This window comes from Oryx dammah, unplaced genomic scaffold, assembly GCF_014754425.2.
Source record: "Oryx dammah isolate SB20612 unplaced genomic scaffold, SCBI_Odam_1.1 HiC_scaffold_2, whole genome shotgun sequence".
NCBI lineage: Eukaryota > Metazoa > Chordata > Mammalia > Artiodactyla > Bovidae > Oryx > Oryx dammah.
In genome coordinates, this window is record NW_024070186.1 from 50,942,805 (window position 1) to 51,014,893 (window position 72,089).

The 72,089-nt window shown below is 37.5% G+C and overlaps 1 protein-coding gene across 1 annotated transcript; it reads left to right on the forward strand.

Moving 5' to 3' along the window:
- The first annotated feature begins 15,430 nt into the window (after window positions 1-15,430).
- On the forward strand, window positions 15,431-49,900 carry NMD3 (NMD3 ribosome export adaptor). The gene is made up of 16 exons (XM_040248060.1): window positions 15,431-15,597; window positions 16,159-16,214; window positions 17,296-17,430; window positions 19,402-19,498; window positions 24,880-24,960; window positions 25,677-25,805; window positions 26,226-26,316; window positions 34,191-34,269; window positions 34,941-35,037; window positions 37,427-37,544; window positions 38,436-38,581; window positions 44,286-44,398; window positions 45,175-45,247; window positions 46,601-46,707; window positions 47,984-48,054; window positions 48,490-49,900. Exons 2-16 carry the CDS (start codon window positions 16,171-16,173, stop codon window positions 48,618-48,620), a joined length of 1,512 nt encoding a protein of 503 aa, XP_040103994.1. The 5' UTR covers window positions 15,431-15,597; window positions 16,159-16,170; the 3' UTR covers window positions 48,621-49,900.
- The last annotated feature ends 22,189 nt before the right edge of the window (window positions 49,901-72,089 follow it).

The following is a 72,089-nucleotide window of genomic DNA, read 5'->3' on the forward strand; positions in this document are numbered from 1 at the left end:
ATAGGACCCATGCCAGATTTGCAGGAGTATATCGTACTCACATTGTTTGTTTAGTCACTAAGTCATGTCTGACTCCTTTGTGACCCCATGGACTGTAGCCTACCAAGCTCCTCTGTCCGTGGGATTTCCCAGGCAAGAGCCCTGGTGTGGGTTGCCATTTCCTTCTCCAATATAGTACTTGTACTGCTAAATAAACTCTTTGTTCATTGCTTTTAACCCCTCCAAACTATGACAGCATGGGCTGGATGTAATTCTGAACTCCATGTCATGGAACCAGAGTAATGGGTAATCTGTTACCCATATGGCTCTGGGAGTCATGCTAAATCACCCTTGGACCAGTTTTAGGATCCAATCAACAAGTCCAGAGTTATGTTGACAAGGAATCCTGAGTTAAATAAGGAAAAAAAGACTGCAAAATACATGCCATGCTAAGTCACTTCAGTCGTGTCCGACTCTGTGCAACCCTATAGATGGCAGCTTACCAGGCTCCCCCGTCCCTGGGATTCTCCAGGCAAGAACACTGGAGTGGGTTGCCATTTCCTTCTCCAATGCATGAAAGTGAAAAGTGAAAGTGAAGTTGCTCAGTCGTGTCTGACTCTTGGCGACCCCATGGACTGAAGCCCACCAGGCTCCTCCGTCCATGGGATTTTCCAGGCAAGAGTACTGGAGTGGGTGCCACTGCCTTCTCCAATACATGCCCTAGCAATAGACTATCCACTCATGTCGTCACTAAACATTACAAAACAATTTTCTACATCATTATTTTTTTAAAACTTTCTATGTTGCATTGGGGTATAGCCAATTAACAATGTTGTGATAGTTTCAGGTGAACAGTGAAGGACTCAGCCACACACACACATATATATATTCATTCTCTCTCATACTCCCCTCCTGTCTAGCCTGCCACATAACATTGGGCAGAGTTCTATATGCTATACAGTAGGTTCTTGTTGGTTATACATTTTAAATATAGCAGTGTGTACATGTACATACCAAACTGCCTAACTATTCCTTCCACCATTCCTTCCCCCAGCAACCGCAAGTTCATTCTCTAAGTCTATGAGACTGTTTCTGTTTTTTTAAGTTCATTTGTATCTTTTCTTTTTAGATTCCACATACAAGGGATGTCATATATTTGTCCTCTGTCTGACTTACTTCACTCTACATCATTATTTTATATGTGCTTTTATTTTGCTTATTTTTGTTGCCTTCTAAACCTATGCAGTGAAATGTGAGGAGGTTTCTATTTAGCCATCCTCCATCATCTGGGGACATCCTTTTACCAGGTGAAACACCCATTTGCTTTGGATAGTGTCCTTCCTTTCAACTCAGTTTTGAATAATAGGATGCCAAACTGCAGTGCCACAATGAGATCCCAGCAATTTGGGGTTATCATTGGCTTAATCCATGACTTTTTTTTTTTTTTTTTGGCTGCACTGGGTCTTTGTCATTGTGCTCAGGTTTTTCATTGCAGTGGCTTCTCTTATTGCAGAGCACAGGCTCTATGGTGCCTGGGCTGCAGTAGTTGTGGTGCACAGGCTTAGTTGCCTCATGCCATGTGGAATCTTCCCAGACCTGGGACTGTTGTCTCCTGAGTTGGCAGGCAGATTCTTCATCATTGGACCACCAGGGAAGCCCCCATGGCATTTTAATCAAAGAAGAATTGCTAGATGTTACACATCTCTGCCTAAAGCTTAATCTACCTTAACCACTCAGTCATGCTGAAACCCTTACTCACCCTGGATGGTTCCCCTGAGGCAGAGAGCTGATTTAGATCAGGAGCCAGGCTCAAACCCTGGGTTTACCAACTACTACACTTGTGATCTCCAGTAAGTCCCATGGGGCTCGAGTTTGTTTTCCTCACCAGTGAAGTGGGATCTCGGAGAAGGCGATGGCACCCCACTCCAGTACGCTCGCCTGGAAAATCCCATGGACAGAGGAGCCTGGTAGGCTTCGGTCCATGGGGTCGTGAAGAATTGGACACGACTGAGCGACTTCCCTTTCACTTTTCACTTTCATGCATTGGAGAAGGAAATGGCAACCCACTAGAGTGTTCTTGCCTGGAGAATCCCAGGGACGGGGGAGCCTGGTGGGCTGCCGTCTATGGGGTCACACAGAGTCGGACACGACTGAAGTGACTTAGCAGCAGCAAAGTGGGATCTAATCTATTACCCTTATGAGTTTGCAGCAGCAGTGTAGAGAATGCTTGTAACTTTGCCTTAAACAGTGCTTGACACACAGTCTGTGGTCGATAAACATAAATTGAGTCTAAATCTGACAGTTTAGTCTCTTGAAATATCGCATGTGCAAAAAATTGTTTATTGTCTATAGATTTTACTGATGTGGATGGGTTTTACTGAAAAGTCTCTAAACTTCAGCAATAAATTCATCGCTAGGATTTTAGAGGATAAGTTTGTTGTGTTGTGAACAGATGTAAAAGTGCCTGCAGCTTTAAAAGCATTTCCTTGTACATGAAATTAAGACTTGCAGCTACATGCCAAGCAACTCATGAATCAATATCATATTCTCGGCCACCACTTACCCTCTTAGAAGCTTTTTGAAAAGATTAGTAAGTGTAACCAAGAAATTGTTGAACTCAAGTAAATTTTCACTGAGCTGTTTGATTGCTCAGTCTGTTAGATGGATTAAAGGTTATTAGAGAGGGACTGTCATTGACAGTGCTGCTGATGGATCAGCAAGCAGCAAGACTGTGCAGTAATGAAGAGAAAGAAAATCATTCCATACAGGGATTAAGATTTTAATTGGTTTCTGAAGACACTTACAGACTCTATTCAAGAGCTAGTTCTGAAGTTTAAAAGAATATTGGAAGACTGCAGTCATGACCACTTAGGGCTTTCTGTTTTACATTCACAAATATTAATTGAATACATCACTACTGTCTAAAAATAGCCCAATAAACATTTACCAAGAACATCTGGCTATTAGACTTCTTAACTGAATGCACCCAACTGTGTTAATTTTGGCAATGAATGTGCAAATTGCTAAGCTGGTATAGGGATTCTAAACTTGGAAAGGGCAAAAGTAGGAGAGTAGGAGGTAGTTCTTGGAAAATTAGCATGAATAGGACTGGACTACAGGGGTCAGTGGCTCAAACTCTCTGTGCATCTTTAGTTACTGCCCAGTCTCAATCTGCTTACATGATATAGGCTCTGCTGATTACAGGTGCCAGCCCTTAACTTCTGAGTTAATGATGCAAAGAATCAAGGACGGCAGGAAGCCTCATAATGGCCACACAGAGTTCTAGGGAAGCAGGGACTGAGGTTCTAGCAGCAATAGCTGTGTCTGCAGGCAGGCTGGCGTGTATATACTGCGATAGTGATATCTGTGCGGTTTTGACTGAATATGTTAGCTCTGCTGTGTGATTTCGGGTGGTGTTCCTGGCTGCATAGCCCTCAGTCTTGTCTTTCACCTTCCTTTGGATTCTGGGGCCTACCAAGAGTATGTCACAAATTCCTTTTGCTAACTAAGCCAGAGTCAGTTTCTCATGCTTATAATTAAGAACATAGTATTTCATTTGAAAAGACCCTGATGTTGAGAAAGATTGAAGGCAGGAGGAGAAGGGGACAACAGAGGATGAGATGGTTAGATGGCATCACCAACTCAGTAAACAAGAGTTTGGATAAACTCTGGGAGTTGGTGATGGACAGGGAGGCCTGTTGTGCTGCGGTTCATGGGATTGCAAAGAGTCAGACATGACTGAGTGACTGAACTGAACTGCGCTATTCATTCAATTTTTTAAAAGCCAATGTAGGATATCAAAAATCCCCATGGACTGGCTTTGTGATGGTACATCACTTCGAGTCCTCCCTTATAAATTATAAGCTCCTGGTCAGTGGTTAGGACTATCTGCTTTCACTGCTGTAGCCAGGGTTCAATCGTTGGTCACGGAACTAAGATTCCACAAGCCACATAGTATGGCTAAATACATAAATGAATAAATAGCAAACTTCTTCATAAACAAAGTGGGGGAAAAGAAATATGAACAGAATTCATACAAGCTGGGTTTCTTCATTTTCTCCCAGCATCCTATTTTTTTAAAAGAGTATTTTAACAGAGTAATAATTATTAAGTATTCTTTAACAAATTGTTATCAGATCAAAGAAAAGATGAAGTTCAGGGGTAAAATGGCTGGGTCGTAGTACACATCTGGTTTGCCTGAATTCCTGACATAACATGCTGATGGGAAAATAACATATGGACTATATTATATTCCATAATATTTAGAACAATCAGGTAGCCTGAAGAGAAAGACAAAGGAGACTTTCCCTTTTCATTCTTTTAACACTTAATTCCAATTAGTAAATGCTGTTTACTTTGGACAAAACAAGGTGTTAACAATCTGAAGAAACTCAAAGAAGTGTGGACCTGACTGGCCTTCAAAGAAACACATTTATTCATCTTTCAAATGTTTATTAGACTCTCCTGTATTAGACCTGATGGATATAAAGATCTGCAAGGTATAGTACTTGTCTGTTTAGGCTTATGCTTTATAGGAATAATCATCCACATGACTAGAAGCCTGTGTGGCCTTGTGACACACAGATACCTATTAGATATATGTATATATATATATATTTTAGCTTATTTATTTTTGGTTAATGTTTTAAGCATGCACAACCAATTACCATAACCTGTGGTATTTTTAAAAGTTTGATACTCATTGCATGTCTTGAGTTTACAGACTTAAGCAGCATATAATATAATTAGAAAGTTATAAATAAACTCATAAAGGCAAAGGTATGTTCCCCAAAGTGGCATGTACATTAATTAAATCAGGCATCTAAAACTATTTCCAAAGTCTTTTTAAAATGCAGAAATGTAAATTTATACTTTTTTTAAAAAATGAAGAGATTATCTATGCACTTTAAAAATCAAATGTGTTCTGTATCAGAGACAGAAGACAGATATAGGATTGCACTCTTCAAAGCCAATTACCTAAGATTTTTCTTGTTACCTAAACAATAGCGATGGGATTAGAGGAAAATTACACCTGCATTTTTTTTTAATTTTAAAATTCTTTATTTTTTTAAATTAAAAATTTTTTTTACTTTATTTTACTTTACAATACTGTATTGGTTTTGCCATACATTGACATGTATCTGCCACGGGTGTACATGAGTTCCCAATCCTGAAGCCTCCTCCCACCTCCCTCCCCATATCATCTCTCTGTGTCATTCCAGTGCACCAGCCCAAGCATCCTGTATCCTGTATTGAACCTAGACTAGCAATTTGTTTCTTACATGATAGTATACATGTTTCAATGCCATTCTCTCAAATCATCCCACCCTCTCCCTCTCCCACAGAGTCCAAAAGACTGTTCTTTACATCTGTGTCTCTTTTGCTGTCTCGCATACAGGGTTACATTACCATCTTTCTAAATTCCATATGTATGTGTTAGTATACTGTATTGGTGTTTTTCTTTCTGGCTTACTTCACTCTGTATAATCGGCTCCAGTTTCATCCACCTCATTAGAACTGATTCAAATGTATTCTTTTTAATGGCTGAGTAATACTCCATTGTGTATATGTACCACAGTTTTCTTATCCATTCATCTGCTGATGGACATCTAGGTTGCTTCCATGTCCTGGCTATTATAAACAGTGCTGCGATGAACATTGGGGTACACGTGTCTCTTTCAATTCTGGTTTCCTCGTACACCTGCATTTTAATTGCCAATCTAGCATTAAGGTAGTTCTGTAAAAAGGTAACGCAGTTGAGAGACTTCCAATCTCCAAATTAAAAACCTGCGAGGCCCAGATTAAAGTATGGAATATTGCAGATAAAAATAAAGATACAATTGGTTTACTGAATGGAATCAAACATTGCTGACATTTCTATGAAACTTGGAACTACTAAATTTCATTTCTCTAAATATTTCCATTATTTTTTTCTTAATGGTATGAATTATCTCAAATAGCTTACAAAGCTATTCTCTACAAAGCACTTTTGTTTGCTGCTGTTCAGATAGAACAAAAACTTTTCCACATTAACTTAACAATACATGTATTTTTGTTATAAGATTTTATCATGATGGATAGCTAACAATTTTTTCACTAAAACAAAACAGTAAAATATTTTTGTTCTATCAGCACTGCATCTTAACCATGTTTCATTAAATACAAAGAACCAATATCTTATTTGGCTATGATATACTGAGTTGGAAAAAACCTATAATTCTCCTGTGCTTCTCTTTATTCTCACACTACTGTCACATTCATAACATGCCTGACACTTCTGGTCATGAAATGTGAGGGCATTTTCCCTACACCAAGCAATTTTCCAGGAAACCAGGTGGATTTACAATTTAATTCAACTGTGGCACTGTCTACCTGGAGATAGTGTCAGATTCTACTAGTTAAGGGCTCAATCCCACAAGACTGCTCCCAACTTACTTCAGATATCAGTCCTAAGTCCCTGGGTCTCTAGGTTACCCACAACTTCTGACTTGGCTACAAACAGGAGGTTCTCACAGCTCTCTCCTTGTTGTGCTGTGCTAAGTAGCTTCAGTTGTGTCCGACTCTTTGCGACCCTATGGATTGTTACTTGCCAGGCTCCTCTGTCCATGGGATTCTCCAGGCAAGTATAGTGGAGTGGATTGCCATGCCCTTCTCCAAGCTCTCTCCTTAGGTACTATTAATTTACAAAAGTGGCTCACGGAACTCAGGGAAACACGTTTACCAGTTTATTAAAACATACAATAAAGGATACAGATGAACAGCTAGATGAAGAGATGCACAGAGTGAAACCTGGGAGGGTCCTGAGCACAGGAGCTTCTGTCCCCATCAAGTGGGGTGTGTCTACCTACCGGTGTGTGCATGTTCACCCACCTGGAAGCTCTGTGAGCCCCTAACTATTGGGATTTTATGGAGGCTTCCTTATGTAGCCAGGGTCAATTGCTAAATCCATTTCTAGTCCCATTCCTCTCTCTGGAGGATGGGCGGTAGAGATGAAAATTCAAAAATTATAATCATGGCTTGGTCTTTCTGGTGATCATCCTTCATGCAGGAGCCAGCCAGGAGCCCACCCAGAGTTTCCTTGAAAAAAGTTGCTCCCTGTACTCTTACCACTTAGGAATTTACAAAGGTTTCAGGAGTCCTGTGTCAGGGATTTGAGATAAAGACCAAATACAGATATTTCTTCTTATATGGCAAAATATCACAGGTATATTTTAAATCTCTTATTAGAGAGAAAGCCTGGGAAGAAAATGTAGAATTTCTTGAAGTTTAAAGGTTGCAGAACCCCCAAAGACAAACTGAAATTATAGCGGAGTGATCACAGTTCAGGTATACAAAAATGGAGTTGGGTGGCCATGTCCCTAAACTACTGAGACATGTCCCTTCAACTACTAAGAATTGAACATTCTTTAAACATTCTTTAAGCCAACCCCTGGAAGTGTCCCACATGCAGCTGCGTTTAAAACAAATCCTGCCAACTGCAATCTTATGTTCTCAAGGTCTCCCCTTATAGCTATGCAACTATTTCAGACCTCAACCAATCCTTACTTAGCAATCACCCTTACTTCTTGCCAGCTCCAATTATAATTCTTAGTAAGTAACTCATGTAATTAACTGTAACCTTGCAGTTTTTGCCTTTAACAGTCTCTCTCATTTTGTAGTCTGGCAGAACACAATTCAAGTGCATCCTGGATCTGTGTGTCCTAGGAGGCAGTTCTAACAAACTCCAAATGAGCATTTTTAAAAATTTCAATCAGGTCTCAGTTTCTAAAATTAGGCTAATGGCACTTTTGCTAAGTAACCCCTCTCTGAGCTTTAGCTCCTTCACCTGGCAAATGGGGATTAATGCCTATTTCATAGGACTGCTGTGAAAATTAAATTTAAACAGTGAGTGTAAAGTGTCTGACTTATAGCAGGTAACTTAACAAATATTTATTCATTTTTCTTTTCCCTTGGAGCTTAAGATCTAGTTGGGATTATCAGTGGTAAACCCACGACAAGGTAAAGAAAAATTCAAGATTTAAGCCACAATTCACATTCTCTGAGGTGGCTGGAGAGGATGATTTTTAATGTCCCTTCCAGCTCTAAACATCGATTATTCTATACAAGCTGTATGAGAAGTGTCATGGGATGCTGCATGATGAATTGGCAGTTGGGAAGTGCAGACAGTAAGAGCTATGGGGTCAAAGAAGTGAGTGACTGCCCTGGGCTGGAATGGTTTAGGAAGACCATTAAAAAATTCTGAGCTGTCTGAGCTAGAACAAAAGCCCAATCCAATTAGGAGAATGACTGGCAAGAGTCTAATTATAATACAAATTCAGGCCAAGCTGAGAAGAATAAGAAACAGAAGATATTGTAGAGAAAGGCGAAAGGAAAAGGCAGTGTCAGCAATTTGGTTTCTGAAACAGAGAATATTAAGCAGGTATCAGGGTTTTCATCAAGGTAGCTGTAGTGTATTAGTCCTGCTGAGAACCTCCTGTGAGTGAAGAATCTGTTAGAAATGTGTTTGGTGACAAATAATAGAAAATCTGGCCAATAGTGGATTAGACAAAGTGGTGCTTTTTTTTCTCCTTCAAGGGAAAGGACTCCTGGGTTGGTGCCACCATATAACACAGCCTAGACACAGGCTCTTTCTAGCTCTCTCCTGCCTCACCTTCTGCTTGTTGGCCCTTGCCCTTATTGTTCTTTGCCTATGGTTAGGAGGTGGCTGCTGTGCCTCCATACATCACATTTGCACTTCAGACAACAGGCAGACAAAAGGGCAAAGGAGCAAAGAATGAGGGCAAAATGGTATACCCACTGAGTCTGTGCCTTTTTATTAAGAAAGCTAAAGTTTTCTGGAAGATTGCCCAATCAAAGTGAGTGAGTGAAGTCGCTCAGTCGTGTCTGACTCTTTGCGACCCCATGGACTGTAGCCTACCAGGCTTCTCTGTCCATGGGATTTTCTAGGCAATAGTACTGGAGTGGATTGCCATTTCCTTCTCCAGGAGATCTTCACGACCCAGGGATTGAACCCAGGTCTCCTGCATTGGGTGGCTGCTGTGTCTCCATACATCACATTTGCACTTCAGACAACAGGCAGACAAAAGGGCAAAGGAGCAAAGAATGAGGGCAAAATAGCATATCCACTGAGTCTGTGCCTTTTTATTAAGAAAGCTAAAGTTTTCTGGAAGATTGCCCAATAGGCTTCCCCTTTGTAGCCTGCTGGCCCAAGTCATGCCTCGTGGTTGCGCCTAGTGGTAAAGAGGGAGAAGGGGAATGTGGATGGGGTTACTTAGCCGACTGCTGATGAAGAAAAGTGTGCCTTGTGAAAAAAATTACTACAAATTCAATTTCCTTAGTAGTTATCAGGTTATTTAAACTATCTACTTCATCTGGGGTGAGTTGTAGTAGTTTGTGCTTTTTAAGATATTGATCTATTATCAATAAGTTTTCAAATTTTTGTGTGGAAGTTTTTCATAGTATTCCCTTATCAATATCCAACTATTTGCCAGTTACCAAACTCTTTAAGATATTCAGAAACACTGTATATGTCATCAATTTTTAGTTTATTGTAGAAATCTTTCTCAGAGCCATCCTATTGCTCCAATCCAGAGTCAAGTCCCCTTTGTATAGCATATAACTATCACCTTGGGATTTTGCTTTCCTCCTATTTCCTGAGTCTTGTGTCTTCCTTCTGCTTGGTTTATATCTACCAGTAACTTCCTCAGACGGGTGAAACTGAGAATATCTTTATTCAACTCTCACACTTTATTGATAATTCAGTCTAGTATAGAATTCAAGGTTGGAAACAATTTTTCTTCAAAAATTTCAAAGTATGTCTTCTTGTATCTGTTGTTGCTTTTGAGAAGTCTGAAGCTATTCTGATCTTGAGCCTCTGTTGGAGACCTGTTTTTTCCTACCTGGAAACTTTTAGGACTTTTTCATCACTAATTGGGAGGCCACGGTTCAACTAACAGATAAAATATCCTAAAGTAAATCAGCTACATAACCAGAAGTTTTAGAAATTGCTTCTATCTAACATCCAAATTTGCCTACATACACTCCCTGTATACCTTTGAAATCTCCCCTGAAACTCTACTTCAGATGATATAAAATGCCCACATGGTAAAAGTAAGTTTACTTCTTAACAGTTTTGGCAGAAAAATTCTCCCCATCACCTCCAGACTGACTGGTCATTACAAGTACAGTTTTGTGTGTCCCTTCCATTCTTTCTACAGGAGTGAAATAAAAAACAGACACCAAACATCTTTGAGATCATCTGAGAGGAAGAGGTGAGGAGGCTTTTAGGATGAATGAGACACTGTCATGGTAGCAATTACTGAAAAGAAAGATGAGAGGAAAAAGTTTCATATCCCCAAATTCTTAGATCTTTGGGACCCAGTGGAGATAAAATTTATTTATTTTTATTTTTTAATTTATTGGAGTTTAGTTGATTTACAATGTTGTGTTAGTTTCAGGTGTACAGCAAAGGGAATCAGTTACATATATATATATATCCCTTTTTTGATTCTTTCCCCATATAAGTCATTACAGAGAATGGAGTAGAGTTCCCTGTGCTATACAATAGGTCCTTATTAGTTATCTATTTTGTTTTGTTGTTGAAAGTTATTTTGGTACATCTAAATTTGTTCACTTCTATTTTTTCATTGTTCATCTTCTCTTTTAGGATACCTATTTTCCCACTTTGCAAAAGTGGGGAAATTTCTAAGTATTATTATTTTGATTTTATCATTTTATCTGTTTTTTAAAACTGGGATTCTATGTACAAGTTTATTTGTATTTTTAAAACTTTTTGTTGAAGTAAAATGCACATGCAGACATTTGCACAGATGTTAGAGCTGAATGAATTTCACAAAAATGAACACTCAAATTTTATTTTGTTTATAATTTCTTTATCTTGTAAATTAATAGTGAAGCAAGATCACAAGTGTGATATCTGAAATTCTATACAATGGATATATCAAATACTAACCATTTCTTGCCATTTAACTCAATTGCTGGTAAGGAACTTTGGCTGAGAATGACATACCTCCATCCATAATAGTTTTTGCAGTTTACTAAACACTTCCTTTTGTAGCTTACAGCTTACTAATGTTTCTACGTACCTTGTCTTAATCATTTCTCATAACAACTTTATGAGGGACAAATAATTACACAGTTTTAGAAAGAAAGAACCAACAAGGACCTACTGTACAGCACAGGAAACTACTATACTCAATATACTGTAGTAACCGATAATGAAAAAGAATCTTAAAAAGAATATATGTATGTATGTATATAGGCTTCCCGGTTACTCGGTGGTAAAGAATCTGCCTGCAATGCAGGAGACGTGGGTTCAATGCCTGGGTTGGGAATATCCTTTGGAGAATGAAATGGCAATCTACTCCAGTATTCTTGCATGGGAAATCCCACGGACAGAAGAGCCTGGTGGGCTACAGTCCACAGGGTCACAAGAGTCACATTTGACTTAGCAACTAAACAACAACAATATGGATATATAACTGAATCACTTTTGCTGTACACTTGAAACTAACACAACACTCTAAATCAACTATATTTCAATAAAAATTTTTAAAAAAAGAAAGAAGGAAACTGAGGCTTAAAGAGGTGAAGCAATTCCTTGGGGGCAGAGGGTCTAAAAGCCGTGGGACATAAAGCAAGGCCCTGAGAGTCCAGCGTGGAAGGGAATTCATGCATGCTCAGTCATGTCTGACCCCATGGACCCACCAAGTTTCTCTATCCTTGGAATTTTCCAGGCAAGAATACTGGAGTGGGTTGCCGTTTCCTACTCCAGGGAAATCTTCCTGACCAAGGGATCGAACCCGCATCTTTTGCATCTCCTGCATTGCCAAGAGGACTTTTTTACCACTATGCCACCTGAGTGGTTCCTGAGAGTCCAGGTCTAGTATCAGTTCTATAGACAAACTGCTTTTGTGTAAGGCATGCTGTGAGGCGCTGACTAGATACCCTTTCAGGAATGAAGGACTTATTCCTCTGAAGTACTTATTCCTTATCCCTACTACTGGTGGAAAACTCTGAGTTTCACCACTTCTGGGACTCCCTTGGCTGAAGAGAGAAACCTCACCCAAGGTTATGCCTTCTTCAGCGGGCAGTCACATCCAATGTTGCATCAGTGAACCATGGCCCAGCACCCTGGGGAAAACTGAACTCATCTCAGTTTCAGAGCTTCTGGCATTATGGTTGGTGAGGCCTACATCAGAGTGCAGGGCACCACATCTTCTCTCCCTGCCCAACTGTGAGTTCCTCCCTCCCCTTCCACAGGTGTTGATTCTAAGCGTGCTCCATAATAAACCTCTCCTACACTAATCTCTGGATAGTGAGAGACACACGTGCTATCACATGGGGTAAGAATAGCCATACTCTGCATTTGAAGGAGAAGGCGATGGCACCCCACTCCAGTACTCTTGGCTGGAAAATCCATGGATGGAGGAGCCTGGTGGGCTGCAGTCCATGGGGTCACGAAGAGTCAGACACGACTGAGTGACTTCACTTTCACTTTTCACTTTCATGCACTGGAGAAGGAAATGGCAACCCACTCCAGTGTTCTTGCCTGGAGAATCCCAGGGACGGGGGAGCCTTATGGGCTGCCGTCTCTGGGGTCGCACAGAGTCGGACACGACTGAAGCGACTTAGCAGCAGTAGCAGCAGCAGCATTCGAAAGTTTTGTATAGAATTTCACTAACAGCTATTGAGCAGTTATTACTTGCTAGGTATAGAAGATAAACTTAAAATTAAGAAAACTCTACTTTTAAAACACTTATTCAAGTTATCTCCAAGAAAAGTGAAAGTCATTCAGTTGTGTCAGACTCTTTGTGACCCCATGGACTGTATAGTCCATGGAATTCTCCAGGCCAGAATACTGGAGCGGGTAGCCATTCCCCTCTCCAGGGGATCTTCCCAACCCAGGGATCGAAACCAGGTCTCCCACATTGCAGGTGGAGTTTTTACCCACTGAGCCACAAGGGAAGCCCAAAAATCCTGGAGTGGGTAGCCTATCCTTTCTCCAGCAGATCTTTCTGACCCAGGAATTGAACCGGGGTCTCCAAGAAAGTAATGTAAGCTAAAACAAAACTGATGAAAATATTTATATTTACCTTAATTGGTCAATAAAGATATTTTATGGATTCTGATATAAATTTTTAAAATATTTATATCAGTGACATGTTTGTGGCTTGTGGTTACATGCTCCCCCTTGTAACTTGGGAGGGAAAATTCACAATATCTGGAGCCCCTGAGAGCCTGCAAACGAAGGAGGAAAATGTCCTCAAATTCCTCACAGCAGAGCCCAGTGAGGGGGCGCCAACGTGGCTTCCCAACGGGATAGCACATCTACAAAAGGAAAAGTGATCGTGTTACCTTGTGAATCTGAAGAGAATCTGGGAGAAGCTTCTGCTGGGCAGCTCATGCCCTTGCTGACATTGAAAGCCCAGCTGATGCCAGTATCACGTGCTCCAGGAATGCTGGCCATTTGGCCAAGCTGTGCTGAAGTTTGCTTTTGCTATGGGAGCTACTTCCATTGTGGGGCGTGTCATCCACTCCTGTAATCATCACTGACCAGATGTAGGCAGCTTCTGCCCTGTCTTCTGTGCTTAGAGACCCCAGGGGTGACCACCAGTATCACAAAGGCATCTTACAGTAACCCACCTACTGTTGCTCCAGGTCACTCAGACGCTCCCCTGTGCTGTGTGGACACTGCCACCCCCACAGCAAGAGGGGAGCTCCTGGGGTCTGATGTGGCCATGCTGGCCTGGGGATTCTGTGCCTGTGAGGCTCCATCTCAGGTGTGCACCTATGTGAGGTCAGGTCCTGTCTCTGCTTCACCAGGGATCCTGAAGAGACTGAAAAGGAAGAGCAGGTGGTACTGATAAGGCTGAGACTCAGGAGGAATTTCAGGGTGAATGAATCACTCCAGGTCCCGAGTTTATTTCTACTCAACCCCAAGTTGCAGATGGGTCTGTAGGCACATGTGGCCTCGGTGCCTTCCAGCAGCTCCTCCTGGAGGACCACGGCACTCTGCCCGCCTCTGAAGGCTGGTCTACAGCTGCCGCGGCTCAGGCCACTGACCCGGGAGGAACAACCACAGTGGTCTTACATGGCTCCTTCACATACTCTTAAACAGAAAATGTAAATAAGGTTGATGGAAAATAAATAGTTTCTTGGGGGAAAAAAAAAAACTCCCATGAATAAGAATAGCTGATCTGAGCCTCAGAAGGCTGGGAGCCTAGTATAGTGGCACATGGACACAAACTTAGACAAACTGTTGTTTGGGTCCTGGTTCTGCCACTTGCTTGCTACAGAACTCTCAGCAAATTACCTAGTTGTTTGGAAATATCAGCCTCACCTGTAAAACATAAGCTTCATGAGGGCAGGAACCATGTCTGAGTTGATCTAATGCCTAGGAAACCTGGCACTATGGCACTTGATGACAAATCATACATAGTATAGAAGCACTGTATTGAGAAAGAAAAAAGGAACAGCCCCAGACATTCAGAACGAGGCTCATACTCACAGATCGGCCAGAAAAGGATTAGTTCCTGTAGGACCTGCCAGTTGGCTTGTATGGCTGTGTGCTTAGGAATGTGACAGGTTATGTCCAGGCCAGATCCTGAAGGGTCTTTTTACTATGCAGAGAAATTTGAATTTTCCATCTAGGCAATAATCCAGAGCAGAGAACTTCGAAGGATTAAAAGCAGGGGAATATAACAAGATCAAACTTATACTTTGGAAGGATGGGGTGTGGAAATAAGAAGGAATGGGGGACTACTTAAGTTCCCTACACAAGACATGGGAGGCCTTCTCTGATCACAAGGTAACCTTGCTTATTCCTTGAAATTTGGGGTGAGAAGACAGAAAACAAACAAACAAACAAACAAACATGGTTGCCCTCTTCAAATATTTGAAATTCTGTCATAAGAAAGAGTGATTATATTCTTTCTGAGCTGCTCTAGGATCAAGGTATAAAGTCATTAAGTGCACTATTGGGGAGCATTTTCTAATAATAAGTGGTTTTAAAATAACATAGACTTCACAATTACTTCTTGCATTTCTTTCTCATCTATTCAACAAATATTCATTGGAGCAGTTATGATGTGACAGGCATTAGGCATATAACGGTGAGCAAAAGAGACAAAAGGCACTGCCCTCAACGGAAGTTACTCTAATTTCTTTGAGTAATGTGGTGCCGTGAACGGATAACTTTTATATAATCATTTAACCAAGAAGCAAGTTCCCAATAGGGATATCTAAAGAGTGGCTTCGAGTGAGTTCTGGCCAAGGAAGGATGATAACCCAATAGAAGAGTTGTAAAGTCTGTTAAATCTCAGAAGCCATAGGACGAGAGAGCCCCCTATCTATCTTCTCTCTTGAATCAATCCTGCCTGTTCGGCCTCCGCTCCGCCCAACTTTCCCCAGCGCCCTCCCCTTCCTCCGCCCCCACCCGCAGCTGTGAGTCTCGTCTCGCGACTCGCGGGATTTCGAGCCCTTCTCTCGCGTGATCGGCATTGTACCGGCGTCACCTCTGGTGGCTACTCTCCGGGCTACTGAAGCTGGTTTTGCTGTAGATTTCGAGCACGCTTGGGTCAGGCCCAGTGGTGTTAAGTAAGTTCTGGTGGCCGAGTCCCGCGCTGCAGTCTCGGGGGTCTCTAACGAGACCGGGACGGACTCCCTCGTCGTGGGCCGACTTCGGGCCGCTTGGGCTCAGGGTGTGCGCCGCCGGCAGGAGCTTGCATGAGGTCTTATCCGCGGGGTGCGGGGTCAGGTCGGGGTGGGTGGCCTGCAGGCCTGGTGACACCGCCCGCGGACTTCTGCAGTGGGTTCTAGGCGCGTCCGCAGCAGGGTTTGCGGCTGGTGGTGTCCGGAACGGCCCCGGCCGTTTCTGGCCCCTTTTTGAGTTCGCCGGGGTTGGCGCCCAAGTGACACCTGAGGTCAGCGCCCAGTTTCATGGCTCCGAGGGTCTTGCATATGAGATCCTCCTCTAGTCACTTCCTTCTGTTATTAAGGGAATTACTTCTTCCAGAGATTGCAGGTGGGATGGGTTTTTCTTATTTGCTGCTGTACGAGGCTTGGCTGTCTTATACAGAAGAGGCAGAAGGATGATTTGTATAAAAGAGTGAATAGAAAAATGTCTAAATTTCACTGTTCTCTGTCCTTGAAATCAAGGTGTACAGAAAAATGGAGTATATGACGGAACCCGTCAAGCACACACCTGGACATATGTGAGTCGCGTCCCTTTTCCTCTATCCCCATTACATTTAAAAACGTTAAAATGAGTCTTTAAAATTTACTGTGGGGAAAGCTTTTCTTTTAGGGGGATTTGTCTTAAGTGGAAAAAATGAAAAGCCTTGTTTCCTGGAAAAAACGAGGTCGTTTTTCGCTAGAAAGTTTGTTGTGGTAAATACTGTTTTAAAAGTATTAAAATAGTGTCTGTACATTCTTCTAGATTGGCATCAACCTTTGGCCATATGTGGCTTTTTAAATTTCAAGTAATTAAAATGTAATAAAACTAAGTATTCAGTTCTTCTATTACCCACATTTCAAATCCTCAGTAGTCACATATGCCTGGTGGCTACCACAGTGGACATTAGTGATTATAGAACTCTTTATTTTGGATAGCTCAATGATTTTTAAATACTTTCTGTTCCCAGTACACCTAGGGTTATGACACTGCCGTCAGTTACACTGATACTCTTCCATCTTTTTTACATTTTTGCAGTCCCGGTGCTATATTGAGGCTTTAAAAAAATTTTTGCCTTTGGACTATAAAGCTGTCTAATGATTACTATTAGCGGTTATTTAGATTCTCTAGACCTTCTTTTTTAACCTTTTGTATATCAGTCATATTTTGAGGCTTTTTGGAATTGTGGCCATATTTATTTTTTTCCTCAATAATCTAAGGCTTTTAAAAATCTAGTGCATCTTTGAAGATTGCTCAAAGTCAGGTTTTTAAAAAGGGCAGAGATACTGTGGCCTAAGTTGAAGACTTTGGTTGGTTTGTTAATTTTATTACTATTTTTTATTGAAGTATAGTTGATTTTTCAATGTTGTGTTGGTTTCTGCTGTACAGCAGTGTGATTTAGTTTCATATATATAACTGTGATTCAGTTGTATATATATATTTCATATTCTTTTCCATTATGGTGTATTATAGGATATTGATTATAGTTTCCTGTGCTATACAGTGGGACCTTGTTTATTTTATATATAGTAGTTTGTATCTGCTAATCCCTGTTTGATAGTTTTTAAATTAACTAGTACATTTATGAAATGTAACTTGAAAAAATGTATGCTTTATTTAAGCTTGTGCTGCGATTGTGGTGTCCCAATTAGTCCAAATCCTGCTAACATTTGTGTGGCTTGTCTGCGGAGCAAAGTAGACATCAGCCAAGGCATTCCGAAACAAGTCTTTATATCTTTCTGCAAACAATGCCAAAGGTATAGTGTGATACTTTTTTATCCTACTTAAAGTTGAAATTCATATATAAGAGAGCTACTAGAATATAGTGAGATTAAGATACATATATTAAAGTGCATGTAACTGAGATTTAAGTTTTATTTATGGTGTCAAAGCTAGAGATTATAGAATTTGCAATTTGTAATGTAGTTTTCTAGTTTTCCCTGCTAATGTGGTGAAGTTAGTATAAAGGGATTGAATCTGTTTTTTTTCTGTTAAGGAATTAAAAGGTTTGATATGTATAATTAAAACATAAAAGTTAATGTTTTCAGGCGTGAGAGCAGATTTTAAAGACATAACTGTTGGAATTGCCATGAAGTTTTTGTTTTTCCCTTCAATCATTCAAAGCCATATATGATAAAAAGCACCTTATATTTAAAAGTAATTTGGCAATGTAGTTTAAAAATCCTATGTTAATGTTTCTGTGTAACTAAAACGACTATGGCTAATGGGGAAAAAGCTCAGTATATCATGTCTAGGATGGTCAAAAATTTGAAGGCAAACTTACGTTAATGTTTTTTATTTTCCTTAGCTGTTGCATAAATAGCTTATGTCTAGTCTGCTATTGAGTAATACAAAACTGCCCATTGAAGCTACCCATAACATTGTATGTCTGTGACTTCCCAAGTGGGTTAGGACTCTAGTGGTGAGTAACTTTTTTGGGAGGGAGGGGTTCATGAATCCCTTTAAGAATTTAAAAGCTGCATTTCCCCAGAAAAATACATAAAACGTGTACATAAATATAAAAATAGGAAACTTGTATTCTGTTTCAGGGAGATTATAGTTTGTAATCTTAATCTGTAATATTCTTTATTCTTTATAGCGATGTGGAGTGAGAAAAACACTAGATTCCTCATGAACTAGGTCTCTGAAACTTGGCCATTTAACCTCTCTAACACCTTAATTTCCTCCTCATAATGAAGGGGCTTTAATAGATGACATATGAACATTTTCTAAATCTAAAAATTTGGCTTACGACAAAGGGACCTGTGTAAGTAAGGTTTTTCAGTGAACCTTTAAAAGTGAAAATCAGAACATTTACTTAAGGAGTATGAACAAAGCATTCACATAATACATTTAGAAGTATTATGTATTTAACAAACATTTGTTGAGCATTTACTATATGCTAAGCACTGCCCTAACTCCTTGCCTGGTTGGGCTATAAGACTTCAAGTACATATATAAAAGATTTTAATTTAGTCACGTTTTATATAAGACTTTAAATTTTACAATTTACAATTTGAAAATTAAAATTAAGATTCGTGTGTTAGTCGCTCAGTCATGTCTGACTCTTTGTGAACCCATGGCCAGTAGCCCACCATGTTCCTCTGTACAAGGGATTTCCTAGGCAAGAATACTGGAGTGGGTTGCCGTTCCCTTCTCCAAGGATCTTCCCTACCCAGGGATCAGACCTGGGTCTCCTGCATTGCAGGCAGTCTCTGTAGTGTCTGAGCCATCAGGGAAGCCTGAAAAGGGATTTGAAGTACGTGAGTAGTCTTGAGCTCTTATTTATACATAGTATAAGGTACTAATTTACATTTTTTGTGCGTGTGAGAAATAAGCAGTTCTTAAGCATTTTATTTGTTCACTATAAACCATTTTAATGCTATTGTGAGATGAATTTTTATCCATGTTTCAGAACATAGCACCAGGAAATTCTTCGCATTTTTTTATCATTGTAATTCTTATTGGTGCTTGAAGTAATAAGACCTTTTAATAAGTTATTACAGATTGACTTTCTCAAATACTCATAATTTCACCTTTTTAACTAAACTACTGGTCTAATTGAAAGTTTCTGAACCTATTAAAATATATTTGGGTTAAGTGCCTCAGATCAACATTGAGTATTATTATATCTAGTTAATAATCATTGTTGTGTCTTCATATTTAAGTGATTTTTTTTTTTTTTTTGCTGAGAGATACTGAGTTTCAATATGGTACCTTTTTCCCAGGTATTTCCAGCCACCAGCAACTTGGGTACAGTGTGCATTAGAATCCAGGGATCTTCTTGCTTTGTGTTTGAAAAAAATCAAAGCCCCTCTGAGTAAGGTAGGTCAAATAGCTAAAATCAGTTTTTGTAGGTGTATGTGGGTATGGGTGTGATTTAATGTCTCATTTTCAGATAATCTTTGTATGAGTAGATTTTACAAAATAACTGTTAAATGCTGCTGTTGATAAGCACACTACTACACATGCTGTTTTCATCTTTCAGTTCAGTCGCTCAGTTGTGTCTGACTCTTTGAGACCCCATGAATCGCAGCACACCAGACCTCCCTGTCCATCACCAACTCCTGGAGTCTACCCAAACTCATGTCCATCGAGTCTGTGATACCATCCAGCCATCTCATTCTTTGTTGTCCCCTTCTCCTCCTGCCCCCAATCCCTCCCAGCATCAGGGTCTTTTCCAATGAGTCAGCTCTTCACATGAGGTGGCCAAAGTTTGAAGTTTCAGCTTTAGCATCATTCCTTCCAAAGAAATCCCAGGGCTGATCTCCTTCAGAATGGACTGGTTGAATCTCCTTGCAGTCCAAGGGACTCTCAAGAGTCTTCTCCAACACCACAGTTCAAAAGCATCAATTCTTCAGTGCTCAGCTTTCTTCAGAGTCCAACTCTCATATCCATACATGACCACTGGAAAAACCATAGCCTTGACTAGATGGACCTTTGTTGGCAAAGTAATGTCTCTGCTTTTGAATATGCTATCTAGGTTGGTCATAACTTTCCTTCCAAGGAGTAAGCGTCTTTTAATTTCATGGCTGCAGTCACCATCTGCAGTGATTTTGGAGTACAAAAAAATAAAGTCAGCTACTGTTTCCACTGTTTCCCCATCTATTTCCCATGAAGTGATGGGACCAGATGCTATGATCTTAGTTTTCTGAATGTTGAGCTTTAAGCCAACTTTTTCACTCTCCTCTTTCACTTTCATTAAGAGGCTTTTTAGTTCCTCTTCACTTTCTGCCATAAGGGTGGTGTCATCTGCATATCTGAGGTTATTGATATTTCTCCCGGCAATCTTGAGTCCAGCTTGTGCTTCTTCCAGCCCAGCGTTTCTCATGATGTACTCTGCATAGAAGTTAAATAAGCAGGGTGACAATATACAGCCTTGAGGTACTCCTTTTCCTATTTGGAACCAGTCTGTATATATTCTTTAATGGAAATGAAAGTCCTTTTGCTTTAAAAGATTTAGTATAGAATCAAACTTTTTAGTTGATTATTTGAGAACCCCTTTTGTGCAGTAATCTTTTATGAAAAAAAATATATATACGACCATCACTAAACATAATTTTGGAGACTGTAATAATATTAGGACTATGGTTGTCAGTTTTTTAAAAAATGTTCATTACTCTCTGGAAGGAAGATACCTGTACTTATTATTTAAAGTCAGTACATAAACATCTCCAAAAACCAAACAGGGTTTGTTAGTCTAGTTAGTCTCTCTACATAACACTTTCAGTTTTCTTTGTGCTTAACTTTATTAATTTTGTCCACCAGCTATATTTTTAATTGAAATGGACTCTTTTGGTTTGAAGGCTTTCAGATTCTCTTAGCCTCTGAAAAAATTTCGTGTAACAGTTCTTTGAAGTTTCTCTCTTTATTTTCCTTGTTTCTTTCTCCCTGGAATTCTCATTTGTCAAATGTTGGCCCTACTAGCTTAAAACTTTGTGAAATGCATTTTTGCCCTTGTATTGTCTTTAATCCTTTTTTTCCGTGTGTTCCTGGCAGTTTCTTTTATCTTCCAATTTTTGTATGAATTTTTTTCAGAACTAATAGTTTAAGTTTAGAATTTTTAATGTTCTTGATTCAGTCTATTGAATATTTCTGAAAGCTTAATTGTTGTTTTTATACTTTCCTTCTGTTCCCTATTTGTCTCAAGTTGTCCCCCGCCCCAGAATCAGTTTTTTGTGTAACTTGGTTTTTTGCTTTGATTCCTCAGGCTTTTATCAAATGTTTATTAATAATTCATTAGCATTTCACAGATGTTTATTGTTAACCTTGTGCCAGTCTGCTTGTGGTGTCAGAAATATGGCAGTGAATGAGAGAGGAAAAATCTCTGTCTTAGAGACCTTTTATTTTGGTTGAAGGGGAGGGTATGGAATGGGCAGTAAGCAAAATAAATAAGTATGTTAAAAGGTATAAATTCTGTGGAGGAAAAATTGAGGAACAGGATAAAAACTGCTCAGGAAGAGTTGCAATTCAAAATAGAGTGGTTAGAGGAGACCTCATCGATAAGGTGATCCTGCTGCTGCTGCTGCTGCTAAGTGGCTTCAGTCGTGTTCGACTCTGTGCAACCCCATAGACGGCAGCCCATCAGGCTCCCCCGTCCCTGGGATTCTCCAGGCAAGAACACTGGAGTGGGTTGCCATTTCCTTCTCCAGTGCGTGAAGGTGAAGTCGTTCAGTTGTGTCCGACTGCTAGTGACCCCATGGACTGCAGCCTACAAGGCTCCTCCATCCATGGGATTTTCCAGGCAAGAGTACAGGAATGGGTTTCCATTGCTTTCTCCGAAGGTGATACTAGAATAAACATTAAGGGAGGAGGCCACAGTGTAGAGAAGAGCACTATGGGTAGCAAAACAAGTGTAGAGGCCAGGGACAGGAGCAAACCTGTATGGTTAGAGTGGAACTGGGAGGACAAAGTACTTGGGGGTGAACTAGGGAAGACATGGAAAGTCTGAGTAGGTCAGGCCTTATGGGCCCTTTTGAGGACTGGTTTTTACTCTGAGTGGGGCTCCCTTGGTGGCTTAGATGGTAAAGAATCTGCCTGCAATGCAGGTGACCCGGCTTCGATCACTGGGTTGGGAAGATTCCCTGGAGAAGGGAATGTCAACCCACTTCGATATTCTTGCCTGGAGAATTCCATATGTTTAGAATAGATATGAGGCGGATGGGGCCCTTTAGGAAGTGATTGTAGTAATCATGAGAAATGATATTTGAATCAGTAGTAGCGGTAGTGAGAAGTGGATTGATTCTGGCTGTGTTGTTGAAGGTAGTCAGTAGGCTTTATTGATGAAGCTGGATGTATGCTTATGAGTTGAAAGAGTCAAGGGTGACTTCTATGGTTCTTGAGCAACCAGGAGGAAGTTGGTTATTAGTGAAGTAGGAAAGACTTCAAAAGGAGGAGGTCAGGTGGAAGAAATCAAAACTCATCTCAGGTGGTACTTAGCTGTTCCTTAGACATGGAAGCAGAACTAGTGGGGAGCTGGATGAATAAGCAAGGGCATGGTCTAGACTGGAGATAGTGAATTTGGGGATGTATATGGTATTTAAAGCTATGAAATTGGATGAGATTTCCTAGGGAGTTTAGAGAAGGAGAAATTTGAGGGCTGAATTCTGGGATCCTTTGATGATAAAAGTTTGAGAAGATGAAAAAAAAAATCAGTCATTACTTCTCATTTCAGTTCAGTCACTCAGTCATGTCTGACTCCCTGCGACCCCATGAACTGCAGCACGCCAGGCCTCCCTGTCCATCACCAACTCCTGGAGTCCACCCAAACCCATGTCCATTGAGTCGGTGATGCCATCCAGCCATCTCATCCTCTGTCGTCCCCTTCTTCTCCTGCCCCCAATCTCTCCCAGCATCAGGGTCTTTTCCAATGAGTCAGCTCTTCACATCCGGTGGCCAAAATATTGGAGTTTCAGCTTCAACATCAGTCCTTCCAATGAACATCCAGGACTGATCTCTTTTAGGATGGACTGGTTGGATCTCCTTGCAGTCTAAGGGACTCTCAAGAGTCTTCTCCAACACCACAGTTCAAAAGCATCAATTCTTCGGCACTCAGCTTTCTTTATAGTCCAACTCTCACATCCACTGGAAAAACCATAGCCGCCGCTTCTGTGCCATCGCAGCCTAATTAGCTGTAGGGAGAGAGAGTTATATATATATATAGATAATCAGGAGATCTAGAAGGTGAAGGGAATGTTTAGGAAAGAGATTCAGGATTTAGAAGGTTTTGTTGTTAGTGAATGTTGAATTCCAGAGGCCACAACAAAAAGGTTTTCAGGATTTGAGGAGGAGTATTGGATGGGACAGAAAAGGGCATATGTGTTACACATGGAGATTGGAGTGTGGGAGATGACCAGGTAGCTGAGGTAATGGTAAAGAAGGTTAAAGGGCTCAGTAAGTTGGATTAGTCCTGGTTGTCTGAGGACAGATAGTGTGGTGAGACTGAGCTGGGGAGTGGTGAAGTAGATGTGTTTTTCTCTCCACTCCTACAGATGGAGATTGGAGGCTGAGGAAAGGGCAGTGTTATACAGGCCCATGGAGCTTCCTTGGACTGCCGCAGATGGAGACTGAGGGAATAAACAGCTCTCTGTCACCCTTTGTACCTGGTGACTTGTCGACTGACTACTAGGCTTTGGTTTAGGGGAGCCAGTCATATGAGGAGGGTTTTACTCTGGACTGCTGTATCTACACTAGCTTATCTACTTCTCACCAGACAGGTCTTGATAAAATTATTATCTGCCTGCTGAAGTCTCCCAAACCTGTTATCTATAACTCAGATTTCTCCATAGAGCACCAGACCAAATGTGTATATCTCACTATCTCCTGAACAGCTTCACTTGGATATCTCAGATAAATCCTCTTGAACTTAAGTGTCTGAAACCAAATATAGCACATTCCTCTGCATTTAATCTCTTTTTTGTGTCAGAAAAATAGTGTTACCTTGGTGTCCAAGCTGGATCCTTGACTATCATTCTGAAATCTTCCCATATCTATTTGTTATTAAATGCTATAGATTTTATCTCCCAAATATCTCTTGGCTTGGATCCTTCTGCTGCTATTATTTCCAGCCCCTCAGTTCAGGTTTCCTAAACTCCTGCTCAGATTAATGAAACAACCTCTATTTTTTGTTCTCCAACCTCCTTTCTTAAAACACTCATTTTAGCCATATGAGCTGCATTGAGTTTTTCACATAGGGCAAACTGTTTTTGGCCTCTGCTGACTCTGCTGATTTAGCAGTGTGTTACCATTGTGGATTCAGTCTTCAGTGCATGAGACTCCCTCTGAAGAATGAATGTCCATATATATTTTTTAAGCCACAGATTTACTATAGAGAGAATAATGAAAGTAGAAACCTTTGTTCATGAGATTTCTAGTAGATGATGAAGTCGTCAGGTCTTTGTTTTCTCCTAAAAAGTGTACTTTGAATTAGAAAAACTACTGTTTTTAGGGGAAAGGAGTTTTTTCCTTTTTAATTTTTGCTTGAATTATACCAGTTGCTTTAATATTGTCATTAGATTTTCACTTTACTTGCTGTTTTTGTTGCCATACCTCTGATGGCTTTTTTTTTTTTTTTAATTGGTAATGTTGGGTAGATTAGTCACGGGATTGCATAAGCATCTTGAAATCTTTTTATTTTGAGTTATTCTTTCATCTTTTTTCTCTTCAGAAGGTAACTTATCTTTCTTTTTGTTTGTGTTTTATTGAAGGTACGGCTTGTAGATGCAAGCTTTGTTTGGACTGAGCCTCATTCTAAGAGACTTAAAGTTAAACTGACTATTCAGAAAGAGGTAAGCTATACATAATTTTTTCGGCATGGTTAAAGTGTAGGTAGTGAAAATATGGGGCTATTGGTAAATTATGACTTGACAGCTTAAAGAGAAACAAATAACATTCTTAATTTTAATTCTTTGTTTTCTTTTGGATCATCTGCAGAAATGATCAGGTCACTAGTAAGACCAGCCTTTGTTCATGATTAGTGGGCTAAGTTAACTTTCTCCAAGTCATTTTTATTTGAAATAAGATTGAAGTAAAAACATGAGCTAAGGCAGTGCTTCTCACTTGGCTGACGGTTATGTCTCACAGTGACTCATTCAAACTGGATTCACCTGGATATAAGACTCAGAATCTGTAAAGCTTCCCAGGTGATTTCTGATGATTGGTTAAGTTTGGGAACAATTAAGGAATGACCTCTTTGACAGTTTTGTCTCCTAAGGATGAATTTTATACACACACACATGCATATATATGTACATATAGCTATAAAAAATCTTCAGAGAATATCTTAAAACCACTTCAACTGAAAGGTAAATTTGATATGTTAATCTAATAAATCTTATGAATTAAACCTATATATGTTTCTGGAAATAGTATAACTTAACGACTTTAATTGTAATTTATTACTAATGTCCTCAAAGCATTCATAGAAAAAGATTTTAAGTTAAATATTAAAGGATCTTCTTTTGATAAAGGAAAGAATGAAGGAGTGGATTGTTTTCTTTGTCAGGTGATGAATGGTGCCATCCTTCAGCAAGTGTTTGTGGTGGATTATGTTGTTCAGCCCCAGATGTGTGGAGATTGCCACAGAGTGGAAGCTAAGGATTTCTGGAAGGCTGTGGTTCAAGTCAGGCAAAAGGTAATGAGAGAAAGATGATGTGTGAGTCCTCCATCTGTATTTTGCCTTTGTCCATTATAAATAGTGGGTAAAGCCTTCTCCTTTCCCTTCTTTCCAAGTAGTTTAGGCACCAAGGATAGTCCAGGTCTTCGGGACATTCACCTTTAGAAACAGATCACTGCCACATTTTAGATAATTTTTAGATTGTTTTTGTTTTAAAAATTATTGTGCTATCCTACATGGAAAGGAAACTGGAAAAAAAAAGGGATCATGTATGCATATAGTAGATTCACTTTGCTGTACAGTGGAAATTAACGCAACATTGTGAAGCAACTATGCTCCAATAAAAATTAAAAAAAAAATAGTGTACTATGTCTGTAAGTGCCTTTTTTTTTTTTTTTTGTATTTCATCTGTTAATCTAGTGCCTCATTTATGTTTAGACTTTGCACAAAAAAACTTTCTACTATCTGGAACAGTTGATTTTGAAGTATGGGATGCACCAGAATACACTTCGTATCAAAGAGATTCATGGTGAGTTAAAATTTAAAGCATTTGAAATGATTTCAAATTTTATTTTAACTATCTTAATAAGGAGTCTTTTATCATTATTGATAATATCTAGAATAGGACTGTCCAAAAGAACTTTCTGTTAGGAAGAATAAAAATCTTATTTTTTTTTCTGCATTATCCAACTAATATGGTAGCCACTAGCCATAAGTAGCTGTTGAATATTTGCAATGTGATTAATTTTTTAATTTAGTTTTTTAAATAAAAAATTTTAATTTTTTTCTATTTTAGTTTATATTTACACTAAATGGCTACCAAATGAGTAAACCAGTAACTGCATTAACAGAATGTAAAGTGGTAGAAATTTGTCAAAAACTTGTTTTGTGCAGAATTCAGGTTCTTATTGAAAGGAAATTATTTTTGAGATCTGTTAGTTGTAATATTTTTGTTTTTCGTATGCCTAGTGGCATTTGTGATGCATACATTGAATCAGAAGGGTAAACTCAGTAATAATAAACAGTGATATACAAATGATATAGTTAGATTTCTCAAAGATGGAATTTTAAAATATTTGCGTAGTTTCATAATGGCTCCTCAGAGTGTGTTCTTTCTTAGCACTTATTATTTATTAGTGTAGCATACTTACATATGCTAGATGATGGATGAATATTTCTTTAATAATATAAAATATAAGTATTCTTTAGCAAATACTTCAGTCTTTTGCTAAAAGTGAATGTTTTTAGTTGTAGGACATGTGCATAGTTTTCCTAGTTGTTACAGTACGGGTTTAGAGATAGCTTTTCTTGAAGGAATGACCAAATTCTTGTGCTACTTATTTTAAAAGTGTAAGTTCCTCTTTTACTTACTGATGTGTTATTCATAAGTTGAAGAAAGTACTTAGAAGTGTGGTTTGGGGTCTCTTAAATGGGGGGGCGGTGAATATCACTTTTGTCACTTGGAGAAACTCTTTTAAACTTTGTATCTGATTTGAGTGCATTACCAGTAGACATAAGGTTAATAGTCAAAATCTGTGGAATGTAGCTTACTGAATACTTATTGTAGGTAAAGTACTTTGCTACCTCTTTAACACAGTGTCTACTATTTGTGGCTAGCCATCTGGCAAAAATGCACTTTTGTTCTGAGTAACTTTGTTTTGAGTAACTTGGGAATTGGGATCCTAATATGCTCTGCTAGCAAAGGAAACAGAAAACTCTGATTATTGTTCATCACCATGGCAGAAGTATCCTCACCGAATTTTTTGTAGCAAAAGACTTGGATACATTCTGAGACATACTTTTGCAGTCACTTTCAAAACCAGAAATGCTGGAAGTGTAACAATCCTTTTTTTCATCCAGAATTAAATCTGTTTTTTTCCTACTGGTTCTTGGTTTGATGTAAATTAATGTTTTGTTAATTTGCTTGTAACTGTGTTTTAAAAATCATAACTATAAAATTTCATAAAATTTTAAATTTAAAATTCTAAAAATTACAAAAATTATAAAGAAAACAAGCTTTTATGAATAAAGGACTTCTGCCCCATTTATCCACTTGTTATTCCCAGATATAGCCCCTTAAAACAGGATATTACAGTGTTTATTCTGTGTATCAATTGTGATAACATTGGTTTCTCCTCATATTTGAGATGGTTCTGTAACATTCTGTGACTTGCCATCTTGCTGTATTTAGAAACCTTTCCACGTCATTGCATATAATCCTGTTTCATTATTTTTAACTCTGTGGTTGTGATTTGTTAATCATTGTGTTTTTAATTATTTAGTTGTTTCCTATTAATTGGCTTACAAGATGTTCCAGTTTTTTGCTACTACAGGCAGTACTGTAGCAAACATCTTTATGTTTGTGCATAGCTAGTAATTTTTCTTTGGGACTGAGTTCAGAAATTGAAATTACTGGACAAGAGTTTGCAAATGTTAAATTTTTACATGTGCAACTAGATTGTTTTCCAAAATAGTACCAGTTTATAGTCCCATCGCTTGTGAGAATTTCTGTTTTACCAAACACTTGCCAGTACTGCATAAGATTGTATTGGGCTTTCTAATTTTTGCTGTTCTAATGAAGAAAGTAATGGTATCTTGTTTTTATTTTCATTTCCTTGATTACTAATGAGGGTTAACATTTTCATATGTATTGGCTGTTTGTCTAATGTAAATTATTCTTTATATATCTAATTTTTCCTTATTTATTTCCTGTTATAGAGGATATCAATCTCATTATGTGTGTATTTATATACAGAGAGAAGCATGGAGAGCATGCCCTTGAGTGTGAGCTGAGAGAGCAGATACTTACTGTCTCATGTCTTCTCTTATCTAAGCTGTTCATATTTTAGTCATATGAAGACATGTAAAAGTCACTCAGTCATTTCTGACTCTTTTTGACCGTGACTTTACAGTCCGTGGAATTCTTTAGGCCAGAATACTGGAGTGGGTAGCCATTCCCTTCTCCGATCCCTTCAACTCAGGGATTGAACCTGGGTCTCCCTTATTGCAGGTAGATTCTTTACCAGCTGAGAGCCACAAGGGAAGCCCAAGAATACTGGAGTGGGTAGTGTATCCCTTTTCCAGTAGATCTTCCCAACCCAGGAATCCAACTGGGGTCTCCTGCATTGCAGGCGGATTCTTGCCAACTGAGTTACTATGGAAGCCCGTTTTAGTCATATAGCTACTAGGGACTCCCATTTTAGTCTTATAGCTATGGCTTATGACTTTGTATCTTACATAGGATAGAATCTTCTTTCTTTAATCTTTCTATCTTTATACTCAGATTATTTTTAAAAAGTAGATTTTTGTATTACTTTTGGATCTTTAATCTTACCTGGTATGACTTTTTCCCAAAAAGTTGACTTGCGTTGTCTCGATACTTACCTACCAAGTAGTCTCTTCTTTACTCACTGATGTAAAATACCTCCTTTCTTGTATATACTAAATTCTTCTATACACATCCCACAGTTCTAGTTTATTTTGTCTCATTGCTTTTATCACAATATGTAAATTATACTTCATAATATGTACCCTCTTGTTAATTCTTTTGTAAAACTTGGTTGATGGTAAGAGCATTAATTGTGGAACCAGATTTTGTGAATTTGAATCTCTTTCCCACCATGCTTTCGCTGTGTGACCCTAGGTGACCTGGTGCATAATCATGTTTTTTTCAGTTCTTTTCTGTATTTCTTTAACATAGTTTTCCTCATCAAAATTTTGAATGATTCTCACTTTTTTTTCCAGGATATTCTGTACTTTTAGTCATTGGGGATGGTGGGTTTTTTGGGCATGGTGGTTTTTACTACATTTTCTAAGTCATCATTGCTAATATTTTTGGGAAGCTCTTGATTTTATAGGTTGGTCTTTCTGAAATTTCTTAATATCACTAATGGTTTATATTCTTGTGTCATTTACATAATACTATTGGTTTACTAGGTAAATTATTATTTGTATACAGTGATAGTTTTATTTCTTCCCTTACGGTATTATTCCCTCTTTTTCTCCCCTTTCTTTTTCCCTCCGTATCTAGGAGTGGAGAATAGCGTTGAGTGGTAATGTAACAGGGGTTATTGTCTGTCTGTGTTTCACCCCTAAATAGAATATTTGTTGAGATTTGTATTTGGTTCATTTACATACGTAATTATATTAAAACTATTCTCTCTAATCTTGCTAGTAGTTATGTTAGTGATATAGAAACAATCAGAGTTTTTTATCTTTCTGCATGGTGTTAATCAACATCTTTAAGTTTAATAAGTACCAGCCCATTAAGCCGGAAAAGGCAATGGCACCCCACTCCAGTACTCTTGCTTGGAAAATCCCGTGGGTGGAGGAGCCTGGTAGGCTGCAGTCCATGGGGTCCGTGAAGAGTTGGACATGACTGAGCAACTTCACTTTCACTTTTCACTTAAATGCATTGGAGAAGGAAATGGCAAATCACTCGAGTGTTCTTGCCTCGAGAATCCCAGGGACGGGGGAGCCTGGTGGGCTGCAGTCCATGGGGTCGCACAGAGTCGGACACGACTGAAACGACTTAGCAGCAGCAGCAGTCCATTAAGCCATTCAGTTTGGTATGAGGAGAGGGAGGAAGGAAAACCTTTTCAAATCCTTTAGTTAGGATGTTAATTTTTTTCAGGTATTATACTGCTTCTTGAATCAATTTTAATAGCATTTTCCAAGGAAATACATGTCATTTGGCTTTTCACATACTTGGCATAGAATTCAACATGGTGTGTGTGTGTGTGTATTTGTGTAGAATTCAACATGGTGTATGTGTATGTGTGTGTGTAGAATTCAACATGGTGTGTGTGTCTGTGTGTGTATAGAATTCAACATGGTGCGTGTGTCTGTGTGTGTGTGTAGAATTCAACATGGTGTGTGTGTCTGTGTGTGTGTGTGTGTATTGTGGTCTTAAATCTCATCCATAACTCATCATTATATCTTCTTCATTTTTGCTAATGTCTGTCTTTTCTCATCTTCTTTCACTTCCTCTCTCTTCCCACTCAGATCAGATTTGCCAGAGTTTTGTCTATTATAGTAGTTTTTTCTAAAGAGTTAGCTTTAGTTTTATCAAAAATTACTTTTTTCTTAATTTTTGTTTTTATTACTAACTCCTTCTACTTAAACTTTTTTTATTGAAATAGAATTATAAAATTCACATAAAACATTATATTAATTTCAGGTGTACAAGATACTAATTGCATATTTATGTATATTGTTGAATGATCACCCTATGTCTACTTAACATGCATTACCATACATAGCTAAACAATTTTTTCCCTTCTACTTTCTTTAGTATTTTTTATTTAAATTAATTGAAAGCTTAGCTTATTTTAAGTTTCTAATATATAGATTTAAAGTTAATGAATTTTCTTAGTATCATATTGGCTCTGTAGCTGGTACTTAAAGCTATATTTTTCCATTTTTTTCTCAGCAAACATTAAGCTATTTTATTTTCTTGCATGCCTACCTAGGTATAGAATTGCTGAGTCATAGGGTAAATTTGTATTTATCTTTTTAAGAAGCTGCCATTTTCAAAGTGGCTGTACCATTTTATATTCCTGACAACAGTCTTTGAGGGTTCCAGTTTCTACATCTCGACATCACTTGCTATTGTTTCTTTGTATAAATAGCTATTCTAGGGGATGAAGTGGTATCTCATTGTGGTTTTAATTTGCTTTTCGCTAATGACTTAATTAATCTTAATTGTCTTTTCATGACCTTATTATCATTTCTGTATCTTTTTTGGTAAAACAGCAGTTTAAATTTTTGCCAGTTTTGATTGTGTTGTTTGTCTTAAGTTGTGAGATTTATTAGAATACATGGTAGATATAAGCCCCTTTTCACATAAGATTTGTTAATATTTTCTCCTGGGCTGTATTTTCATTTTCTTAATGGGTTCTTTCTTTTTTTTTTAAAAAAAATATGATAACACAACATGAAAACTACCCTCTTAAAATTTTAAGTGTGATACTGTATAATACCTTATAGTTGGGTAAGTATAGTGTTATATAGCAGATCTCTAGCTGAATCATCTTGTTTGATTGAAATTTTATGCCCATTAACTAGTCACTCCTCATTTCTCCTTTCTCTCTGGCAACCATAGTTCCACTCTTACTTTGTGCTTTTGACTATTTTAGGTACCTCATATAAATGGAATCATGCAGTATTTGTTTTTCTGTGACTGGCTTATTTCACTTAGCACAATGTTCTCAACGTTCATCCATATTGTCGCATGTTGTAGAATTTCCTTCCTTTTTAAGGCTGAATAATATTCCATTGGAGGTATATATCACAGTTTATCCATTCGTCTGTTGTAGAAACAACCTAAATGTCCATCTTCTTAGCTATAGTGAATAATACCTCAATAGACATCGGAGATCTTGATTTCACGTCTTGTGGATAAATACCTAGAAGAAGGATTACTGTATCATTTGATAGTTCTGATTTTAAGTTTATGAAGAATGTCTGCACTGTCTTCCATAGTGACTGTACTGTTTTATATTTGTCTTAGTAGTAGTGTACAAGGGTTCCAGTATCTCCATATTCTCACTAGTATGTATCTTATTTTTTCCTTGATAATAGCCATCCTGAAAGCAGTGAAATGTAAACTCATTGTGGTTTTGATTTGCATTTCCTTGATGATTAGCAACATTGAGCTTTTTACGTATATCTGTGCCATTTGTACGTCTTTTTTTGAGAAGTGTTTTATTCCTTTCCCATTTCTTATTGGCTTATCAGGTTTTTTTTTTGTTGTTGTTGTTGATGAGTCATAGGAATTCCTGATAGATTCTGGAGATTAACTGCTTTTCAGATACATGGTTTGCAAATATTTTTTCCCATTCTGTAGGCACTGGTGACCCACTTCAGTACTGTTGCCTAGAAAATCCCATGGATGGAGGAGCCTGGTAGGCTGCAGTCCATGGGGTCGCTAAGAGTCGGACACAACTGAGCAACTTCACTTTCACTTTTCACTTTCATGCATTGGAAAAGGAAATGGTAGCCCACTCCAGTGTTCTTGCCTGGAGAATCAATCCCAAGGATGGAGGATCCTGGAGGGCTGCCGTCTCTTGGGTCACACACAGTCGGACACGACTGAAGTGACTTAGCAGCAGCAGCAGGTTGCCCTTTTAATGTGGTGATTGTTTCTTTTGCTGTGTGTGAGCTTTTTTAGTGTGATGTAGCCTCAGTTTATTTTTCTTTTCGTGTCATCCATGAAATCATTTCTAAGACTGATGTCATGAAGCTTTTTCCATATTTTCTTCTAGAAGTTCTACAGTTTCAGTTCCTAGTTTGAGTCTTTTCAATATGTTTTGAGTAGATTTTTGTTAATGATATAAGATAAGAGTTCAGTTCATTCCTTTGCATGTGGATATCCAGTTTCCTCAATGCCATTTGTTGAAGGTATTATCATTTTCCCCACTGTGTATTCTTGGCACACTTGTTCATGATCAATTGACTGTGTATGTGTGGATTGATTCTGTAGACTTGCCTTTTTGTCTTTACCACACTGTTTTGATGACTGTAACTTTGTAATATGTTTTGAAGTTAGGATATGTGGTGCCTACTTATAATAATGTCTTCTGAATCATGAAAGTTTTAAAATTTAATCTTCGTATGTGAATATTTTATGAATATTCTATCAATTTTTTGAAAATAATAGGTATTCTTTCTTGGACCACGTTCTATAATCTCAGTTAAATCAACCTTGATAGTTGGTTCTTCAAGTTCTTTGTACCCTTCCTGTTTTGGGTCAGTTTGGGCTTCTGTGGTGGCTCAGATGGCAAAGATTCTGCCTGCAGTGCGGGAGACCTGAGTTTGATCTCTGGGTTGGGATGATCCTTGGAGGAGGGCATGGCAGCCCAGTATTCTTGCCTGGAGAGTCTCCATGGACAGAGGAGCCTGGTGGGCCACAGACCATGGGGTTGCAAAGAGTTGGACATGACTGAGTGATTCGGCAAGCACATTTCATTTTTTGATCGTTTTGGTTTTGTTAGTCTTATACTAGTCTCTCTCAATGATTGCATGTGTTAACATTTGTCAGTTTTTTCTTTTTAGTAGTTTATGATTTCTGTATCTCAACACTATGCTATTAGATGCATTTCTGTTGTTTTTGTGGCAGATTGTCTGTTTATTACATAAAATACCCTTTTTTGTTCTGTTTAATATTTTTCTCTTTCCTTTGACCTTGAATTTTGTCTGAAGTTTAAGTTATGAATCTTGTTTGCATTTTTCTGATTTATCTGTCCTTTTGTCAGACTAGTCTTAAGTGATATGGCATTCCTAGTGTGCTATGGCAAGAAAATTATAATTTAATTATTTAACATGAATTTAATTTGTGATATAGTCGTATTAGTAGAAGAAAATTTTGCAGTATTACTTTAATATGGCTTTTTTCTTTAAAAGATGGTCTGGATTTCTATTATTCCTCAAAACAACATGCTCAGAAGATGGTAGAATTTCTTCAGTGTACCGTCCCCACTAGGTATGTTCTGAAACCTACATGTGATTAAATCCAGGCAACAGGGAATGAACGTAGGTCACATCCATTCTTCAGGCTTAGGCAACTTACCTTAAAATATGTAAAACTAAAGTAGGGTTACTTACACAATTAGTAAGCATTTGTTGGATAAACTACTTCTAACAGAAGTGTTAGCCAAAGAGCATTAAGAATCTCTGGGGAGCTAGACTCAGTCTGTGATAGTAGTCCTGAACCATTGATTCAGTGTATTTAAATAAGAAAAAAGAACAGGGTTAAAGGACTTTGGGGAAAAACCTTATGGAGTCGGAAGGACTTAAGCTCCTAAAATGGGGAATTTTCAAAAGTATAGAGTTTGTGCTGAAGGGTGAGATTAGTGTGAACAGTGACTGGGAGTGGACATTAGTGTGGCTTTTAATGGATGATAGATATAGACTTGCTTGGTCTAAACCATGGGCATGTTTTGAAGGTTTTCAGTAGATAAACTGGAAAACAGAGTGCAGTCAGACTGGTGAAGGTTTACAAATGAAGTGGATGAACTGAGACTTCACCCTAGCAGGCATCAGGGAGCTGTTTCAGACCTTGGACAGTGATGATTTAATGAAAATTTATATTCCCAAGATTAGACAAATAAAGACCTTTGCCTTTTTGTGATGGTTAACTTTTTCTCTTAACAGATACAAAGCTTCACAGAGACTGATCTCTCAGGATATCCATAGTAATACATACAATTACAAAAGCACTTTTTCTGTGGAAATTGTTCCAATATGCAAGGTACTTTTTCTCATTTAATTAATCCATGTCCTTAATTGGTTTATATGTAATTATTAGCTCCTGATTTCCTTCTGGGATTGGTTAAACATTTAGAATAACTTCTTAATGATTTCTGACACATTTTAGGTTAAAAAGATTTAAGAGTAATCATGCTTAAAATTATAAATTTTTGGTATACTAATTAAAAGGCCTCATTGCAGTTTTTAAGGCATATATTCCTTACACTTTGCAGTCCTAGTGGACACATGATAATTCTATGAAACTTTGAATATAGGAAATTACTTATCAGTGAGCCACTTTGTGGAATGTGCGCAAACTGGATTTTGGCATGATAAAATTAAAGAATATTATGGAAGGAGAGCATTGAATTATTTTTGTGATTTTAAAAATATCTGAATAATACTTAAGATATAGATTATCATTTTTTAATGACCATTATTTTATATAGATATAAAATTAAATTAGAAAGGAAATATTTTTCTCCTCATAAGAACTTAGGATTTACTCTCTCACAACTTTCATACATAACATAAAGATGTGTTAATTATATTTATCATGTTGTACATTATATCCTTCATAGTCATTGATCTTGTAACTGGAAGTTTGTGCCTTTTGACTACAGTCATCCAATTCTTCTTTCCCCTTGCCTACACCCCCACCACTTCTGGTAGTTCCAAATCTGATCTCTTTTACTAAAGACAAAAATTGTCATTTCATTAGTTGTACTAAGGTAAAACTCTGCTTCAAAAAATATAAATGAATTAAAATTCAACAAAAAATTATTGGCATCTTTTGTATAGAAGACTGTTATTAAGGACTGTGTCCTAGATGTCTCTACTACATAGGAACTTACATGTCCATGTTTAAATCACTAATAATGATAAGTGCTATAATTTATTGTGAGCATTCTACATAAAGGTACCTTCTGAGTACTTAAGTATGTTTCACCTGTTTAGTCTCATAACAACTGGAGTGAATCATACCATCATTCTGAAGATGAGTAAACTGATGCTTGGAGAGGTTAGATGATTTGCCCAAAGTTAACAACAAAAGGAAGCCAGGATTTGTACCTAGGTCTGTGACTGTAAGGCTTTAAATCTGTAATCACTAATTATGATTTAGTACAGTACCATGAAATGATGGCTTAAACAGAGTCAGCACATTTTTTTTGTAAACAGCCAGATAGTAAATAGTTGCAGTTTTTAGGTTATATAATCTGTTTTGCAACTACTCAGCTGTGCTGTTGTTGCACAAAATTGACCATAGATAATATGTAAATGAAGGGCTGAGGCTGCTGCTACTGCTGCTAAGTCACTTCAGTCGTGCCCAACTCTGTGCGACCCCAGAGACGGCAGCCCACCAGGCTCCCCTGTCCCTGGGATTCTCCAGGCAAGAATACTGGAGTGGGTTGCCATTTCCTTCTCCAGTGTGTGAAAGTAAAAAGTGAAAGTGAAGTCGCTCAGTCATGTCTGACCCTCAGCGACCCCATGGACTGCAGCCTTCCTGGCTCCTCTGTCCATGGGATTTTCCAGGCAAGAGTACTGGAGTGGGTTGCCATTGCCTTCTCTGGGGCTGAGGCTGTGTTCCAGCAAAACTTTATTTACAAATATTTGCCTCAGGGTCTTATTTTGCAGACCCCCAGTTTAAACAGTGAATCTAGGTGAGAGGACATATTTAGGCCTTGTGTATTAAGTGCTTTCAGTGATTCATATAGGTATCTGAATGAATACAGAGTGTAAAGAAGTTTTTCCATTAATCTTTGGAGAATCTTAGTAAGTTTCAGGGAAAAAAAAGGACTGAGCTAGGTACCAGTAAGGATGTACAGAATGTCCTTTCAGTGAGGGAGCCTATGATTGTAAATAGATACAGCTTAAAATATAATCCAGATCCCTTTTATATTTTAATAACTGCTTAAAAACAGATAGCCACATTGGTGTTAGTATGTCCTGGTGCACACATAGGCATATGTGCTCTTGGGGGGACATTAGATCTTTGATTACACATTGGTACATGTAGACAAGAAGGAGGAACATACGGCTTCTCTGAAATTTTTATGGAGAGTAAATGAAGTCACACTATATTAACACAGAATAATAAGCAAGCATTCACACTTCAATAAAATTGAAATGAACTAAACAGCTTGGTGACTAGGATCTTTAAAATACTTTTTAAAGCCATTTTATTAAGACAGTTATCTCCATCTAAGAAGGTACAGCTTATTTTCTGTTTCTGCAAGGTCTGATTCTCTTAAGCCATTTGTTGATACATAGAATTAAAAATGATGTTTTGATTTGATCAAATTCACTTTGATCAGGTTTACATTGATGGTGTTTATCAAAGACTCCTACTTAAAATTTGCTTCACACTAAATGTTAGTTCTTATTCCTAGGATAATGTTGTTTGTCTGTCTCCAAAACTGGCACAAAGTCTGGGAAACATGAACCAGATTTGTGTGTGTATTCGAGTAACGAGTGTCATCCACCTCATAGATCCAAATACCCTACAAGGTAAGCTTTAGAAACTGCCTTGACACTTGTATTTAAAAAGCAGTAATAATTTGTTAATGTTAATTTTATCAAGTATTCTCAGTAATATTGTTTTAAAAAATTAGTTAAAATTAATACTGTACAGTGTTTAAAACACTGGAATTTTTGTAACCCTTTTGGTAAGTTGCCCTTGTATTTTTTTTTTTCTCTGAAGAAAAATTTCTTTGAATTTTTAAGTTTTTATTAGTCTTATCCCATTATTTTTACTGAACTGGACTTATTTACCTCTTTCATTTTTTATGACTAATTATTTAAGTTCATTATCAAATTTTAGTGTAGAGCATATGTTTTAAAGTTTGGAACATTTGACTTAAAAGAAGATCCTGTATTGATAGGTGTCTCTCAGTACTTGGTTGCATCACCTACTTGATCTTTTTCATGTGTTTACTGTAATACAAGTTTTCTTTTATAAAACATTGAATTTATTTTGATATTTTCTAGAAAGTCATTTATTATCCTTATCAATTAGAATTCTCAGTCAAAATTCTGTTTGCAGTATTGGGATGAACATCTGTCAGGTAGAAATTTATTTCCCATAATCTAAACACCTAAGATGGCTGATAATGTGTCAAATAAAATGCCAGCACTGAAACAGCTATACAACTGATTGGATCTGATCTTATTTTAAAGGTACTTGTTAGTAGCTACTTAAGATATTTTTGACACCTGGTATTTCTCTTACTCTCTGGGAAATTTGGGGTTGATTTCCCCTGCAGTGTGAGTTACCATTCTGGTTTCTGTTGACCTGATGATTCCCGTTTCAGTGTATCAACTTCTTCCTAGTTAACACATCTGATGGCTTTTGAAATACTTCAGTTCTTTCATTCTTTAATGTTCTGTGTTTCCTCTTAGTTGCAGATATCGATGGGAACACTTTCTGGAGTCACCCTTTTAATAGTTTATGCCATCCCAAACAACTGGAGGAGTTTATTGTTATGGAATGCAGCATAGTCCGAGATATAAAACGCAGTGCAGGTGCTGGAATGATATCTAAAAAGGTAAGTTCCATCCTGTTCACCTTCCCCTAATCCTAACTTACTGTTTTAGTTTCCCTCTCTCACTCTTTTTTTTTATTATTTTAATTTGTTAGTAATTCCAAAATGTGGTTCCAAATAAGCTAACACCACATACAGTTAAAACTGCGTTTTGTGTTTGTATGCTATTTGATTTTAACATGTGGCCATTGTGGTGAAAACTATCAGACTTAAACTGTCTGGTAAGTTAATTCTTTCTCTTTAATATTAAAATGTTATTATGAAAAAGTATTTCTTTTACTTTTTGTATAGAAGGAGCAAATGGTATAGAAGGAGCAAATGGTATAGAAGGAGCAAATGAGAAGCTTAACCCTCTTTCACTTTTTAAAAAATATCAAACATTTTGAATTAAATGTATATATATTATCACTAAATACTGAATGCTTCAATATGCATCTGTAAAACCTAGAAACATTTGCTACATAATAAAAGTATTATCATACATATCAAGTATATAGCTTGCCAAATTTCTTCATTTGTCCCAAAGTGTCTTTTATGGTTTGTTCAAACCAGTACCTATCTGGGGACTGACTGTACATTAAATTTGAATATTGTACCTCTTAAATATTAATAATAGTACCTGCTCTTTTTTCTAATTTATTTTTTTTATGATACCAACTTTCTAAGGCAACTAGGCCATTTATTTTGTGGATTTATATTCTCATTTTCTCATGATGTTATTTAACTTGCTTTGTAATCTCTTGTATTTCCTTTAAAAGTGGATCTGAATTCTCATTTAAATTTAGGTTAATTTTTTTTATTTTGTCACAACATTTCAGAGGTGATGATATGTACCTTTTGTGATATATCAAGAGGCAAGTAATGTTTGATTGTTTGATAGCCAGTTTTCCCTGTTGAAATTTTTTAATATTTCCCTTTGTTCCTGCCTTCTCCCTCCTCCTTCCTTCCCTCACTGCCTCCCTCCCTTCTACTCAGATTACCTCAAATGTAGCCAGTAGGAGCCTCTTCAGAATGGTTTCTGTCTTTTAAAAAAGTTTTTTTTTTTTTTTAATAACTTTTACTTTTTTGGGGGTTGGGGGGGCTTTCCAGGTACCTCAGATGATAAAGGATCCACCTGCAATGCAGGAGACCAGGGTTCAATCCCTTGGTCGAGATAGCCTGGAGAAAGATTTTTTTTACAGCAGTTTTAGGTTCATATCAAAATTAAGAGGAGATAAAAGATTTCCTGTATACCCCTTGCCTCCACACATCGGTGGCCTCCTACGTTGTCATTGCCTTTCTCCCACCAAAAGAGTGGTACATTTGTTACAATTTATGAATAGATTTATGGACATACAATTTATGTCCATGTTGACATGTTATAATCACACAAAATGATTACATATTTGACATTGCAATTCACTCTTAGTATTGTACTATGAGTTTGGACAAATGTGTATCCATCATTATAGTGTCATGCAGGATATTTTCATTCCCCTTAGAATGTGTTGTGCTCTGACTATGCATTTTCTACTCCCTCCTAACCCCTGGCAATCACTGTTTTTTTTTTTTTTTAAATACTGTCTGTATAGTTTTGCCTTTTCCAGAATGTCATATAGTCTTCTCCTATTGGACTTGTATATTCTTTTTATATTGGATTCTTTCACTTAGTAATGTGTGTTTAAGGTTCCTCCGTGTCTTGGCTTAATAGCTTTTTTTTTAAAGTGCAAAGTATTATCTTGATATCCCACAGTTTACTCATTCACCTACTGAAGGACATATTGGTTGCTTCCAAGTTTTGGCAGTTATGAGTAAGTTATTGTAAACATTCCTTTGCATGTTTTTGTGTGGACATGAGTTTTCAGCTTCTTTGGGTAAGTACCAAGGAACATATTTAATTCTGTAAGGAACCACCGAAGTGCCTTCCAGAGTGATGGTATCATTTTGCACTCCCACTAGCAGTGTATGAGAGTTCCTGTTACTCCACATCTTCACCAGCATTTGGTGGTGTCAGGATTTTGGGTTTATCTGTGTTTAGGATTTGGGCCATCCTAATAGCTATATGATAGTATCTCATTGTCAATTTATATTTCCCTGATAACGCATGACGAGGAGTATTTGCTCATGCTTATCTGCTCTCTGTATGTCTTCTTTTGTGAGTTGTCTGTTAATGTCTTTGGCCCATTTTTTAAAATCATATTGTTTTTTTCTTATTTTTGAGTTTTAAGAGTTATTTATATATTTTGGATGATGTCCTTTGTTAGATGTGTTTTCTGGAAATATTTTCTCCGAGTATAATTTATCTTATTCTCTTGACATTGTCTTTCATAGAGCAGAAGTTTCTAATTTAATGAAGTTCAGTTTATCAACTGTTCTTTCATGGATCCTGCCTTTGTTTTACTTACAAAGTCATTGCCAAACCCAAGGTCAGCTAGATTTTTTTCTTTTGTTATCTTCTAGGAGTTTTATAGTTGTGTGTTTTCCACTTAGGTCTATGATCCATTTTGAGTTAGTTTTTGTGGAAGATGTAAGGTTTGTGTCTAGATTGACTTTTTTTTTTTTTGCATGCCAATATTCAGTTGATTGGGCTTTCCTGGTGACTCAGCAGTAAAGAATCTCCCTACAGTGCCAGAGTTGCAGGAGACATGAGTTTGATCCCTGGGTCGGGAAGATCCCCTGGAGGAGGGCATGGCACCCCACTCCAGCATACTTGCCTAGAGAATCCTGTGGAGAGAGGAGCCTGGCGGGCTATGGTCCATAGGGTTGCGAAGAGTCGGATATGACTAAAGCCAACTGGCATGCACGCATCCAGTTGATCAAGCACCATTTGTTGAAAAGACTGTCTTTGCTCCATTGTATTGCCTTTGCTCCCTTGTCAAAGATCAGTTGACTGTATTTATGTGGGTACACTTCTGGACTCTATTTTGTTCCACTGATCTGTTTGTTTATTCTTTTGTCAGTACCACACTGCCTTGATTACTGTAGGAGTATAGTAAGTCTTAAAGTTAGGTAGTGTCATTCCTACAACTTTATTCTTCTCCTTCAAAATCTTGTTGACTATTCAGGATCTTTTGCTTATCTATTTAAACTTTAAAATCAGTTGTTGATACCCACAAAAATATCCTATTGGGATCTTTAAAAATTGGAAACGTAGTTGATGTCCAGTAGTTTATTTTCTATGTACAAGTGGTTTGATATTTGCATAATATTGTGAAATGATCACCATGGTAAGTCTAGTTACCATCTGTCACCATACGAAGGTATTACAGTATGACTGACTGTTTTCTTTATGTTGTGTATTATACCTATGTGGCTTAACATGGGATTTTTATCAGAATTGCATAAATCTGTAGGTCAGGTTGGGCAGACTTAAATCTTGACAATATTGAGTTTTCTTGTCTGTGAACATGTAACATCTTTGTGTTTTAGTTCTTTGATTTTGTTCATGAGAGTTTTGTAGTTTTCTGCATACAGATCTTATACATAGTTTGTTAGACTTAAGTATCTCATTTTTGGGTGCTAATGTAAATGGTGTTTTAACATTTCAAGTATCATTTTTTATATTGGTAAACAGGAAAATGACTTTCATTTATAACCTTGTATCCTGTAACCTTGCTATATATATTCAGGAGCTTTTTGGTCCATTTAAGTTTTCTGTGTAGATGACCGTGTCATCTGCAAAGATCATTTTATTTTCACCTTCCCGGTCTATATACCTTTCATTTCCTTATCTTTTGTATTAGCTAGGGTTTCCAGTAGGATATTGCAAATGAGTAGTGAGAGGGGACTTAAAGAGAAAACTCCCAAGTTTCTGACCATTAAGTATAATGTTAGTTGTAATTTTTAAATAGATACTCCTTATCAAGTGAAGGAAGTTTCCCCTCTATTTCTAGTTTACTGAGAGTTTTTATCATGAATAAGTGTTGGATTTTGTCAAATGCTTTTTATCTATTGATATCATTGTGTGATTTTTGTTTTGTTTTGTTTTTAGCCTGTTGTTAATGACTGATGAGCTCCATTAACTTGATTTTCAAATGTTGAACTAGCCTTGCATACATATGTTAAATTCCACTTGGTAATGGTGTACAGTTCTTTTATATTTGAGGAGTTTTAAATCTATGTTACTTAAATCTAGTTTACTTTCCTTGTAATGTCTTTGTCTGGTATTGATTTTATGGTAATGTTGGGCTTGTCGATGAGTTAGGAAGTGTTCCCTTTGCTTCTACCTTCTGGAGAAGATTCTAGAGGAATGGTATATCTCCCTTAAATGTTTGCTAGAATTCACCAGTGAATCCATCAGGGCCTGATGCTTTCTGTTTTGAAAGATTATTAATTATTGACTCAGTTTCTTAATAGCCATAGGTGTATTCTTATATCCTTTGACATGACTTTCTTTACTAGTCTTTGAAAGCATCCTTAGGTTTTGGGATAACACCACAACATTTAGGTGTTCTAAAATCACATTGTGTAGGTCTTACCCCAGTATCTGAAATCAGATATTTCTTCAAGCATGTCAGTCCTATTTCTTCTACTTTGAAAGTAGTATTTAAGAGCAAACACTTACCATTTAAACACCACCATTTCTTCTCCAGCATATATAAAGCTAGATTTATGGGTTTTTTTTGTTTTCAGAAAATACATTATTAGAATTTAGTCTTTGCCTGGTAATTTGCTTCCCCCCTCCCCCCAGTTTTCCCCTAAATCTGGAACCTGTCTGTAACTTCAGTTTTTTCCTCTTCTTTTTACCTCTTTGAGATTCGTTAATTCTACCTATAATTCTTAGTGTTTTGCTCTGAAGCCCATTTTACTTGGGTTTGTTTTTGTTAGTAAAAGGTATTGGCATGGCTATACTTAATTCAGCCAGGAAATTTGAAATGTCATTTACAATTGCTTGTAAAATTCCATGTTGGAAAGGGCCTTTAGTGGTTTTTTGCTTAAAAAGTTCAAACTTGAGATGATGTTTCCATGGTAGTTTTTTTAAAAAGTTATGCCTCAAAATAGTAGACATTCAGAAAATTAATTTGATGAGGATTTGGGTGCTGTTGTGGCAGTGGTGCTGCTGGGATTGTTAGATTATTTTCTATGAACTCTGGTGTTTTTAACCATATGTGTAAAACAGAGGTGTTACTTAAGATATTTGCTGTATTTACATGAAGATTCCCCTGCATTTTTAGTAGGTGGCTTCCCAGGTGTGCAGTGGTGAAGAATCTACCTGCCAATGTAGGAGATGCAGGGCTGGGAAGATTTCCTGGAGAAGGAAGTGGCACCCCACTCCAGGTTTCTTGCCTGGCCATCCCATGGGCAGTGGAGCCCCATGGGTGGGCTGCAGTCTCTGGGATCGCAAAGAGTTGTACGTGACAGCACACGCGTGGATGCACGTACTTTATTCTTTCTGCTCAATCTTTGTTGAGTGATCTCCCTGTGAATACATTTCTTTTGAAAGTTCTATATATGTGTCTGCTTTTAGGTGACAATGTTAATGTTTTCTAGAAGCCTTGAATAAAATCTTAACAAAAATATTTATTTTACGAATTACTTATGAGTTTTTCTGTACTCATAGTTCAGTAATTGGTTAATTTTGACAGTGTTTCAGAGGTCTGGAAAGTCAAACACTTTTAATTTAAAATGAAAATCAGAAACCAAAATCAACATTGTATTTAACTTTTCTATGAGATGCTTTTTAAGTTATGCCTAGATTATTGAAGAGTTCATTTTCTTCCCTGTTAAGCATACCCTCGGGGAAGTCTGGGTACAGAAAACATCTGAAATGAATACAGATAAACAGTATTTTTGTCGCACTCATTTGGGACATCTTCTAAATCCTGGAGACCTGGTGTTGGGGTTTGTATTATTTTATATTATTTTAAACTGCCCACTAGCATTGCAAATTTTCTCTGGGAGCCAGCAGAGCTGTCTAAAATAAAGTTGTTTATCCTAAAAAGAACTTAAGAATTCTTAGGAGCTATATAGCTCACTTTATTATTGATAAATAAATTACTGATTGGACAGAAGCTTATAATTATTCCATTTTGGCCATTATCTTAGAGTCATTTGTTACAAGATTTTGAGTAATTAATTGACCCCTGAAATTGTATGATAAGATTATCTGTATAGTTTTCTGGGGAGCAAGTGGTTTTTTGTTAGGCATATGCTGTTGTTTAAATAAATTTCACTGTTAAAATATGGCAGCTATATATGTAAGGGGTCTTTATGGGCGTAGGATAGCCCATTCTGATGCAGAACGTAATAAGCTTGCCTTAGACATTACTTTTGCTCTTGGGGTTTCAGTTCTTTTTCCTGGAGAATGAAGGGTGTTTTGTTTTTGTTGTTTATAAATGAAATGGAGCCATCTAACTGAATCCTTACATTAGACTGATATATATCTGTTTTGTTCTTTTACAAGAGTATGGTAAGATGGGCAATAGTGGATGACTTGTGAAACTCAGAGATAGAATGCATTATTATCTTTACTGTGATCTGTAGAAGCCTATTTACTGCACAAATTCGGAAGTGGGAAAGCATATTAAATGCTTGATCTTAGGAGGAACTGTTAGGTGATCATTTATAAAACAACACGAAAGAGTAAGTGTGTCATTGTTTCATTGTTTTCATTTCAGGTTTGATTTGGTCAACTGTAACTTAAATGATGAGCATGTCAACAAAATGAAATCAGATAGAGTCCCAGATGTGGTAAGGCTTTAGATTTTTCCCTTTTTCTTGTGTTGATGGGGATTAATGTAACTTATGGGGAAGATGCACGAGTTCTCATTTTTTGAAAATAGTAAACTTAGAGATTTCTTTTGAAATTGCAGTTAAGTTATAATAGCAAAATCTTTATGTAAGATTATTCTTTGATAATCTCAAAATCCAAGATTTATTGAGTTTTTTGTTTTCTCTTACCAAATTTTCGTTCTGTCAAATTGCTTGATAGTATCTATAGAGCAAAAATAAATTTACAGCTAAAAATGATGACCTTTATTCTGTTCATTCTTTTAGGCTCAGTTTATTTCATGCCTTTTTTCTTCATTTTTTGGTGGCAGCTCAGATAGATCTTATTAGTTCCCTGACCAGCAATCGAGCCCGTGCTTCCTACAGTGGAAGCGTGGAGTCTTAACCACTGCCAGGAAAGTCCCTCATGTATTGTTAAGAAGGCATTTAAAGTTAACACCATCATTCAGGTTTGAATATAATTACTAGTTGAAAATAATCTTCACAGTATTAAGTCTTAAGAGAAAGGATGTTACTTCTGCAAAAAAAAAAAAAAGGTAATTTTTGACATGAGTTTATAAGAATCAGGAGCAACAGTGAGTGTGAAATGTGAAAGGCTATCTCCTGCTTGCTTACCTTAATGTTTTAAAATAAATATCAATCTCTTTAGCTGTGGGCAGAAATCAAGTCATGGCATAAGAAGGACTCCCCTCCTCATCACCCAATTGTGTTTTTATTAATTAATAAATTAGGAAATAGAAACATGGTTTAGGTGTAAGTCTAAATTGGTATTTCTCAAAGAGGTCATAAAGAGAAGATTAAAATGGTCTTACAAGAATTTGTGAAATTATTTTATCCTCACTTTATTAAATTGTTCTAGGATATATAGTTGTGAATATATATATGTAGCCTATAAGTATTTATTAGTAGGAATATGAGGGAGAAAAATTGTCTTCCTTTGATAATGTTTCAGAATAACTTACATGAATGGTGGCAGAAAACTGAACTTTGATGTAACAGAAGGAAAAACCACCAGAAGCATTAAATTTTTAATATAAAGAAGTCTCAGTCACTGGAAAATTTCAGTTAGTAAATTTAGCAGTTATAAACATAAGGCTAAATGCAGTCTCATAAAATATTAAGTGCATTAATAAAAATATTGAAAGTTCTGACACTGCTTCTTGATCTGTACTCCTTTCCTTTGAGGTATAACTACTATCACCAGTTGGCGGTCTTTCTGACATTCCCATAACCTTTCATTTAAAAAATTTTATTGGCTTTTGAGGTCCTGTTACTTAGTTCCCATTTTTTGTAATTTTGCAAATATTTCTTTAGGTATTAATCAAGAAGAGCTATGACCGTACCAAACGTCAGCGTCGTAGGAACTGGAAACTGAAAGAGCTTGCAAGAGATAGAGAAAACATGGATACAGATGATGAAAGGTCCCACTTCGTTTATACTTTTTATGTTGTCTTAAATCCTTTTGATAAATCTTTATGGTTTTTATATCATCAAGAAATAGTTACCACACGGTTGCTTCTTGCACTCAATATTAATTTTGTTTTCTTATCAATATGTGTTTGGATCAGGATGAGCAGATATAATGACCTTTACCACAGATCTAGTTATTTTTTCCTGATTTGTGATCTGACGATTGCAATGTTGTTATGGATGATTCATTTGAAAATATAATGAATTCTTGTGGGTCCGGAGTGTAATCCACAAGGTATAATGATAACCTTGTGGATATCACAGAGAGCAAATGAGTACTTACGACTTAGTGTAAAAGAAAACAGCTCTTTGATACCAAAGATGCTGGTTTTCAATTTAAGGAGAAATGAAGATGCTGTGTTCTAGAAAAATTTATTGTATGATTGAAAGAGTGGCCTTAATGATGACATTAATAATATTGGTATCTACGAAAATGAAAAGTTTAAATAAAGTTGTGTCTTGAAATGTGAGTGGGAGACATCAGTATTTATAAAATATAGTCTCATAGTATAATTTAAAATAAGTATGTATGTATAAATATATAATATTAAATAGATATTTTAAGTACATATTTGACTTTCATCTATAATCTTAAAAATGGTTGTGTTTCAACTTGGCTGTACATTTTTTGGGGTAAAGTATGAAGGCGTCTTCTCATTGTCTTATATTTAATGTCCCCTTATATTCAAGTGTGGCTTCCCTGATAGTTTAGTTGGTAAAGAATCTGCATGCAATACAGAAGACCCTGGTCGATTCCTGGGTCAGGAAGATCTGCTGGGGAAGGAACAGGCTACCTACTCCAGTATTCTTGGGCTTCCCTTGTGGCTTAGCTGGTAAAGAATCTACCTGGAATATGGGAGACCTGGGTTTGATCCCTGGGTTGGGAAGATCTGCAGAAGAGAATGGCTACCCACTCTAGTATTCTGGCCTGGAGAATTTCATGGCCTGTATAGTGATTGAGGTCACAAAGAGTCAGACATGACTGAGTGACTTTGACTTATATTCAAGTGTGTATTGTTTATTATTAATCAGGTAATTTTGAAGGAAAATATTTTTCAGAAACCTGTCAGTATTTATTTAAGATCCGTATTTGACCTTCAGTTATTATTTTTAAAGATTTTAATACTTGGAACACACTTACCTTGTAATACTGAAAAGGAAGAAGACATTAACTTCATACTTTTTGGTAAAGGAGAGATACTTAAATGTTTCTTTATCCTTCTGTAGGCAATACCAGGATTTCCTTGAAGATCTTGAAGAAGATGAAGCAATTAGAAAAAATGTGAACATTTATAGAGGTTGGTGAATAAGGAGTTTTTAAGTTGTATCTTCTGTAAATAAATAATTACTGCAGTATGAGTATCTTGATATCTTAAACTTCGATTCCATAAACGACTTCTTTGTATGTTCTAAAACTACTCTAAACATTTACCCATCTTTCCTCTAAAAAAAACCCCAAACTTTCACAACAGTAAAATATTGTTTACTTTGCTACATTTATATAATTTGCATCCTAGCATGATCCCTCAATTTGCTGTCCCCTATACAAATGGGTAATTATTCATACATTTATGCAAGTTCAGTCATTCAATGCATATTTAAATGCCTGCTCTGGATGTGATGTAAGTGCTACAGATATAATATGGTTAAATAGTAGTCATGATGGGGAGGGCAAGTATTTGTGTATTTCCATATTTGTATTTATTTGAAGATCTCTTTATATTTTGTCTTAGATTCAACCATTCCTGTGGAAAGTGACACAGATGATGAAGGAGCACCTCGAATTAGTCTGGCTGAGATGCTTGAAGACCTTCACATTTCTCAAGATGCTACTGGTGGCGAAGGTGAATCGATGATGACATGAGATCATGTTGTATATGGTTTCCACATCTGTAGGGTCAGGATGTTGCACAGAATACTTTTACTGTCTGTTCTGTCTGTGCCTTCACATTGAGAGAAGAGAAATTTAGTTTTAAACCTGAATAAATGCAACTATTTCAGTTGCTCACTTGAAGAACTAAAAAGTTGATGGCTTTGAAGTTTTAGATAAAAAATTATGGAGAATGGAATTATTACTGAAATTTAGGCCATTAACAAATAGAAGTTTATTGGTTTGCCTTTTTTATGAGACATTAGTATTTTCATATATTGTATAGCTCTGGCTTTAAAAGCTTGCGAGTTGTGATTCCTTGGAGGTTACCTAAACCTTCAAGCACTAAACATGCTTTTACATTCTTTTTATATTGATTGGTTTGGTGGAAGAGCATATGAAAAGTCATTTTTAGTATGAACGTTTAGGGCACTTTAATCTACTTTAGATCATTTTTATATCCTTGGGATAGGAAAATTGGGGGTTCAGTTTATAATTGGACATTCAATAGGAAAGTTGCCTTTTTTTATTTATAATATTTACATCTTCAAAAGCTGTTAAGCTGGGGATAATCTTACTTTTTGTTGCAGAAGAAGGTATATTTAAAATATTTACAAATTATATAGCAAACAGAGTATTGAAAGGTTAAATAATAATTTATTCCTTAATTGTTTTGGTCTGTGCCAGCAGCTTAGTGTTGTAGCTGCTTATGTTATAAAAATGTCTTCGTGTCTCTACAAGGGTTTTGCTTTTAAAATTTTGGTTTACAAATTGAGAAGGAATTCTGTCTTTATAAGTTTGTTTCATTGAACACATCACCATCAAAAAGAATGTTAGAATCCAGCATATGGATGATGAAATAATATAAGTGATCTTCTTTATAAAACCATGAATCAGATTTAAATAGGAAATACCTTTCATATCCTTGAAAGGAAAGCATTGGTTTGGTTTTCAAAGTGTTCCGAAAATGAAGTTTTAAGATCCTACTTCTATAAGTAAGATAACTGAGCATGCCAGGACTAAGAGCCAACTCATAAATTCTATACATATCACTAAATAAGGAAATTGAGTAAGTGCCGAATGGAACACTTTCCTATTTAAGATTTGACTCCTTAATCCTGAAGTTATGAATAAAGCCTTGTTCTTTCTAAAGTGACTTCTTTTCTGTCTGCATATTTAAAATTTTTACCTGTGATTTGTCTTTATCTCTTCTATGTCAGGACTTCAAAAAGCATGAAAATAAAAACAATCTCCCCCTTTTTTGTGTCCTTGAAGTGATTATGTTTGTGTCATATTTTAGTTTCTTGCAGTTTTCTGAGATAGAGTTAGTGTTTCTTACTTGTTTTGATGTTGTGTCTTTATGAGTAATGAAATCTGTTGGTTGAAAGAAGGCTGTGACAAGATGAGGGAATATAGCTAAAAGCAAAGCTGTTAGCCAAGAGTGCACAGTTACATTGCCTTGCTAAATCTGCCATTTTAGAGGATAGTTCCCAGGCTTATGGGTCCCAAAATACTCTTGTTGATGTCCCAGAGTTGATACAATTTGAGAAGTGCTGGTATTAATCAGAACCACAGAAACCTGATTTATAACCCAGTTTATAAGTACGAATAATTTCTAAGGCAATATGATTATTTTTTTATAGCCAGATCTGCACGTCCAGTCACTATTTTATAGGCAAAAGGCCCTTGATGAACAGGGAAGCAGTCAAGGGGAGAGAGTTGCTTCAGTAATTAAGATGCTTAACAGTGTCAAGCTAGTTCCTTGCCACAGTAGAACCCAGAATTCCAGGCTTTGTGCTGGGACACCATTCTCTGGTCAGTTTTGAAGTAAGTACTAAGAGCATTCCCGTGACTCTTAATTTTATTGAATGTGTTCATGGTGATTCTTACCTTTAGATAACTTGATCTGTTATTTTTAGCCTGAAGGATGTTTATTTAAAAAAATAATTGAATTTTGACATAATTTCAGACAAAAGTTGCAGAATAGTAAAAAGAATTCCTGGAAACCCTTCACTCAGATTTGCCAAATGTAAACACAACCTTATTTTTTTTCTTTGTCTTTTAAAATGTTTTTTTTCCTGAGCCATTTATGAGTAACACCCTAAATACTTGTTTTTTTTCCTCTCCAAAGAAAGGAATTTTCTTATATAATTGCAGTGCAATAATCAAAATCAGAGAATTAATATTGACACAATATTGTTAGATAACAATCTAGTCAGTGGACCACACTGCAGTTTTGTCAGTTATCCTGTCTATAGTAAAGTCCTTATCTAAGATTGTTGTGTGGAGTGCTCTTACTGGACTTCTTTGATCTGAACCCGTTCCTGAGTTTTTTTAAAGGTGTAATTGGCATTTTTGAGGAGTCCAAACCAGTTGTTTTTGCAGAATGCCTCAATTTAGCCTTGTCTGATATTTCTTCACAATAATGTTAAGTTCTTTTAGCAGGATTACCCCAGATATAGTGGTCAATTCTCATTGCATTGCCTCAGGAAATGTATGGTGTTGATTAGTCCAGGTGTTTTCAGACCTTGGGTTATTTTAAGCTGGTTTTCTCTTTGAAGGGATTAAAAGGCTTGATCCTTTGCAGTTGTTATTTTAACTTGATTTTTTAAAAAAATTCATTAATTTTTAAATGGTAAAGCATATACTTTGATTTACAGTTCTTTGAATTTTAACATGTATAGATCCTTATCAGACCGTGGGTTATTTTAAGTTGGTTTTCTGTTTGAAGGGATTAAAAGACTTGATCCTTTGCATGTGTAATTTTAACTTGATTTTTCTTTTTAAATTCATTAATTTTTAAATGGTAAACCATATGCTTTGATTTACAGTTCTTTGAATTTTAGCATGTATAGATCCTTATAATTGCCACTACAATTAAAAAAAAAAGCCTGTCATCCTCCCCAGCTCCCCTGAATTCCCTTTGCTACCCTACCCTTTTGTTTTCAAACTGTTCACCTATCCTTCACCCTTGCCAACTTTCAGTCTGTTTTTTAACCTTAGGGTTTGCTTTTTCCAAAATATGTAATATGAAATTATACAGTATGTAGCCACTTAAGTCTGCTTCTTTTCAGATAGCATGGTGCAGTTGAGATTTGACTACGGTGTGGGTATATATCAAGAGTTTGTTACTTTTTATTTTGAATACTGTTACATTGGTTGTACCACAGTTTATCCATTCCCCTGTTGAGACACATTTGAATTTCCAGATTTTGATGATTAGGAGTAAAGCTCTTGTGAACATTTTTGTATAGGTTTTCATTTTACTGGGATAAATAGGGATCTGATTGTTGGATCTTTATAGTATTGTGTATTTAACTGTTTTCCAGTTGATTTGTGCCTTTTTGAAAGTTTCCCATCAGGCTTCCGTGGTGGTTCAGAAGTGAAGAGTTCATCTGCACTGCAGAAGGTGCAGGAGCTGTGGGTTCGACCCCTGAGTTGGGAAGATCCTCTGGCAAAGGGAATAGCAACCCACTCCAGGATTCTTGCCTGGAGAATCCCCGTGGACAGAGGAACCTGGTGGGCTATAGTCCTTGTGGTCACATGACTGAAGGGACTTGAGCACTCACACATGTGTTCCCACCAGCAGTGTGTCAGCGTGTCAGTTACTGTGTATCCTCACTACCACTTGATGTCTTTTTTTTTAAAACCATTTTGATAGATAGTAGATAGTGTGCTTTGTATTTTCCTGATGGGGTCGCAGAGCTGGATATGACTGAGCAGGCACACACAGACACACAAAATGGCTTATTATGTTGAGCATCTTCTCATATGCTTACTTGTTATATGTATATCTTCAACTGATAAAATCGCTGTTCAAAACCTTTGCCTACTTTTAAAAATCAGATTGTTTATTTTCTTTTTGTTAATTTTTTCTTTCGATGTTCATTTCCTGTTCATGTCATGTTCATGGCTAGTGGGTGTGCCATCAGCCTGGCTCCTGTGTGCTTTTCACATGTTCTCCTCTATATATTTGATTTTATTCATGGATGCCAATAATGTAACTCTTTGAGCAAGTTTTGGGTTTTCCTTATTCAGGGCCTTTGTGCAGTCTGCTTTTGGCTTGTTTTCATGATAGGGGCAAATTTTCCTAAAAATAGACCAATTTACTTAAAAATAGGCCAGCCTCAGTTGAGTCATCCTAGGAATTAAGGAATCAGGAAATGGTGTCATAAAAAGCACAGATGTAGGCTGTTCATTCTCAGTTTATCAATTCTGTCACATGTTAAACTAACTTGAGCAGTAAGGTGGTGAGCCTTGATGAAAGCAGGAAATCAGTCTCACTATCTCTCTGAACTTAAAAGTAGTTTAAGGAGAGTAATCAGTTTGATACATTTAAAGAGCTGCCTTATTGCCTTGGTAAGAGGCAGGTTGGAGGATTCCTTCTGGTAAAACAAGATCTATAATATTTCAAACTTATTAGAAGTAGGTTTGACAGTCACTGTGTTTCTGTAGCAATTCTACTTGTACAGATGGTCACTGATTTATGATGGTTCAATTTAGAATTGTTCAACTTTATGATGGTGCAAAAATGATGTGTATTCAGTAGAAACTGTGTTTCGAATTTTGATCTTTTGTGGGGCTAGAAATATGCAATACAGTACTCTTGTGCTGTTGATCAGTGGCATTGAGCATAGCTCCACGTCAGCAATGAGGGTAAACAATCAATAAACTTAAGGTCATTCTGTATCCATACAGCCATTCTGTTTTTCTCTTCAGTATAGTGTTTCACTGTAAATCAACTAAACTTCACTTTTAAAAAATTTTGTAAAAAAATATTTGGGGAAAAGTTACAGTGATTTATATAGCATTTACATTGTATTGGGTTTCACTCATGGCTCAGATGGTAAAGAGTCTGCCTGTAATGCCTGAAACCAGGTTTGATCCCTGGATCAGGAAGATCTGGAGAAGGAAATGGCAACCCACTCCAGTGTTCTTGCCTGGAAAAATCTGTGGAAGGAGGAGCCCAGTGGGCCATAGTTCATGGGGTCACAAAGAGTTGGACACGACTGAGCGACTAACACTTTCACTTTACATTATATTAAGTATTTTAAATAAATCTAGAAATGATTTGAAGTGTATAGCATGGTGTATGCAATGTGCAAATATTATGCCCTTTATCCTTGTAGTTTGGAGCCTCTGGGGTGTCCTGGAACTAATCCTTTGCAGATTCCCAGGGACATCTGTACTAGATCAATCATTTGTTTCGAACAACATGGACTCATGAGTACTTACTTTATATTGAGGTTATTAGCTAATACTACTGTTCTTTGCTGTTTGAGTTGTTCTGCTGCTACTAAGTTGCTTCAGTCGTGTCCCCATAGACGGCAGCCCACCAGGCTCCCCCGTCCCTGAGATTCTCCAGGCAAGAACACTGGAGTGGATTGCCATTTCGTTCTCCAGTGCATGAAAGTGCAGGGTGAAAGTGAAGTCGCTCAGTCGTGTCCAACTCTTAGCGACCCCACCATGTTCTAGCTTCAGCTATTTGTAGCTCTTTTGATTGGTCTTCCTTTGACACAACCCCATTGGGCTTGTATATATGGTTTTTTTACTTTTCCTCCCCTTCCTCCTCCTTCCCTCTCTCTACTTCTCCTTTCCCCATTCCTTGTCTCCCTCCCCCTTTACATTCCCCTTCTCTGCCACCATAATTATGGTGCTACAGACTCATATATTTACTGCTTTAGAATCAGCCATTTTGCCAAGAAATACTGGTTCCATATATTGGAGAATGGTTTTAAAAGCCAGTATCTAGGCACAAGGTATGCTTGTTGCTACTGGGTGTCATTTCTTTCAGGCCTTGAGTGACTGAAAAAAATGCTTTTATAGTAACCGATGTATTAATATTTATACTTATTTATATCTGTATTAAGCTAAATATGAGTTCATATTATCTCCAGCTTTTAATTCTTTACCTCATGGATCTGTTTGACTTCCATTGTTTATCTGTAAACTCCCACTCCAATAGTAAAAAAAAAAAAAACAAACCCTGAAACTCTGGTCCTCTCATCTGCCATTCATTTATCTAATTATTCAATTCTGGTATACATATATAGGCTTCCCAGCTGGCTCACCCAGTGGTAAAGAATCTGCCTGCCAACACAGGAGATGCAAGAGACTGAAGGTCAGACCCTGGGTTGGGCCAGTCCCCTGGAGTAGGAAATGGCAGCCCACTCCAGTGTTCTTGCCTGGAGAATCCCATGGACAGAGGAGCCTGGTGGCCTCCAGTCCACGGGGTTGCAAAGAGATGGACATGGGACTGAGCACACAATGCATCTTCAGTGAAGTTTCTATATATTGGTAATTCAGGTAGAATCTCTTGTCACAGTCTGCATTTAATCCCCTGACTTCCTAAATGATTTTAAAAAATTTTCTTAGATTAAGGTTCATTTTGTGCTATAAAGTTTTATGGGTTTTTATAAATGCATAAAGTCTTCTAGTCACCATTATAGTATGATGCGGAATAGTTTTACTGCTCTAAAAGTCCTCTGTACTTTACCTATTCATCCTGAACCCGATACCTTTGGCAGCCACTAATCATTTTACTCTCTGTGTAGTTTAGCCTTTCCAAAGTGTCATGTAATTGCAATCATGTATAGCCTTTTATATACTGGCTTTACTTAGCAATATGTCTTTGATGTTATTCTGTCTTTTGTGCCTTGTTAGTGCATGTATTTTATTGTTGAATAATATTCCTTAGTATAGAGGTACCGTACTTTATTCATTCGCCTGTCAAAATATCTTGTATACCAGTTTTTGGTTATTATGAATACAACTGCTGTAAACTTTTGTATGCAGGTTTTTGTGTTGATAAAGGTTTTCAAGTCGATTGGATGAATACCTAAGAGCAGGATTGCTGGCTGTTATGGTAACACTGTGTTTAGCTTTGGAAGAGATTACCAAACTGCCTTTCAAAGTGGCATTCTACATTCCCACTAGCAATGTATGAGAGTTCTTGCTGCTTTACATCCTTGCCAGCATTTGGTTTTGTTCGCTTTTTGGATTTTAGTTATTCTAATAGGTGCATGGTGGCATTTTATGGTTGTAATTTGCAATTCCCCATTGATAAAAGGATGATGAGTGTCTTTTCATATTGGTTATTTGCCATCTGGTATATCTCCTGTATATAATGAGGTGTCTGTTCAGATCTTTGGCCCATTTTTTAATGGAAGTATAGTTTATTTACAGTGTGTTCATTTCAGGTGTACAACAAAGTGATTCAGTTATATATACATATGTATCTTTTTTTTCAGATTTTTTTTCCCTTGTAGGTTATTACAAAATATTGAGTATACTTCCTTGTACTATACAGTAGGTCCTTTTTGGTTATCAATTTTAGATACTGTAGTGTGTATATATGTTAATCCCAAACACTTAATTTATCCCCCATCCTCTTTGATAACCATTAGTTTGTTTTCTATGTCTGTGGGTCTATTTCTGTTTTGTATATAAGTTCACTTGTATCATTTTTGTTTTAGATTCCACATATAAAGGATATCATATGACATTTATCTTTGGTGGCCCATTTTTAAATTGTTTTTTTTTTTCCAGTTTTATTGAGATATAATTGACATTCAGCATTATATATGTTTAAGATATTCAGTATAATGATATACATCATGAAATGATTATCACAATAAGTTTAGTGAACACCATTATTTCATATAGATTCAGAATTAAATGCATGGAAAAAAATAATTTTCCTTGTAATGAGAATTCTTAGGATTTACACTCTTATATATAACATACAACAGTGTTAATTATATTCTTGAGTTTTAAAAATTCTTTGTGTATTTTGTATAAAGGTCCTTTATCAGTTATGTATTTTGAAAATATTTTTGTCTGTGGCTTGCCTTTAAATATTTATATGAAGATTATATACATGAATTAGTTGTGATATTTGTATTTACTTATATATAATTATGTAGAGGTGAGATCATACTGTCTGTATATTTTTGTATCTTCCTTTCTCTTTAACATTAACATTCTTTTATAAACCTTTTCTAAACCATTAAAATTTTTAAAACATATTTAATAATAAAACATATTCCACTGGTGGATTACGAAAATAGTCCTAATTCTTTACTCTTCCCTGTGTCCATTCTCTTTATCTTGTAATTCACAATAAGACCAAATAATAAACATTTAAGGATTTTTAGGTTCTATAGTCTCTGTTACTACTACACTGCTGTTATAGTGTAAAAAATCCATGGGAAATATATAAATGAAGTGTCTATATTCTAATAAAGCTTTATTTAAAAAAACAGGTAGTGGATCAGATTTTGCCTGTAGTCTATAGTTTGTTGACCCCTGATGTAACTTTGTAGGGCCTTTCTACTCTTTGGGTTTGGTGATTAGAATGAGGTTCTGAGTTGAGGGCTCAGGAGGCTCGTGCCTCTGTCTTAACTGTGAAAACATGCCTGGATGAGTGTTGGAGGAAGAGATGGCACAGACCAGGTTGCCCTAGTTACCCTGTATTGAGCCAGCCAACCTCATGCATTGAACAAACCCAGCTAAGATCAGCAGAACTGGTAAACCAGCCTCAAGTAACTTGGCATGTGAGCAATAAGCTTACATGCCACTTAGTGTTTGCTCTTGTTCAGCACAGCGTTAGACAATTGGTAGATTGATATGCCAACGTTTAATTATCCTACCTCTAAAGTTGGTTGTTGCCACATTTTTTTGCTTATAACAGTCTTTGTTTTGCTCATTATTTTCTTAGGAATGAAATTGCTGTCAAAGAGCATATAAGAATCTCAGGATGCATTACAAAAAGTCCTTTCCAGAATGATACTGTGTGGTACAATTTTTAGGAGTGTCTCTTAAAATCTTACTGTTCTTAATGATTGACCCGTTTTCTCTTTTCACTTAATATTTTCTGGACTTAAGTAGGTTGGGCCCCATCCACAGTGTTCTGTGTGTTGAACTTCTAGGGCAGTTATCATCTCTCCTTAGTTTTTAGATGCCTCCTAAGTTATTGTTACTGTTTTTATATGTACTTGTGTCTCTAACGAGACTTTTCTAATTAGTATTTATTTAAGGCAACATGAGTGCAATGCATAGTCTTCAGGTAGTTAGTAGTATGATTTGATTGAAGTCAATATTTTTAAAAATGGGCATAGTTTTAAGTAATTACTTATGAGTCTGCCCATGAAATAAGAAATCAAGCAGATCTGAATGGTGTTAGAGAGGCAGTAAATGGGATTTGTAGGGAGAGTTATTTATGTTGGTCAAGACTTCATTTTACTTAAAACCTACATCTAATTCTAAGCTTGATAAATTTTATTTGAGTAGTACTGATTATAATTAGTTAACCACAGAAGTCTGATCTAGTGTCATCACAAACTGTTAAGTGCAACACACAGTAAATAGTTTTCTTCCTTCGGGGTACTTTATTGTATATAATAGCACAAATGGTATTTGTAAATGGTCATGTGGACAGAGAAGTACAGATGACCTACTCAGAGAAGGTAGCCTTTAATCAGAAGGATAAATTATTGGGCTGTATTCAGGAAGTATTAAGTATGTCTGATAGTTCTCCTTTGTTTATGCATTTAGATCAGAAATAATGTTGAAGTGCAGGCTGCTTGACAGAGGCTGAGATAAATCCATGTACTTCTGAATTCTAGAGTGTCTGCATAAATTAATGCTGTGGAAGTCTCTGCAGAGTGTCATGAGACAGATTCCTGGGATGGTGACACTATGAATAGTCTGGGATGTGGAATTCTGTGTTTCAGAAAGGATCTTAAAAATATCTGTGTTTTGATTGTAGAGTTTTATTTTGGCATTTTGCCTTTCTTTTTAAATTGGAGAATAGTTACAGTGTTGTGTTAGTGTCAGTTATATGGCAAAGTGAATCAGTTATACATATAAACTCTTTTTTTAGATTCTTTTCCCGTATAGGCCATTACTGAGTATTGAGTGGAGTTCCCCGTGTTGTCCAGTAGGTCTTTTAGTTATCTGTTTTATGTATAGTAATGTGTATATGTCAGTCCCAGTCTCCCAGTTTATCCCTCCCCCTCTACCCCCACCTTTCCGTCTGGTAACCATACATTTGTTTTCTACATCTGTGACTGTATTTCTGTAACATTTTGCCTTTCATTTTGTAAGACTACATAGATTCTGATCCTCAGCAAATTTGTATATTGCAAAAGTTTGTTTGGGGTTGTTTCCCCAGTCCCTTATTCTTTGCCTTCCCTGGTCACATTGGCCTTTTCTCTCTTTTCATAGGAAATGGTCTGATACTCATAGTAAGGGATGGATAAATAGTTATGGAGTAAAGTGTTAGTCCTGGGAGTATTTTCATTTTTGTTAGGGATCAAAGGCTTAAGCAAAGACACAGTCAGATGGAGGAAACATTTTGGGAGATAGCAAGTCTTCTGGGTGTGGTAGATTGAATTGTTGGTTACAATTCTTAATCCCTATGTAGGTAATAAATAGCATTCTATTTCCCCAGTCCTCATGGAGATGGAGTGTATTTCTTTGCTCCTTAACTTTGGACTTGGCTGTGTGCCTTGCTTTGGCAGGGCTGTGTTAGTGGATATGGTAAGAAGATTAAAATGCCTTTGCTTATTTGCACTTGTGTTCCTGTCTTTCTATTTTCACCACAAAGAGAAATGACCTTGGTAGTCTCTGCCTCCTCAACTGGGCTCAGTATGGAACATCTGAAGCAGTGTCACTCTAAATAACTGTTAATGCCAAGTATAAGAATAAACGATTATTGTTAAGCTATTGAGTTTTGGAGTGGTTTCTTATGTGGTATTATTGGCAATAGCTAACTGATAGTCTCATCTTTAAAATTCATTTCATTAAGTAGTTGTTAACAGACAGTACTTTCTCTGGTGTAGAAACAGGCAGGTTCCCTTCCCCACTCTCATCACATAGGGTTACAGTTAAGATGATGGGGATATACTCCTGTAGATTCCCTTAAAGCAGCCTGAGTTTTACTGCTACTTTCACTGTTGTGAGCAGATATAAAAATTTTATTGGGTTCATTCCCATGCATTCTCCTGCCTGTTTTTTAGGCTTTAATGGTGTCTTGGGCACATGGGGAGGAGGCCAAGAAGACCTAGCTCTGCTTGTCCCAACTCATGCGTCAAGCTAGCAACTTCATTTTTATTTAGATTTTTGATTTTCATGTAAGATTTTGTTAGGCAAAAACAGGTATTTTTTACAAAATTAATAATTTTTGCTTGTAAACAAACTTGTACATTCATACCATGGGATATTCATCAATAAAAGGGAATGAACTGTTCGATGCACACAACTTGGATGGATCTCAGGGGAATTATGCTGAGTGAAAAGAGTCAATCTCAAAAGATTACAAATTGTGTCATTCCATTTATACAGCATTCTTGAAACAACACATTTGTAAAGAGAATGGCTTAGTGATTGTCAGTGTATAGTGATGGGGGTATGTGTGGAGGTTGGGTGTGGCTATACTGAGATTGCACATGGGAGCTATGATGATGGAAGAGTTCTGTGGTTTGATTGTGGTGATCATATGAAACTACATAAGTGGTAAAATAGCACAGACAGGTGTGTGCACACACACATGCATATACATACACATACATTTGTAAAACTGGTAAAATCTGAATAAGCTCTATGGATTGTCTCAGGGTCAGTTTCCTTATTTTGGTCCTGTACTATAGTTATGTAAGATGTTACCATGGTGGGAGGATAGACGAAGAATGCTAGGACCTCCCTGTGTATATGTGTGTGTGTATATATATATATATTTGTTTTCTACTTCCTGTAAGTAGATTATTATTTCAGAATTAAAATTTGAGAGTTAAAAGCATTGCCATGTATACAAGCTAATAGTGAAAGTGAAGTGAAAGTGTGGGTTGCTCAGTCGTGTCCAACTCTTTGTGACCCCGTGGACTGTAGCCTGCCAAGCTCCTCTGTCCATGGTATTTTCCAGACAAGAATATTGGAATGGGTTGCCATTCCTTTCTCCAGGATATCTTCCTGACCCAGGGATAGAACTTGGGTCTCCTGCATTGCAGGCAGATTCTTTACTGTCTGAGTCATTAGGTAGAGCTAATATTAGAGGAAAAGAAATGATTCTTTCTTTAATAGTAAATTGTGTGTGTGTGTGTATGCTCATAACACTCAGTTGTGTCTGACTCTTTGTGACCCCATGGACTGTAGCCCACCAGGCTTCTCTGTCCTTGGAATTGTCCAGGCAGGAATACTGGAGCAGGTTTCCATTTCCTCCTCCAGGGTAATGTGTTTCTTGCGTCTCCTGCATTGCAGGTAGATTCTTTACCACTGAGCCACCAATAGTAAATCATAATAATACATAAATCAAGTGATTTATTTGAAAGAAATGTAAATGAATATTGACACATTTTATTAGGCAGTTTATTCATTTTTTGATAATCATATTCTTTAGAGAAAAATGTGATAGAAGAGAGGGTGCTTGTGTGTATGTGTGTGTATTTAGTTCCATCTAGTGGAATTATTGGAGTCCACAAAAGGACCCTTTGTTATTGCTGTTATTAGCAAAAGGGAAGAGGAGGCTTTTAGGTGAGGGAAAAGAGAGGATCTTCATTTTGAGGTTATTATTAGGCAGAAGGCAACTAATGAGGACTAGCAATTTTCAGTTTTGGCAATCCAGGGAGACCTTTGTGTTAAAAGCAGTTTTCTTTCCATTAAGAATGTTCAGATCTATTAATATAAATGTTCACAGTAACATGCTCCTTTGCTGTCAGATATTATTATCATGGAAAGCATGATAATATTATTATCCATATAATTAGTATCAGACATGTAGCATGACTTATGGAACCATATTTACCCCTAAGCATATAAATGAATCTATCAAGAAGGAAGGGAGGTTGGTCATATCCTTTATTGTATAACTTTTATAATATTTTCCTTTTTCTAAAGTATGAGGATACAAAATAAATGTTTATTTTAAAGGCCCACAGGTGGTACTCAGCTGTCTTTACCATACAGTCACTTTTTTTTATATGACATCATGTGGAAATACAGTTTTTAGTCTACTTATATGTGTGTGAAAGGAAGTGTAGAATATAGTTAAGTGCATAGACATAAGAGTCAAATGTCCTGAGTTCACATCCCAGCTGTGATCCTCAGGCAGGTACTTTCCTTCTCTTATCTGACTTTCCAGGTACTTTCCAATCTCCTTATCTGTAAAATGGGAATTCAGTTGTTTAAAATTGTGTCCAATGATTGTGAAGATAATATTACAGAAGTGTGGTATTTTTGAGATGGTCTGTACACTGTACTGACATAAAGGGGTTGGAAGTGCAAAAAGGAAGACAAGGGGCCTGGAGCACGAAAAAGGAAGGTGAAGGTCAGAAGTGCATCAGAAGAGATCAGAAGTGGTGTTGCCTTTGAGTTGACCTGCTGTTGTACTCCTGAAGACACAAGGGTCTGCTGAAGTGGTGTCGCTTAACTAAAGGCTGATGATTCTGCACTGGCTGCTCATCTGGAGTCTGTTTCCATAGCAGCAAGTGTCTTATCAGCAACTGTCATACACTGGAAGCCAGGACCTTTCTGCTTCTTCAGGTTCCTCAGTTCCCTTCAGTGCCTAACAGGAAGCCACCTGGCAGGAGACCTTAGAAATGTATCAATAGTTTGATGTTTCCCAGCCCCAGATGTTCAGAGTAGCATATAGAAGGGTAGGTGGGGTGAAAAATAACAGGTAGTAATCTGTGCACAGATTGTGCACATATCCTCTATAATTAGTAACTGTCTGGGAAGAACTTGGGGGCTTGGGCATAGCACTGGAGGGATGTAGTCATTTTATTCCTTGTCTTTGGAGCTTTGTTTTTAAGGCATTTAGATCCACAGAATTAAGTTGATTTTACTCATTTCAGTAGCTTGTTGATCTTGGTTCATGTAATTTATTATGCCCATTCCTTTTTCTCATCATCAGTTATACCATGTGTGTCTACTTCCCATAAATTCTTTAAAGATAAATAATGTTATTGATGGGTTAAATTTAAATAAGTGTGCTGATAATTGATTCTTTATTACTTTTTTTATACTTAGAAGTAGGTTTCTGAAGTGAATCCATGTTGCTGTAAAATAAATTTGGTTCACTTTTTTTTTTTCCCCATGATATTCTACCATACTTATTTATCACCCTTTCTCTTCTCATCTGTTTTCCTCTTTTATGGGGATTTAAGTTGCCTGCAGTTATTTTGCATACAGTGCTGCGATGAACAGCCTCATCCCTGTTATATTGATCTTTTGAGACTTTCTGGGGTATATATCCAGTGTGGCAGGCAGCCTCTAAAATGGCTCCCAATGATCCCTGCCTCCTAATATTCATGCCTTGTGTAATCTCCTCTGCTTTAATGTGGGCTGGTCCTAGCAATTCTCTTCTAGTGAATAAAATCTGGCAGTTGTGATGAGATGCCACTTGCAAGATGAAATTTTCAAAGATCTGACTCTTGTCTTACCTGCCATTTCTCATCCTCTCTTCTTTGGGGGAAGCATGGGGAGGTCCATACAGCAGGGACCTTAAGTCTTTGACCAACAACCAGCTAGGCTCTGAGGCCTGGCAACAGGTTTGTGAGTGAGCTTGGAGGCAGATGCTTCCCCCAGTTACCCTTGCGGTAACCGAGGCCCCAGCTGACTCTCATTTATGGACTGCTTTGAGTCTTTGTTGCCCTGTGTGCTTTCTCTAGCTGCAGGCTCTACTCTTTAGTTGCAGTGTTGAGGCTTCTCAGTGCAGTGGCTTCTCCTGTTGCAGAGCACAGGGCCTTGAGCATGCAGGCTGTAGCGGTTGTTGCATGTGGGCTCAGTAGTTGCAGCTCCCAGGCTGTCAAGCACAGGCTCAGTACTTGAGCATGGGCTTAGTTGCTCCACAGCATGTGGGATCTTTCTGGACCAGGGTTCAAACCTGTGTCTTGCATTGGCAGGTGGATTCCCCTGGCCACTGGGGAAGTCCAGTTGCAACCTTTTGAGAGACCCTACTCAGCTAAACCACATCTGATTCCTGACTCACAGAAACTTTGAGATAATAAATATTTGTCCTTTTAAGCCTTTAAATCTTGGGTAATTTGTTGTATAGTAATAAGTAGCTAATATAACCAGGAATGTGACTGTTGGGTTGTGGGGTATATGCATACTTAGTACTGCCAGATTTCTCTCATATCAGCAGTACTTGAGGGCTTTTGTTTCCGCACGCTTTTCACTAGCACTTGCTAATATCAGACTTTTCTAAATAATTTTTTGCCAGCCCAATAGGTGTAAAGCGATCTCTCATTTTAATTATATTTATTTGATAAAATGCAGAATATCCATTAATATCCCTTTTTGGTCAGTGCTTATTAATAATCTTTGCCCGTTATTTGATTTTTCTGTCTTGTGTTGATTTGATGAAATGTCTTGTAGTCCTTACTGGTTTCAGAAATTATAAATATCTTTACTCTTTATATTAAGCTGTTAAATTTGCAAATAATATCCTTCATTAAACAGAAGTATTTAACTTTGATGTAGTTATAACCATAAATTCTTTCTCCCTGAAGCTTGTGCTTCTCTGGATCCTGTTCAGGGAGGACAGCTGAAAACTATAATTTGTGCTTAGTCACTCAGTCATGTCCAATTCTTTGTGACCCCATGGACTGTAGCCCGCCAAGCTCTTCTGTCCATGGGGATTCTCCAGGCAAGAATACTGGAGTGGGTTGTCATGCCCTCCTCCAGGGGATCTTTCCAATCCAGGGATCAAATCCAGGTCTCCTGCATTGCAAGCGGATTCTTTATCAGCTGAGCTGCCTGGGAAACCCATCTATAATTTGGATCTTCTGAATAAATAAAAGTCTTTTCACTAAAGAATTGAAGTGGGTTTAAAGATACAGATAAACACTGTGCTCTCTTCTTGCCCATTTCATTTGAATTTGCTTTGCAACACTACTGCGAATACTTATTTTATGTATGTGATAACTTAACCCATTTAAAGTTAGTTCAGTCTCTCAGTTGTATCCAACTCTTTGTAATCCCATGGACTGCAGCACACCAGGCTTCCTGGTCTTTCACCAACTCCTGGAGCTTGCTGAAGCTCATGTCCTTTGAGTCGATGATGCCCTCCAACCATCTCATCCTCTGTCATCACCTTCTCCTCCTGTCTTCAATCTTTCCCAGCATCAGTGTCTTTTCCAATGAGTCAGTTCTTCGCATGAGGTGGCCAAAGTATTTGAACTTCAGCTTCAACATCAGTCCTTCCAATGAATATTCAGGACTGATTTCCTTTAGGATGGACTGGTTGGGTCTCCTTGCAGTCCAAGGGACTCTCAAGAGTCTTCTCCAACACCACAGTTCAAAAGCATATATTCTTTAGTGCTCAGCTTTCTTTATGGTCCAGTTCTCACATCCATACATGACTATTGGAAAAGCCATAGCTTTGACTACATGGACATTTGTCGACAAAGTAATGCCCGTGCTTTTTAATGTGCTGTCTAGGTTAGTCATAGCTTTTCTTCCAAGGAGCAACCCATTTACAAATCTGGACAAAGATGAAATGCGGCCAGGTTGCAAATGACCCTGAGTTAGGTCAATAGGTGAATCTCATAGGAGTGAATTAATGCATTGGTCCTCAAGTTACAGAAACTATGAGATAAAGTATGTTGCAAAATAATAAAATATATATAAACTTTTTTTTAAGTTAATAGAGAAAGCCTCAAACTCGTCTTAAATAATAATTTTAAGCTGTAGTTTAAAAATGTCCACCAGGTGGCACTAGTGCATGATAAGTACTTAAGAAAATCAGAAGCATTATTCTCACACTTATGTTAAAATCTGTTGAAATAAGAATGTATTGACATTGTAACTAAGGAGATAATTTTGGCTCCTTATTAGTCTTCAAGAAACCCTTTTCCAAGGCTCCAGGTTGGGTGAGGTGTCTTTCTTTGTAATTATTTACTAGTCTATTTCCTTCATTTGGGGCTTCCCCGGTGGCTCAGATGGTAGAGTCTACCTGCAATGTGGGAGACCTGGGTTTGATCCCTGGGTCAGGAAGATCCTCTGCAGAAGGAAATGGCAACCCACTCCAATATTCCTGCCTAGAAAATCACCTGGATGGAAGAGCCTGGTGGGCTACAGTCCATGGGGTCACAAAGAGGCGGACATGATTGAGCAACTAACATTTCCCTCCTTTGATGTAGAGACTGGGACATTTTAGCCTCAGTAAGCCATGAATAGTGGAGATTTTATATATTTTTCTAGTAATCACTAGGTTATGAGTTAAAGCTAGGTTTGGGAGAAGTGAAACCTAAAATGTAGGCTTTCTAATTTAAACATAGCTTTCAATGCATATAAAACCTGCTTGTTTGGGAAAAGAATGGAAATATATATATTTCATTGTTTACTTTTGTATATTGACAGTGAAAAAATAGCCAAGATTACCCACTTCATTCACTAGACTTCACTGGACTGATCTACAAATCCCATTTTCTTTTGGGAAGTAGGCATAGAAAAATTTATAGACCTTAAAAAAATAAATATAGTACATTCAAGGACCATAGAAGTAATTTCCAAGCAACAACCTGTACTCCAAGTATAAAATTTTCATACCATTTATCCTGAATGGTACTGATGACTTTGGCTGTGTGTCTAGGTCTGAGTATTCTACAACAGTTTTAATGAGCTCCCTCCCTCTTGTCCTTTTGGAGACATGTTATATTTTCTGTATTACTGATAAATTGAGAGGCCCAGCCAAGCATCAGGCCTTCCATTCCTGGAAAACATATCTTCAGAGCTTTCTTACTGTTGTTCTCTTGTGGCAGGTATTCGGCATGCTTTTACTATTGAATTCAATTTTAAAAAGTGATGAATACCATTATTTCCCAAAGTGTGATTAGTGATTTAATAGTCTTTCCAGAAGGGGCTTTGGGAAGTGTTCTGTGATTTAGCAAACTTTTTTTCTCAGCACTGCCCAATAAACTTGTTAAAGACTCTCTGAAGCCCTATAGCCATGATTCTCAAAGGAATGGTACTGCTCCCTAGGAGACATTTTATAAATTATAAATTTGTGGGAATGTTGTCACACCAGTTAGCCCAGAAGTCTTGGATAGCCTGCAATGCACAGTCTGTTCTGTAAAAGCAAGAGTTGTCCTTTGCTACCTGGGACTTATTTTTATTCTAGTAGCTTTAAAATCTGTTTATAATTAAGTTCAGGGCCTAACTCTGTTTTACAGCACAAAGTAGTTGTGGTTTTGTAATCTTAGACACTGAGTATTTTAGGATTACAGTGACCATGTAAATTAAGGGAAGATTGTATTTTTGTTTTGTTTGGAGCTTAGGATTGTTTACTGTTTCAGAAAAGGACATCGAAAGCAAACAACACTGGTTGTATTTGAGTCTGATATAGCACAACTCTGTAGCCTGTGTTTGTACCAGTTATATTCACCGTGATTTTCCATATAGAGGCAAGTTTCTGACTATGTCTTTTGGTTTAGTCATTCCCAAGATTTATATATTAAAATCTATATAATGTTATTGTTGGTCTTTTTGGAAATTATGTTTCATATGAATTTTGTTTCAGGATGGTAAAGGAGGTATTACAAAGATACATGTTTACAACAAGGAAATATTGGATCTGAAAGGGTTGGGAACCACTATCCTAAATTCTCTAAAAGTCTGGAGAATTTTCTTAACTCTGCATTTGGTAAATTAACTTTGATAATTAATTTTAATAAAAATGAACTTTTATTTTTTGTAACATCTGCTACCTTTAGGGAAGGCTGTACTAATGCTGGGCTTCCCTGGTGGCTCAGACGGTAAAGTGTCTGCCTGCAATGCTGGAGACCTGGGTTCAGTCCCTGGGTTGGAAAGATCCCCTGCAGAAGGAAATGGCAACCCACTCCAGTACTCTTGCCTGGAAAATTCCATGGATGGAGGAACCTGGTAGGCTGCAGTCCATGGAATTGCAGAGTTGGATATGATTGAGCAACTTCACTGCTTCACTGATACTCACGCTATACTAGCTATTATTATTGAAACTTTTTATAGTACTTTATACTTCTCAAGATGCCTTCGCATGCCTTATTTCAACTAATTTTCACAACATCTTAATGAGGTATATAGCATAGGCATTCTCATTCTGTATGAAACAGAAGGGCGAATTCAGGTCACTCAGAGCCAGGATGAGAGCCCTGATTCCCAGATCTGATTCTCTGATTGCCCTTTCTGCTGTATCTTATAACTCTGGAAGTTTGCTGACTCTGGCACGGACTTCTCTCTATTCCTCTGTGCTTTTGTAACCAGGGAGTAAGTAGGAAGTGGAGAGGTTGAGCCCTATGACAAAGCAGTGCTGGGCCAGGTGGAGCATTCCCCCAGTAAGGGGCTGACTAGTCTGGAAGGCACCAGTTTTGCATTTCCTGATTCTTGCTTGTTGCTTGGCTTTCAAGTCCATCACCTTTTTTTGTATCTCTAGATCAAAAGGGTGATCAAGGGGAGGAAAAGTAAGTGAAATGACAGCTCACTGGTTAAAATTACCTGGTGGAATGTGTTTTACCATTACCTTTTGTTCTTCCTGAGGCTTGTGGTTGGTATTTGCATAACTAGTGCTAGTTGAGATTGCAAGCCTATATAGGATGTCTTTATTCTTACGAGGAAATAGTAATAGCACACAGTGTGTGTGTGCTATTTATAAGTCAGGCATCATTCTAAATGCCTTATGTACATTAATTCATGTCCTTTCACAGACTTTATGTGGTAGGTAATATTGTTATCTTTATTCAGATGAGGAAAGTGAGGCAAAAAAGGGTTCAATCACGTACTCAAAATAGTAAGTGATGGAGAAGGGACAGTATTTTGTCCCGAGTGGCAGAACTGAGATTTGAACCTGGGGAGTCTGGCTTCAGAGAAGAGCTTATGGATTACAAAAGAGGAACAGGCTAGAGTATACTCTAACCTCAGAACATGACAGGAGGAATCTTGTGGTTTTCTTTTAGGATGAGTATTGCAAGAACTTTTTTTGAAGACAACTGACTGAAGAAGAATGTACAACCTAAAATTGCAACGTATGTTTTATTTGGGGACCTTACTGAAGACTGTAGCCTAGGAGACAGCTTCTCAGATAGCTCTGAGGAGCAGTTCTGAAGAGGTAAGGAAAGAGCCAGGATGTACAGTATAGGAGTTTTTGCCAGGAGAAAACAAACAAACAAAACATTTAGTCAAACATCACAAGATTACAGCCAATCACAAAGCAGATAGCTCAAATTAATGGTTTTTGTGCTTTCCTATGTGTGGAAGGTGCAATAGTCTGGGCTCATTGAAGTAATTCCTTATATATACATTTTATCTAGGGCCTGTATCCTGTTTTTCTCCATCCTGATTTCCTCAGCAGATACCAGTGGGGGCGGCTGCTGTGGCTGATGGGTTGTTGGCAGGCAATATTTGTTTGCTGGAATGGCAGGCAACATTTTTTGCCTGCAACTCATAAGCGAGTTTGAATTTTGTTTTGAAATCTAAGAATGTCATGGTGTAAGAAGTTTCAGAAGGAATTTCCTACCTTTCAGTCTCTCCATTCAGATGTCATAGTCTCTTAAATTCTATCCATAAATATCAGGCCATTGAATTTTCTTTAACTATTAGGAAGATATTCTTAAAAAACTGACATTTGAAACTACTTGATAGGCAAGTATAACTCACTTAGTAGTTTTGAGCAAAACTCTGAAGTTCGGAGGTGAGACTAGAGCCTCCTGGGCAGCTAACTTTCTTCTTCCTTTATTTTGTTCCTTCCCCGTTTCCTTCCTCTGTCCTTTGGCTTTGTTTGTAGCTGCAATCTGAGTAATATCAGCAGCAAATATCAACAAAAATAAATTTAAAAAGAAAAGCAAGACATTTTTACTTGATGCTTGCTGCCAAGTGCATTAAACTATTTGGCTGGACTTTCTATACGTCCCTCTATGATTTTGGTGTAAATTTATTACCCATCCAACATGTGGGCTAATGCTTCTTTTCAAGCTTGTGCTGATTAATAGTAGAGACCAGAGCTGGAACTCTGACAAGGCAAATCTATAAGTGGAGCACTAGATGGGGAAGCAGACATGTATTCTGTCTTGAGGTGGCTGTGAGCATGGGGGTGACCAGAGGTGAGGTGTAGTGAGACCAGGCTGTGAGAGACTAGGGACCAGTAGGTGTCCACCAAGGGAGTGTCTGTTTGCTCAGGGCTGGGCCCTGGGCATTTTCCACATAATGGCAAATAGGTTAAAGACTTCCCTGGCATCCTTCCTGGTTGCTGAATTCAGATTTTAAAATAAGGTAATGTGTGGATATCTCAGTCGTGATAAATTGTTCCTCAGCGCTCCTTAGCAGCATGTCTTATCTACCCTCAACATAGTTATCCAAACTGTGACTTTAGACATGTAAAAGCCTGATATAAAGCTAGTCTGTTTTTCACTCCTCTTATTACATGCAAAAGGGAACATGTATCATAAAAGATGAGGATGATTTTGTTTCAAATGCTACTATGAAACCTTTTCATAAAGTATGTAATAGGTATTTAAGAACTCAGGTGCTTTGATTGCTGAACAATCAGGTACAGGAGTTCATCAGAGCAACTCAGATAGAAAGCATCTGATAGATGAACTCGGGAAACGGCTAAATAAGTGGGTCATAGTGGTTTTCCTGATGGCTGTCCTTGGCCAGGATTAGGAAACCACAGGATTGGGAATCAGCCTTCTTGGGCTTGACTCCTGTTTTGCTGTGAATTCATGGGAAGTGCAGATAACACAACCTCTCTGTTAGTGTGTTATCTGCCTATTTCATCAGAGTTTATGAATACCATATACAACAGTGATTGGGAAAGTGTGTTGAAAAGTGAAACTTCTGTACTCTTATTGTCATTGCTCATTAATCCTAGTTCATAATGCAGATAATTTAAATGAGGTTCATTTTTCCTTAGCAAATGGATGTTTTTTCTATTATAATATTCTATTGTTAATACTTATTTATCAATAATTAACAAAAACTTCAAAGAGTTGGATGCAACTGAGTGACTGAACTGAATTGAACAGAAACATCAGGCATACAGTAAGTAGCAGTGCTGCAGCTGGAGCTCTGATGACGCTTCCGGGAAGCATATGAATGTCCTGATTCATGGCTGCATTGCTTCCTTGGGGTCTTTATGTCACCTGCATTCAGTGCTGCTTGCGGTCTCACTTCCTTAATTTTGTGTAACTGGTTTCTTGCTCAGTGAAGTTTCTATTTTGTCTTCTAAATAATCAAGAGAGATAACCTGCTGACTTGAATACATCTCCATATCATCTTTACTGATCATGGACTTTTTCTTCCCACATGGACTTCAGTATCTGGGCCTCAGCCTGTATTCTATAGATTGTATAGGTAACTGCGGGTAAAATGATGTCCCTTATTTCATGTGTAGACCAGCCCACATCTCCAGGGAGGTTCTGTTCTTTGGTGATCTCAGGAGCCAGGGAAATTGCACAGGAGATTCCTGTGTGGGGTGACCACAGAAAGCTAGCCATAGTCTTAGAGTCTCAAGTAGTTCCAGGCCATCTCTGGGTCCCAGACTTCTCCATCTCGGCTCTGACCCACCTCATTAGACTTAGATCCCCACGGCTTGCCCAGAAGAGCCCAGAAACCCTCTGAGAGGGCCTTGAACTGACCAGTGTCTTGAGACATCTTCCACGCTGAGCTGTATGGACCACTGGCTGATCTTGGGAAAGTTCTGTAATTGTCTTTAGCCTTCTGCCCACAATATATGTCCTCAGGGATCTTCTAGGACATCTCCAGTATATCCTAGGCTCTCTGTGATAGAGACTACTGTCTGTCACTTAGCTCTGTCTGCCAGAGGGGCACTAGCAGCCCTGAACTCACTCTGCTATCAGGCTGGAGCTGTTCCTCACGAGGCCTCACTGTGTGATCAATTTCAGTCTCCTCATTATAAGTTCCCCTGAGATACTGCTTATTTCAAGGCCCACCTCATATGTCACTTTTTATTTTTTCTGTAGGCTCCCAACTTTAATAGAATAAATTACTCCTAATAGCACTATCTGTACTCACAGTTCTTTATCCATAACTCTAGTGAAACTCTTAACACACAAACATCTAAAATGTGTCCGCCTTTCTGCTTAAAGGAAGCTATAAACTTGAGAGTAAAGATTGCATTTAACTCTTTTTGTCTATCATATTTGCAACGCCTTGCACCATGATTGGAACAATACATGTTTTGGACTTAAATTCCTTTAAAGGACTGTCAGATGGAGTTGCAAAGAGTTCAGCATGACTGAGTGACTGAACAACAACAACAAGATACAGGTCAAAGATAGTACCACTCTTTTCCTAATTAATTATTTCAACAAGTTTATTGAGAACCTACTCACATATTAGACACTGGCATACTCTAGACAGGTAATTATGAATAAGATACACAATTCTTACCTCTAGGGAGCTTATAGTCTTCTCTACTTTCATGCCTCGGTCTCTCAGTTTATTTCTGCTATTCCTGATAAATCAGTT

Bases quoted from the DNA above. Each gene is read 5' to 3' on its own strand.
- NMD3 (XM_040248060.1), top strand. From the start codon at position 16,171: ATGGAGTATATGACGGAACCCGTCAAGCACACACCTGGACATAT. The intron at 16,215-17,295 runs GTGAGTCGCGTC...GCTTTATTTAAG, and splicing joins AAGCACACACCTGGACATAT to CTTGTGCTGCGATTGTGGTG. The intron at 44,399-45,174 runs GTTTGTATTATT...TTTTCATTTCAG, and splicing joins CCTGGAGACCTGGTGTTGGG to GTTTGATTTGGTCAACTGTA.